Genomic DNA, 72,089 nt, shown 5'->3' with positions numbered 1-72,089 from the left:
AAAGCAATGACTACCTTATAACTATACTGTACATATTATATCTACTATGTTATTTTTAAATTTTTTAGTCTATTAAATTATGTTTAAATTATTCTATGTATGCTGTATGTTAATTATCTTTTTTACGCTGCTGGTCCTGAGTAAGTATTTTGTTCTTATGTGGCAACATGTATAGAATGACAATACAAGACCTTGAGTTCTTGAGTTGAGTTCCATGTTTGATGTCTAAAAGGAAAATTATGATATCACTGAGCTGAATGGCAGTGCAGTTCAACGAACACACACTGATTAACTTGCTGAATAAGAAGACTGATAAAGTGATTTTCACTGACCTTCAAAGAAACATTTTTAATTGACACCAGAGTTTAAGAGGCACAAACAACAGCCTATATATAATTTAAATGAAATCGAGCAAATAGAATAACATTTAAATAAAATATTATATATAATAAAAAATAGAACATTTAAATGTTTGAATTTTTCAAATAAACAAAATTAACAATAACATCTAAAACACCACACACAAGATTAATAGTAACAATAATAAGAATTAGGTAATATTTCAATAGAACTATTAAAATCCATATTTGTGTAGAATGATGTGCTCAAAGCAACATGGAGTCACAGTGTGCAGCGCTGCGCTGCTCAAGTGCGCATTTAAAAGTTCACGGCACAAAGCGAAGAAATGTCGAGCGCACAAATCCTAATGTATATCTGTCCAACAGTTTATTGATTATTTGTTTCTTCACAGTTTTAAATTCCAGTTATTGTGCGTTTGATGCCGATTCATAGTCCTTGTGATGTGTGTGATCTAACAGGCAGACTTGGTAGCGAGTCGTTTAAGAACAGCAACAAACATAAAATACAAATACACAAAATAAAGTCATTTTATGCAAATCCACAGCTTTTTATCTAGAGATCAAGCATTATAATGTAAATATATCATATGATATATTGGAGAGAGTTTTACCGTGCACGAGACGCGCCCTTTTTGAATAATGTTTATGAATGGAGAATGATTGACAAGGAAAAACGAGTTTCCGTAAACTTTAATTTAATGATGTAAATAGTAGGCCTGTTGTGATAGTCGATAAATGAATTAATCGCACTATAAAAAAAATGAGCTCGATAATTTTTTCGGCCGCGATAATTTCTTTTTTCAATTTTTATTTAAGAAATGTAACATGTCACGATGTGTGGTCAGTCTGGAGCGCAGCCTGTGGACAGCCTGTGGCAGACACACCCTTTCCGATGGCAAAGTTGTCCCAGGAATAAAGAGATAACGACTTCACTTGTCTCCATTGAATCCAATGGGGTCGCTGTGTCCATTTCTTTTACTGTCTATGGTGTCAACGCGCCCAGTGAGTTCACACACACACACACTTTCTTTCCGAAGCGCTCGGGCAGTTGCGCTCAGGGGCGGACTGGCCATCTGGATGAGTGAGTCGATCGCGCGGCCGTGGCCGATATGTTTTGTTTGGATGAGTGTTTTGCCCTCACTCCCTGTTTAGTTTAGTTTAGCGAATTTCTCTGAGCAGCAGGCCACTGTATACGTTCACTTAAAACATAACCGACTGTGTTTACGAGAATACTTGCAGAAACAATTATTTTTAGAGTGACTCTAGGGGGCCCTCTGTTGTCTACGGGGCCCTTTGCAATTGCAAGGGTCGCTCAGTGGCTTGGCCGGCTCTGCGTTTAACTAAATGAACACACCTGCTAACTAGTGTGATTAAACTCTGTCGGTCACGTGACGTGCCATAGACTTTCAATATATTCATTTCAGGTACAAAGATGTAAATTTGTAGTAAAATCATGGTAACCACGACACGTAGGCCTACAACAGTAACAAATTAAATTTGAAGTTAAAACCCAGGAACGGGCCATTTACCATGTTTTTACCACAGTAACTGTAGTTTTACTATGGTATATTAATAATCAATACAACAATACAATAATCATCAAACTAACTATGGTTGTACAACTGTAATGGTCGTTTTTTGATGAGTTTTATATAACAGATATCACAGTAATCACATTTACTGTACCATGCTTAGTTTTGATACCTTTTTTATGTAAATCCAAAAAAGTAAATAAATAAAAGGACACATTTTTCCCCTCTTGCAGTTCATTCATATCAGTTTATATTTTAAATATTTTGCTCACAAAACATTAATAAAATTATGTTTATAATTCTATTTTATTCTACCCCCCCCCCCCTTTCTTATTTTTATTATTATTATTTTTTTTTTAGCTGAAAAGATGTAAAGGAAGCAGTCAGCCCTGTGGTGTTTGTGGAGAGGTATTCCTTCAGAAATGGAGAAGACCGAAAGCTGCGGAGCCAGACATTTGCAGCAGTAAGTCTGTGATAGTTTGACCTTTTTATCAAACTGCTGTTATAAATTGCACAGCATTTGTTGTTTCTTAAACTTTTGCACTGTCCAAATACCCACACTTGCCATCTTTGCACTTGACCACTTGATTATTTATTTGACGTATTTCCTGTGTTTAGCCCAAGTGTTCGAGTGAGCATGGTGACCAAAAGTGTGTGTCAAACTTTTCATGACCTGATGACAGTGGTTCCCAATCCTGGTCCTGGAGAGCCCCAACACTGCATGGTTTTGGTGTCTCTCTTATCTAACACACACACTTTTGAGGTCTTGGAGTCTTCACTGATGAGCTGATGAGTTGAATCAGGTGTGTTTGATCAGGGAGACATATCAAATATGCAGTGTTAGGGTTCTCCAGGACCAGGATTGGGAGCCACTGCCTTATGGGACACACTTTGTAAAAATTGATATGTAATAGTGATTTTGACCACAGGAAGAACAGCACTCATATGTATATGAGATAGCTGATTGTTGGATCAATAAACAACAACAACAACTTAAGTGTTTACAGAGTTTTAGTTTTTTTTTTTTTTATTCAACTTTGCATTTTAAAATAAATTCTAAATCTCTTTTCATTAGTCCCTATTACAGAGGACAATTTAATTTTTGGTGCTTCTAATTAAGTGAAAAAAAGCAGTAGCAAATGATGTAGAAAATAAATATACTTTTCTGTGCACCAAGAAAACGTGCAACACTTTGTTTTACTACCAAATTATTCTCAATATCTTTATTATTATTATTATTATTATTAATATTTCACATACATTGGAAAGGTTTCTGTGACTAGATCAATTACACTACTGATAACAGTCCTTTAAGAATGTAATATTTTTTTAAATAATTCATATGAATATAGCTTGCTATTAGCTTTTAAAAATAGATGCATTTAACATTTAATTATACAGCATCTTTACAGAGGCTGCTTTGATGGTCTAAAAAAAAAGTTGCATGTAATTAAATAATATTTCCTTTCTGTCTTTCAGGATTGTTTGCAGATAATGCTGTTCTTCTCCATCATGCAAAAGGATTCACCTCTTTAACTCTTTATCTCCCCACACACAGAAATGCTCCCTTGATCAGTGTTTAGACTTTGCAGTGGTTTGATTTTTGCAGAAAATGCAACTTTGTTTTAATTCTAAGCTTATAATGATTACATTGTGACCTTCCAGCAACCCATATACTGTATACAGAACCAGTGATCAAAACAATAGTTGAAAATAGTATTTTCATATTGATAAAGCATTGTGTTCTCTTTTTCAAGCTTCATATAGTAAACTTTGCTTCTGGTGCTTTTATCATAAAAAAAAACATCAGTTCTCATCAGGAGTTTTCGTAAAGGACGTATTCATGCACATCCATCCCCTAGTTCCAGTCATAAAGTGAATGATGTTATTGTCTGTTTTATTTCTGCATTTTTATGTAGCCGGTGTTTGTTTTCCTGAACACGTTTTCTTTCTTCCATTGTACGGACAATCAGTGTTTATTTGATGCTGTGCTGATGGAGTTTTATAGATGATATTGCACACTTGACATGCATGTCTTCATGGTTTTTATTTTCTGAGTTTGAAACCGTGTGTTGTATCACTTTTTGGTCTAAACTCTTAGAATGACAAGGTGTGTCCAAACTTTTGGTCTGTACTATACATACATATTGTTAAAAACGAAGTAAAAAAAAAAGTAAAGCCTGAATGCACTGTAAGTAGCTTTGGATAAAAGTGTCTGCTAAATGCATAAATGTTAAAACGTTGATGAACACTATTATTATATTTAAAATCAATCCAAACAAACACATATTCCCTTTATTGCTTCACCTTTAAAAGACATGAAAATGTAAAGCAGTTGTTGAAGTAACTTTGTCACAGCTGAAGTGGACCAATATAATGCTTTAAAAAAATAAAGTCCCCCCCATCCACTGTTCTGATTGAACACGAGTTTGTAAAATAGCTTTTTTTTTCTGACCCTTTAATTTTTTTTCATATGAATTAAAATAATAATGTTATTTTATAACTATATTTTTGAAGTAATTTGTTTATTTTTGTAATGTCACTTTACATTTTTGATGTTTGAATTACTACAAGTATTTGTATTCAGGTTTGACAATATTAATAACACAAAAACTGTTTTAGAATTAAACTACATAGTTTTGTTTGGAATATTGATTGGAACCATAAATTGATAAATTAATAAAGAAGAAATAGTTATTGAAATTTTGCGCATCCATGTTAAAAAAATGCACATGGACAAGTGAACAGTCCAAATGTGTCCCCCAAATAAGCAGCACCATCTTAAGCAACAGACAAATAATTAAGTTTTTATAGTACAGATTAAACTTTCACACGTAACACATAAGTAGTTCAGTGTAGATGATCGTTTTTAAAAAACTATTTTTTCTTCATGGCAAACGATTAACATTGTACTTTTTCCATTAGGGCTTCATGATTAGTGAATCAGATGAAGACGGGTTCGTCAAAATCTGTGTGCCTAAGAACCCCTCCTTCTTTTTCATTGACAAGAGTGAGTGGGATAACTTGATAAAGAAGAGGGAAAAAAGAGGCTTTGCAGGACTTCAGTGGACCACAGTAATTTCCAAAGGGCTGAGGACAATACATCCATACTGTTCATTTGCTTTTAAAAGACACAGACTGAAAGGATTGGGTTCGAAACAAACCAGCCCAGAATTTTCATGTCTTGCCTACTGCCGATTTGAAGATTGTCCAATCACTGTTACAGTGACTGTGGATAGTGACAAGGACCTTAAAGCAACAGTTGAATTTCAGGGTGAACCGTGCATACATAATTGCACTGAACTTAAAAGAAGACCTGTAAGAGCAAATGACAGAAAAACATTAGGGAAGGAATTACAAAAACAGCTCCCACGAGCAATGTTTCTAGAGAACATAGCCAAAATACCTGAGGATGTAATGGAGTCCGGCTGTAGAGATGTTGCTCCGAGTCGCAATGTCTTGAAAAACATTTCATGGGAAGCCCGTAAGTCAAGCCGCCAACACAGCAATGAAATAATCAGCCTTCAAATAATGCTACAAAAGAGAACAAACAGTCCAGATGAGGTACTCCAGAAAGTGATGCTACACCCAAAAGGGGTCCTGCTGTGGTCAAAAAGGAGTATACACATATATCAAGAACGATGCCAGGAGGACATAATTTATCTAGATGCGACTGGAAGCATAATGAGGAGAGAGACAGGATCACCGCCATTCTATGTATATGAGTTGGTGGTCAGAAATCCACACAAAACCTCATCTCCATTTCCTGTTGCCACGTACCTTACTTGCGACCACACCACAGCCTCAGTTTTGTATTTTCTTGAGGCATTTCTAACAGACGTGGCAAGGTGGTTTGGAAGGAAGGGTATGCGGTCACCTGTCATGGTCATTTGTGATGGGTCAATTGTGTTAATGCAGGCTATATGCATGGCATTTGCAAAAAAAACCTGACTGACACAATAAACCACTATTACAACATTGCAAGTGGAAAAGGGAAACCGGAAGATTTTGATGTGCCAGTTCTGCATAGATGCCTCAGCCATGTGATGAAGAATGCAAAGGAAATGTGCAGAAAGTAGTAAGCAGAATGTATTATTACTACAAAATCCTTGTAGTATATATTAAAAAAATATATTATGAAATTTGTCTGCATTAAGTACATTTCTAATACAGTAGCAAGTCTTAAATGCAGAGCATAATGGGATTTTAGTTCACACAAGTAACGTAATATCCATAAATGCTTAAAAATTCAAATTCAATTATGATATTACTTTCCTCAGTGCAACAAACCACTACCACCTGGCAATGCATGTCTTTGGTGCCCTAACAACTGCAAGCACTTTAAAAGAACTGGATGACATGGTTCAAAGTGCTACCGTTGTCTTCTCCAGTCCATGCTGTGGTGCAAGTGTTGAGAAGCACTTCAAGAACCTGCAATCATGGCTGCAGAAAAAAGGGACTCCATTGGATGAGACTACCAAGTCTAGGGGTGATGCAGAGGACTTGAAGGTAAATGTTAGATCTATCATCTGATCTTCCTGATCTATCTATCTATCTATAGGACATGGTAATTGTCAAAAAGGTCAAAGTGAGAACTTTTATTATTTTATTATGTTGGGGAATTTACAGTTAAAACCCAAAGACCAGATATTTGGCAATGAAGACCAGGAGTCAGAGATGAGTTCAATTAATAATAATAATTTTATTTGAAGAAAATAGTTTGCAATTTCATCAGCAGAAGTCAGCTTCAATACTCTCAACGGAGTTCGTAGGCCGCCCCCCGTACAATACAAAATCAACCACAATGTCAGCAGAAACTATTCTTCTGTACAGAACATAGGTGCTGACACACACACATACTGTACACACAAAGTCCATATATACAATTCAAGGTTCTCTAGCACTGGCAAGTCTCTTATCACTACGGTTGGATACACACACATAATAGGCCAACATTAATCTTGAGGAATAGAAATACAGGATAGAACAGGATTCACAGTTCTACATTTCTTTTTGTCCCTCGCAGCGCACGTAGAGGAAGGGCCTCCCCTGACCCTTTTAGCTGACCTTGTGACCCTAGGAGAAGGAATACACTCACATATGCTCCTGTCTGTTACTTCTAAACACTTCTAAAAGGGAAAATATATATATCTGTGTAAGCAGCATGCATCTATCTATACGTATATAGATGGCTTTTTACTTATTTAGTTACATCATACAACAATCTTGGAGGTTAAATACTGATCAAACACTTGATTAATAATTACACAATATTGATGAGATAATATATATATATTGAAGAAAGGATATGATCAGCGGCATCCACTCAATCCTCTCCTTCAATTATTATTTTGGTTATTGGACTAAGGAGGACATACTGGTAACCACAAAGACTGTTGTCTTCTCTTGAAATGTGGCAGATGTGACAAGTACTACAATTTACAGTTATTATCAGTTAGTTTGGAGAATTTCTTAAATCATTATTTATATTGCAAACCAGTAAGTGCATATCTCAAAACAATTTGTACAAACAGCATTCAACAATGGATTACTTGTCCATGGATTAATCTCTCAAAAGTAAGTATTTGTGTCAAGAAATAGACCATTGACATAATAATGACAAATGACAAACCCTTTTGTCATTGTTCATAAATGTTAAAAATGTTTAAGTCATAATGCCAGTCTGTCAAAGCACGGTTTCCTTATGTCTGTGTTCCTGTGGCTCAGTGGTAGAGCATTGCATTAGCAGCGCAAAAGGTTGTGGGTTCGATTCCCATGGAGTACACATGTTAGGTTAAAAAAATTATAATGATTTGTTAGCCTGAATGCACTGTAATCAACTTTGGATAAAAGCATCTGGTAAATGTAAATATAATGTGCAGATGTAAACTATGGTTTGGTTTCCACTGAAAATGCACAAGGCTGAGTTTCTTATGTATGGAATATATACATTTCAACAGCCCAAATTTACACATTACTGCATGTGCGATAATAATTACAAGACAATGGACAGGATTCAAAATTCTGCTGTACTGTACTTGTGGTCTGACCATAAAAATGCATTACAATGTCATTGTGATAGAAAATTAAAAGACTTGAAACCAGTGGAGAAAAAGATAAAATAACAGAGGGTAAACACACACAAAAAAACCTTGTGCATACAGTGTAATTTTAATAGAGAACCAGTATAATATTTTTGGATCATCATTACAAAAAACAATTTATAATGTAGAAAACAGCAAACAGTTGTGCACAGTCAGTAAAATGGTTGTACAAAAGTGGTCACAATTTGTTTAGAGTAGTGAGAGATTGCTTTTATGATGATGTGCACAAGATACTATATGATGTGGAGGTTGAACAAGTAGTTTTGAAAATTTCATTTCTGATCTGAAAATGCTCCAAAGTATCTGAGAAAAACTGTAAAACACCTCTAATAACACATTGTTGCATTCTTTTTAGGATATTACAGGAAGCAACAGATTTGCCAAACGTTGCAATGCAATTATTTCTAATGCCCCACTGGACAAGCATGGAGAGGTCAATGTGTACCAATGCAAAGGGCTTATTGATCACCTCAAGAAATACGTTCTGCCATTTGCTGGATTATGGACCGGGATAATGCTAGGTTTGTCATATAACTATGTCACATTTCCCTTTTTGGACAGAAATATCAGACGGTGTGTTTTCTGACAATTAAAAAAAAAAATTATTTTTTTTTAAATACAAAGGTGACCTTGGACGACATGGGACAGGACCACAGTATAAGCAGTGCTCCAGGAGATACAATGCCCTGAGAAAGCTTACAAGACAAGTAATTATATAGTTTGTACCATTAGAGTAAATTGTGACACAACTCTTACAGCTAAATTATGTTTTCACCTGTCTTTGTATCCTTTCTCAGAACATTACACAGGACAACAAAACTCAAGGAGTAATGGAAAAGAGTCAGTGGGACTTGAAACATATTCGTTTTACTTCTGGCCGGCTCACCAGGCTTGATGACTTTGTAGCCCAGTATCGGATTAGCCACACTGCACTCCTGAAGGAGTATGAGGACTCCGAAAGAGTTTTCCGAAGGAAGGTTAGAATATTTTGGAAAGGACTATAACAGGAGAATTACATGTAGTGTGTCATTCCATTCTATGCTTTGATATGTAAACCATATCTACAAATCCCTTACTTTATGTAGACTTACAGAGTAGAAAAAGAAATATGGAAAGAAAAGCAACAGAAAAAATGGGGAAGATATGTCTCAGCAATTCCCAAGCCTTTCCCTTTCGAGACATCAAAAAAGAAGGTATAGTGTCAATGTAATGCTTTCATGCATTCTACAGAAATAAATGAAATTCATAATCTTCACATAACATAACAGTCCTAATTTTTATGCACCAATGGAAATTTCATCCACTCCAAAAAAAAACAAACAAAAACAAATTGATTTAAAAGAGAAACAGAAGCACTGTTTCATGAGGCTACTTAAAAATCTGATCTGTTTTTAAACTGTTGATAGTCCTCAGTGTCTGAGGGTCCCATTGGAAAACAAATCTCGCCACCACAGCCAAGGTCATCCCTGGAGGGGGACCATGAAAACATTGTTGACAACAAGGCAAAGACAACAGCAACCCCACAGGATCAAGTAAGAAAACTTTCTTTTATCAAATGTTTATACTCATAGTATTACCTTTTAAATGATCTAGTTTGATTGAATATTTTAAAGAATAAAAACAGTAGTTAAAATAAAAAATCTTATTGAAACACATTACCTTTCTGTTTAACTGTCTTTTATGTTTGGTTGAAATTTGTAGCTCACCTCTTTGTGGAAAAGGAGAGACACTGAGGTTGTGGTTTCTGTGATCCCTACACAAACCAAAGTAACATCATTTATCATTCATCACAGTGAACTGTGTACACTTCGGCCACACCAGTGGCTAAATGGCGAGGTACAGCATACATTTATTTTTTATATTTAAAATAAGCTTAAGTAACTTTTCATAACTATAAACCTGTATATAAAATTATAAATATACTATAAAATGAAGGTCCATCTTTCATACATAACTGTAAAGAATGTAGTGCAGGAATATTGAGTAGATCTACATTACCACGTCATCTACCACGATTAACAAATATGGACACAACAAATCTGAAAGTAAAATTCCATGTAGGACTGCCTATTAGGGGACAAAAAATAACAGAATGAAATTAGACTCATTAAGAACAACAAATTAACAAGGACAAATAGTAAAGAGCTACTAAATAATTACATACTCACCACAAAAAAACATAAACAAAACCAAATTAAACCCTGTGTCTTGTAACGATACATTGATCTTTAAATGCACAAAACGATCAGTCTGCTTACTCTGCTAGAACCTGAAAAGTATTTATATAGTTTTTTTTACCTCTTCATTCATGTCCAAACTGTTCTAAGCGCGTCCTCCTGAGCATGTTCTCAAGTAGGCATGTGATGCATCGTCTTGCATTATGGCAGATCACAGACTTAAAAGTTAATATATCAAAACTTAATTTTTTATTTGTAATATGCATTACTAAGGATTTCATTTGGACAAATTTAAATCCGATTTTCTCAGTATTTTCAAATTCTAACAAACCATAAATTAATGGAAAGCTTATTTATTCAGCTTTCAGATGATGTGTAAATATTTTAAACAATTTAGCCTTATGACTGCTTTTATGGTCCAGGGTAACATATGGATAAATACTGTGTGGTTCTTTATAGCCTGTGTTTATGTGTGTATACATTGCAATATTGAAATGGTTAAATTGAAACACAGTTACTCATTTTGAGATAAAAGTACAAATTGCTGCAAATGTTACATAGAAAATAGCATTTTGTATATTGTAAATAATAATAAGACAAATATTTATACTAGATAGAACAATGATGTGATCAATGGTTTGTAAATGTTGTACTCTTAATGTATAACACTAATTTTCTAAAAAATATGCAATTGTTTTCCATAGATAATTGAAGCCCTGTTTCATATTGCTGCCAGTGAGCTAGAGATCGGGAATTCCATTTACATTCTTAATCACTACGTAGCAGGTGTGATTCTGTTTGGGGAAAAACCTCAGCTTGCCCGGCAAAAATTGTCAAAGGTAGTTATGGTGGACTGACTATAGTATGGATATGCAATTTTGTGTGTATGTGTTTCCAAAGACCAATATTATATATCTTAAGTATTATAGAACCTAACCTAGCCTAACCCTAACCACATGCAGAATTATGGTTAATGTCATAATATTTTTAAAAGGCAAATTTACTTAATAATTGCAAAGCTGATATAATGTTTGTGTTCTTTGGTAGATTAACTTGAACAATTACCAGGGAATTGTTTCTTTTGTGAACATTGACAATGTCTATTGGAAGTTTCTGGTGAGTAGGTGAATAACTTAATTTTATCATTACCAAATCTGGATCTACTCAGTATTAGTAGCTGTTGTTTCACCTTATCATTTTCATTTCATAAATGCGGTCAACCACACAGTGTACCTGGTAGACCCATCAAAAAGTCCCACAGAGAAAGATGACTCAATTCATGCTGCCCAAAAACTCAGGTATTCTTTATGTAACTCATTGTCACATCCTTAAGCCACATCCTATGGCTACGTGAATGCAGTTGCACAGAATTTTCTATATTTATTTACCTACCCACTAACAAAGTTTTAATGACTTTGTCTACTGTTATTACACATCTAAAGGTTTTGCTTTCACGGCATAGAATGTGTACAAGTTGTTGATATTGGTGGGACATTTCTCATTAACTTTAGATATAGCTTAAATACAACTTTATTTTCATTAAACATTACAAGTAAATAATAATACAAGTACTTGGTAACAAAATACAATTTAGCATTTGCAAAATTCCAAATAGTAGTTTTGTGCTGCTATTATAATAATATATAAATAATATTTATATTATATATAAATCATCATTAAATAAATAACTGAACAGTAAATACACACAGTAGGTGAAAAAAATATGGATAGATAGCTCATCGAAAACAACAAACATCGATTGTTGTGAAGATGTTCAGTTGCTGGGGATACTAAAGATACATTTTAATATATTTGCATTCACCACAGTGGTACACCAAAGAACCCAATAAGCATGCATAGACTGAAGTGTTTAAAAGATGTCATTATGTCATATTGCTATTTTTCCCATATCACAAGTAATTACTGACCAGGAGGACTAAAGGTTAAATGAATCAAATCACAATTGATGCAAACATTGTTTAGACTTTGTATGACTTTAAAGTAATACAATTATTTACATAATTAACATTCTGGACACTAAGAAAAAAACACTATAACACTATAAAAACACTATAATAATTAAGTTATAAACATATGTATATTAAACATTTGGAATAGACTAGTAATTTGATTTCAAATTTTATGTACTTTGTTCCTAATTAACACATTTTAATCATACATCACACCTAGTGAGTAAATACAAATGAGGAATACTCAACAAAGAAAAACAGAGTGGCTGAATATACAGTGGAAAGGAGGAGTTATGACACATCCAGTCCAGCAGGATGGCAGTAGCTGTGGCGTCATTGTTGTCTTGGTATGTGACATGTACTGTAATACCTCTCTCTCTCTCTTATCTTCTTTATATTAAGTAAATCTTTATGTGCCATTGTCTTATTTTTACTTGATTGTACAAAATGACAAGTAAAAGATTAGGGGAATTCTAGTTAAAAAAGCTGCCATATGCTGGAGTCTGACATATTACATGATGGTCTTATATCATTGATTTTTTTAGATGGCAAGGGAAATAATGAAAGCATTTCCAAATGTTCCCATTTTACAATTTGGAACTTCCAGAAAGGAAATGGCCAATGAACGAAAAATGATGGCTCTACAGATACTCAAAGCATCAGGTTTGTAAAACAAGTTCTTGTCTGCTGTGTGCTTAAATATATAATAAAATGCAGCTTCTCACATCTGACTCAAGTCAAAATTCAAATACACCAAGCAGAATTCAAGTATAACAAATCATTTATAAATTGAAGTTATTAGAGTTATTAGTAGAAAGGCATAGGCACACATTGTTTCCATTGGCATTCTTATTAGGGGCCAAGCACCAAAGTTCTTATTCTTCTTTGTCCATTTCTTCCACTCGAGTCTATGGCAGCCCATAGAGCCACTTGCAGGAAAGTTGTCAAATTTGGTACACTGATAGAAGACAGTCTCAACACATTAACCAAAGCAAATTTGGAGTCTCTAACACCACCACTTTTCCAAATTTTTACTCATGATTATTATAAGAACTTTTAAACCATAAGCCACAGAAGGAAATATTGGCTCATGCTGAGTCGAATAAATACCAAAATTTTAAAAATCATAAGGTTTCATTTTTTCGCTGATTTCTATTGTTCGAAAAACCTACTTGTTGGATTGTCTGATTTTCAGCAAAAATTTGCTCAGATCATCTTCAGAACATGCTGGCAAAAAATTTTGGCATTCAATTTTATTTGTCCAGCCATTATTGAATAAGACACGTACGAAATTTACGAAAAACATCTAAAAAAGGATGAGAGGCTATATCTCTGCAACGGTTTGGCAAATTGAGACTTTGTGTGTGTTATAACAAGTATGACCTAAGACTACCTGCAGTGTTTTGGTGTTGTCCCACCTAGTGGTCAAGAGATATGAAAAATACATATTGTTGCTTATAACTTCTGAAAGTAACTATGCATTAGTTAATGTTGAATACATATGTTTAACTAATTTAGTCAGCATGGACTAAGAATGAACAGTACTTTTACATAACTTATCAATTGTAGTAAGTTAAACAATGGAACCGTATTATAAAATGGTTAATAACAGTGTTGATTCCAGTGACATTGACTTACAAAATCAGTGTTTGTATGAAGTTGACTAATGTACTAATGGCACTTTGTTAACTATTAGTTTATAATAATCAAATAGTTTTTAAGTGATTTAAGTGATTGTACTTTACAATATACAGTGCCAGTCCAAAGATGGTAAACATCACTTTTTGAGTGGCTTTCTCTCTGGAAATGGAAACTCTCATGCTTACCAAGTCTGTTAAGCAGCTTGACAGTTAGATATGGTTATAATAAGAATGTCACTTTTCAGTTACAGTTGCATTACCTACATCTAGGTCTCTCTACAATCAAGGGTAATCCATGGTAACAAAAATTTTAAGTTAACAACTGTGGAAAATAACAACTACAGATGCCAGATGACTATGCAGAGGCCTAAATACATGAAAGTATTTGATCTCCAATGTCATATAAACATATGTTCACCAAATTTAAGGGGATGTAAATGTCTACATGCCACCACCAATGTTGAAAAAACAAGTAACACACATTGTTATTGTCACTGGAGGTAAATTACTGTTTTGAAGCCTGATTTAAAGGCTGGATCGAGAGAAAAATATTTGTTCCCTTTCAAAAGCTACTCTCGATGCTGCGCTCAATAGCGCTAATGAGAACATTCTTTGTTCGACCGGTTGTGAAGCACGTGTGTCAAACACGCCAAGAATTGGCTTACATAACCTCGGCAGGTGACGTCACTGATAACGTGCACCTGCAGGTTATAAATAGACGTGAAACGGAAACATCCTCAGGTTTCTTTGTCTTCAGAGACCGCATTGTGTGTGTGTGTGTCACGCTGATGAAAGTATTAGTTTAAAAGAAAGTATTTTGAGAGTTATAAAAAGAAAAAAGGGAGAAAGAAAGTTCTAACTGTTCTTGCTGATTCCATATGAGATGTGTGCCTCGCTCTCCATGGCCGATCTCTGAAGAGAAATCGCATGTTTATTGTTTAAAAAAAAAAAAAAAGGCTGCTTTTGCGTTCCTATCCGCGCTATGCTCTTTGCTCTCACGAGGAACGAGCTGCTTCCCACTCATTAAGATCGCGCTCCGATCTGGAGGATCAGACGGTTCTCACGCCCACCTCCGAAGCGTGCCCAAGCACTTCTTCGGATTGGGCAGAGGCTGCTGTAGCTCTAGCTTCTGTTGAAATGGACATTGAGAGTGCTCTCTCCTAGCGCTCCTCTCGCGATTATAAGGACATGAGGAGTTACTAGGTAGTGACTCGTGCAGTGACCAGATTAAAGCCTTAAAATTAGATTTTGTATATTATGATTTCAAAGGTGAGAGAGACGCTAGCTGCTATCTCTCCCCTATTGGAGCAACATCATTTAAATAAAAATATAAATAAATGATGATGAAAATGATGATGATTATGATGATGAAAAATATATATATAAAATATATATATATATGAAAGGACAGCAATTGTTTCCTGCCAAGCCACGTACTGCAGCAGCATCTGCACTTGGATGGAACACATTTCATGCTGTGGGTCAGACTAGTACTGCCCTGCACACCATAGGTTCTGCAGGCGTATCAGGCTGATTAAAATAAATAAAGAAATAAGTCTGAGTGCCAGGAGGAGACCTTTAATATGTTTCTCACTCACTGTGCTCAAGTGTCGGGGCTGTCAAGAAATAAATAAATAAACAGTCCCGACTCGATCCAGCTCCTCTGGGGTAGGAGGTTCACAGAGAGTGTGGCGAGTTGTGCGCCCCCTCATAAGACTGGGGAGCAGCTTGTAGCACTTGGCAGCCGCAGATGGAGCTGGACTAAAGTACAGTCATTACGACCAAAGCAAGGGCCTTAAGCTGTGCCCAGGACAAAGGGTGTGTCCCCTCAGGGAGGGCCCTGGAAAATTCTATCAGAAGTATAAGGCTCCTCCCTGGCACCCTTAGGGGATCACTGAACAACCTCCGCCACCACCGGTGTTTCGGGGGGCAGTGGCCTCCAGTAAAATGATACATGCTCTGTTGCTTCCTGCCACGTTTCAGGACACCCCCCCCCCCAACAAACAAAGTGTCACAATTAAGTGCTCTTTTTGGAGAAGCTGGCAGCGTGGAAGCTACTGCCAAATATCTCCCCATGAGTCAAAAGAACTGGAGTGAAGGGCTACGGGATTCAGTTTGCACATCTTCTTCTGCGTTTCAACAGCGTGGTCTCCACCTCTGTGAAACCGGCACTTGCATATCTGTTGACACAGGAATCACAGACTCTGCTGGTCAAAGGGGCCATAGAATGTGTTCCCCTGCCAGACAGAGAGTCAGGCTACTACAGTCTGTATTTCTTGATTCCCAAGAAAGACGGGGGGCTGCGTCCAATCACAGATCTATGGACGTGTATTTTCATTTTGAAATATTGCCACAACTTAGGAGGTTCCTGAGGTTCGCTTTCGGGGGCAAAGCTTACCAGTCTCAGGTTCTTCCATTCGGCCTAGCTTTGTTATCCCGCACTTATACGAAATTCATGGATGCAGCTCTGGCTCCTCTACGACTCCAGGGCATCCACATTTAAAATGTATATAAACGACTGGCTGAATCTGACCCAGTCTCAAGGGCTTGCGCTTCGACATCAGCATGTCGTCCTAGCTCATCTCGAATCTCTGGGGTTGAGACTCAACGGCAAGAAAAGCGTTCTCTCTCCGGCTCAGAGGACAACGTATTTGGGTGTGGTATGGGATTTGATCATAATGCAGGCACAGCTGTCTCCTGCATGCATCAAATCCATTCTAAACACCCTAAAGAACATCAAGCTAGGCCAGAAAGTCACTGTTCATCACTTTCAGAAGGTTTTAGGTCTCATGGCAGCTGCATCCACGGTAATACCTTTGGGCCTCCTGCACATGAGACCGTTTCAGTTGTGGCTCAGAGCCAGGGGATTTCATCCAAGGGCCAATCCCCAGTGGCAATTAAGGGTTACGCGCCAGGGGCTTCGTACCCTATCTATGTGGTTCAGACCCCGGTCTCTGACTTTGGGTCCCACTCTAGGTCCGTGTTGTCATCGCAAGATGCTAATGACAGACGCTTCCCTCATGGGCTGGGGAGCGGCCTTAGTTGGCTGTCCAGCCCAAGGGATCTGGAGAGGTCATCTTCTCGAATTGGCACATCAATTGCCTCGAAATGAAGACTGTATTTCTGGCCCTGAAATACTTCCTCCAGCAGTTGAGAGGCTACCATGTCCTAGTGTGGGTGGACAACACATCTGTAGACTCTTAAATGAATCGCCAGAGCAGACTGCAGTCGCGCCGCTTGAATGAGTTAGCGCACCAGGTTCTGCTTTGGGCACAGGACAAGTTCCTGTCCCTCAGGGCGATTTACATTCCTGGGCATATGAATGTGGGAGTAGACTTGCTGTCCAGACAAGCTGTGAAACACGGGAAATGGAAACTCCACCCCTAAGTAGTCAAATCTGGGAAAGATTCAAGTAGCAGAAGTGGACCTCTGTGCTTCACAGGAGATGGCACAATGTCCCCTCTACATCTCTTTGACTCATCCAGCTCCCCTGGGTCTGGACGCTATGGCCCATGCGTGGCCAAGACTGCGTCTTTACGCCTTTTCTCCGATTGCTCTGCTCCCGGGAGTCCTGGCCAAGGTCCGTCGACAGGGGTCTCGCCTCTTACTGATAGCGTCCCGTTGGCCGACCGGAGTTTGGTTCCCAGATCTAATATCCCTCCTCGATGGCTCGCCTTGGGCGATTCCAGTCAGGAGAGATCTTCTCTCTCAGGCACAGGGGACAGTATTTCATCCCCGGCCTGAGCTCTGGAACCTTCACGTCTGGCCCCTGAGGGGACCAACCACAGATGCTGGCCTTCCAGCCACAGTAATAGAGACTATTCTAAGTGCTAGGACTCCCTCCACTAAAAGAACTTATGCCCTCATATGGAGTGTTTTTGAGGGCTGGTGCATGACACACCATGCAGACCCAGCTCACTGCCAAATTGTTTCAGTACTGGAATTTCTGCAAGAGAAATTGTCCTCAGGCACAGGCTCTAGTACTCTCAGAACCTATGTGGCCGCTATTTCGGCTTGCCACATTCTGATTGATGGGGTTTCTGTTGGAAAGCACCCTCTAGTCGCCCACTTCATTCGTGGGGCTAAGCGGTTGAGGCCACCCACTAGAGCTACGGTCCCTTCATGGGATTTAGCCATAGTGCTCGAAGGGTTGGCTGGCCCCCCATTCGAACCATTAGAATCAGCGCCTGCCAGGCTTCTGACTCTAAAGATTGTTTTTCTTATGGGCGTTACATCTCTAAGGAGAATTCGGGATTTACAGGCTTTGTCAGTCCTGCCATCCTGTTCCGATTTTGCCCCTAGGTGAGTCAAAGCTATTTTGCATCCTCACCCTAACTATCTTCCAAAAGTTCCTTTCTCGACCATACATCCGGTCATTCTCGAAGCTTTCTGTCCTCCGCCATTCACGACACCGGAGCAGCAAAGACTTCACTTACTGTGTCCAGTACGTGCTCTTCAGACTTACGTCCACCGCACTAGCCAGTGGCATAAGTCAGAGCAACGTTTCATATGCCATGGGGGCCGCAACCGGGGGGGGGGCTGCCTCCAGGCAAACAGTTTCACATTGGGTGAGGGATGTTCCTGCTCAAGTGTGTGATGCGGCAGGTTGGTCCTCTCCGCACACATTTGTCAGGTTCTATAGTTTGGATGTCCATCCTACTAATTTCCAAAGTCTTCTGTCCTCCGCCATTTACAACACCGGAGCAGAAGAGACTTCACTTACTGTGTCCAGTATGTGCTCTTCAGATTTACTTCCACCGCACTAGCCAGTGGCGTAAGTCAGAGCAGCTTTTCATATGCCGTGGGGGCCGCAGTCAGGGGTGCGGCTGCCACCAGGCAAACAGTTTCACATTGGGTGAGGGTTGCTATTGCCCTAGCCTACGAGGCGCGTGGTCAAACTTCGCCTCTAGGAGTTAGTGCCCATTCAACCAGTTGGGTTGCATCTTCAATGGCTTGAGCAAGAGGTGCGCCTTTGCAGCAAGTGTGTGATGCGGCAGGTTGGTCCTTTCCGCAGACATTTGTCAGATTCTATAGTTTGGATGTCGATGCTACTCCGGGCTCCCATGCCCTTGAGTCCACATCCCAGAGTCATGTCTGAGACCTCTTCGATGTTTGTGCACACATACTACACAGCCTTGGGGGTCCAGACACTTACAGTGTGGCGGCGTTGGTATTCTCGTTCCCATTAGCGCTATTGAGCGCAGCATCGAGAGTAGCTTTTGAAAGGGAACGTCTCGGGTTACTTGACTGTAACCCTGTTCCCTGAAAAAGCGGGAACGAGATGCTGCGCCTCAATGCCACACTGTCGACGTGTCCGGACGTCTCTTCAGACAAAGGGGTAACCTGAGGATGTTTCCGTTTCACGTCTATTTATAACCTGCAGGTGCACGTTATCAGTGACGTCACCTGCCGAGGTTATGTAAGCCAATTCTTGGCGTGTTTGACACACGTGCTTCACAACCGGTCGAACAAAGAATGTTCTCATTAGCGCTATTGAGCGCAGCATCTCGTTCCCGCTTTTTCAGGGAACAGGGTTACAGTCAAGTAACCCGAGACGTTTGCGTTACTAATTTTTGTTTATATGAAAATTGCAGTGTTCGATGAAGCCGAAAACTGTTCCATGTGTTCCCTTAAAAAGCCTACTGGATCTGTGCATCGTTTCATAAATTGGGTGAGTTTGTTAACCACTAGATAAAGTGAAAAGCAATAGCAATATTAAACTGTAGCAGTTCCCTGATATTTCCAACTAATACATTTCTAGATCCAATGTGACACATGTGAAAGGTGGTACCATGAAAAGTGCCTGGGTATGGCCAAAGAAGACCTGGAACAGGCCAGAGCTAACACATGGAGCTGCATATTGTGCTCTTAAATTGTTTAATTAAAATAAACTTTTTTCTTTTTCCTTTTTTTTTTTTTTTTGAAGTGTGCAGTTGTTCTTTTAAATTGTTATTAATAGTTGTAAATGGTAAAATGTTTTGATTAAATTGAGTATAAACACTGTTTTGTGAAAAATGTGAAAGAAAAGTCTAAATTATTATAACATTAAACATTTTTATGTGTGAAATTCAACATGATGTCTTTTTGTAGTTGATGTTGTACTCTTTATCTGAGTTGAAAATGGTATGTGGACCCTAGAACTTTTATTTTTATAGCTTTTTTAAAGTAGAGATGCTCAAACGTATATTCTGCGTTTATTTTGTAAAATTCATCGGAGAGTCCTGAAACGACACAGATGACACTGTGGGAATGTGTACTCTCAATCTGAGGTTAATGTGGTCTGTGCAATCTATAAATTAAATTTTTATAAATTTTTGAAATTAGAGCAGCATCTCATTCATGAGATTTGGGAGTGGGGGGGGGGCTCCTATATTTTAATTCCACATCAGACAGTTCTGAAACGACGCAGCTGATTTTGTGTGAAGGTGTACTCTTAATCTGAGGTGAAAGTGGTCTTTGCAATCTATAAATTTTTTTAATATACATTTTTGAAAATAGAGATGCAGCATCTCATTTATGAGATTTGGGAGGCTCTTATTTTGTAATTCCACATCAGACCGTCCTGAAACGATGCAGCTGACATTGTGGCAAGGTGTACTCTCAATCTGAGGTGAAAGTGGTCTGTGCAATCTATAACTTTTATTTTTATAGATTTTTGAAAGTAAAGATGCAGCAGCTTGTTTATGAGATTTGGGAGGCTCTTATTTTGTAATTCCACATCAGACAGTCCTGACACGATGCAGCTGATATTGTGGGAAGGTGTACTCTCAATCTGCGGTGAAAGTGGTCTGTGCAATCTATAACTTTTATTTTTATAGATTTTGGAACGTAGAGATGCAGCAGCTTATTTTTGAGATTTGGGAGGCTCCTATTTTGTAATTCCACATCAGACTGTTCTGAAACGATGCAGCTGGCATTGTGGGATGGTGTACTCTCAATCTGAGGTGAAAGTGGCCTGTGCAATGTATAACTTTTAATTTTTATAGATTTTTGAAAATAGAGGTGTAGCATCTCATTTATGATATTTGGGGGGCTCTTATTTTGTAATTCCACATCAGACACTCCTGAAACGATGCAGCTGATATTGAGGGAAGGTGTACTCTCAATCTGAGGTGAAAGTGGTCTGTGCAATGAATAACTTTAATTTTTATAGATTTTTGAAAATCGATGAAGCATCTCATTTATGATATTTGGGAGGCTTTTATTTTGTAATTACACATCAGACTGTCCTGAAACGATGCAGCTGACATTGTGGCAAGGTGTACTCTCAATCTGCGGTGAAAGTGGTCTGTGCAATCTATAACTTTTATTTTTATAGATTTTTGAAAGTAGAGATGCAGCAGCTTATTTTTGAGATTTGGGAGGCTCCTATTTTGTAATTCCACATCAGACAGTCCTGAAACGATGCAGCTGACATTGTGGGATGGTGTACTCTCAATCTGAGGTGAAAGTGGCCTGTGCAATCTATAGCTTTAATTTATATAGATTTTTGAATGTAGAGATGCAGCATCTCATTTATAATATTTGGGGGGCTCTTATTTTGTAATTCCACATCAGACACTCCTGAAGCGATGCAGCTGATATTGTGGGAAGGTGTACTCTCAATCTCAGGTGAAAGTGGCCTGTGCAATCTATAACTTTTTTTTCATATACATTTTTGAAAGTAGATGCAGCAGCTTTTTTTAGATTTGGGAGGCTTTTATTTTGTAATTACACATCAGACTGTTCTGAAACGATGCAGCTGACATTGTGGCATGGTGTACTCTCAATCTGAGGTGAAAGTGGTCTGTGCAATCTATAGCTTTAATTTTTATAGATTTTGGAACGTAGAGATGCAGCAGCTTATTTTTTAGATTTGGGAGGCTCCTATTTTGTAATTACACATCAGACTGTTCTGAAACGATGCAGCTGACATTGTGGCATGGTGTACTCTCAATCTGAGGTGAAAGTGGCCTGTGCAATCTATAACTTTATTTTTTATAGATTTTTGAATGTAGAGATGCAGCATCTCATTTATGATATTTGGGGGGCTCTTATTCTGTAATTACACATCAGACTGTTCTGAAACGATGCAGCTGACATTGTGGCAAGGTGTACTCTCAATCTGCGGTGAAAGTGGTCTGTGCAATCTATAACTTTAATTTTTATAGATTTTTGAAAGGAGATACAGCAGCTTATTTTTGAGATTTGGGAGGCTCCTATTTTGTAATTCCACAAAAGACTGTTCTGAAACGATGCAGCTGACATTGTGGGATGGTGTACTCTCAATCTGAAGTGAAAGTGGCCTGTGCAATCTATAACTTAAATTTTTATAGATTTATGAATGTAGAGATGCAGCATCTCATTTATGATATTTGGGGGGGCTCTTATTCTGTAATTACACATCAGATAGTCCTGAAACGATGTAGCTGACATTGTGGTAAGGTGTACTCTCAATCTGAGGTGAAAGTGGTCTGTGCAATCTATAACTTTAATTTATATATATTTTTGAATGTAGAGATGCAGCATCTCATTTATAATATTTGGGGGGCTCTTATTTTGTAATTCCACATCAGACACTCCTGAAGCGATGCAGCTGATATTGTGGGAAGGTGTACTCTCAATCTCAGGAGAAAGTGGCCTGTGCAATCTATAACTTTTTTTTCATAAACTTTTTTGAAAGTAGATGCAGCAGCTTTTTTTGAGATTTGGGAGGCTCTTATTCTGTAATTACACATCAGACTGTCCTGAAACGATGCAGCTGACATTGTGGGATGGTGTACTCTCAATCTGAGGTGAAAGTGGCCTGTGCAATCTATAACTTTAATTTTTATAGATTTTTGAATGTAGAGATTCAGCACCTCATTTATGATATTTGGTGGGGCTCTTATTTTGTAATTACACATCAGACAGTCCTGAAACGATGCAGCTGACATTGTGGTAAGATGTACTCTCAATCTGAGGTGAAAGTGTTCTGTGCAATGTATAACTTTAATTTTTATAGTTTTTTGAAAGTAAAGATGCAGCAGCTTGTTTATGAGATTTGGGAGGCTCCTATTTTGTAATTCCACATCAGACTGTTCTGAAACGATGCAGCTGGCATTGTGGGATGGTGTACTCTCAATCTGCGGTGAAAGTGGTCTGTGCAATCTATAACTTTTATTTTTATAGATTTTGGAACGTAGAGATGCAGCAGCTTATTTTTGAGATTTGGGAGGCTCCTATTTTGTAATTCCACATCAGAATGTTCTGAAACGATGCAGCTGGCATTGTGGGATGGTGTACTCTCAATCTGAGGTGAAAGTGGCCTGTGCAATGTATAACTTTTAATTTTTATAGATTTTTGAAAATAGAGGTGTAGCATCTCATTTATGATATTTGGGGGGCTCTTATTTTGTAATTCCACATCAGACACTCCTGAAACGATGCAGCTGATATTGAGGGAAGGTGTACTCTCAATCTGAGGTGAAAGTGGTCTGTGCAATGAATAACTTTAATTTTTATAGATTTTTGAAAATCGATGAAGCATCTCATTTATGATATTTGGGAGGCTTTTATTTTGTAATTACACATCAGACTGTCCTGAAACGATGCAGCTGACATTGTGGCAAAGTGTACTCTCAATCTGCGGTGAAAGTGGTCTGTGCAATCTATAACTTTTATTTTTATAGATTTTTGAAAGTAGAGATGCAGCAGCTTATTTTTGAGATTTGGGAGGCTCCTATTTTGTAATTCCACATCAGACAGTCCTGAAACGATGCAGCTGACATTGTGGGATGGTGTACTCTCAATCTGAGGTGAAAGTGGCCTGTGCAATCTATAGCTTTAATTTATATAGATTTTTGAATGTAGAGATGCAGCATCTCATTTATAATATTTGGGGGGCTCTTATTTTGTAATTCCACATCAGACACTCCTGAAGCGATGCAGCTGATATTGTGGGAAGGTGTACTCTCAATCTCAGGTGAAAGTGGCCTGTGCAATCTATAACTTTTTTTTCATATACATTTTTGAAAGTAGATGCAGCAGCTTTTTTTGAGATTTGGGAGGCTTTTATTTTGTAATTACACATCAGACTGTTTTGAAACGATGCAGCTGACATTGTGGCATGGTGTACTCTCAATCTGAGGTGAAAGTGGCCTGTGCAATCTATAGCTTTAATTTTTATAGATTTTGGAACGTAGAGATGCAGCAACTTATTTTTGAAATTTGGGAGGCTCCTATTTTGTAAATACACATCAGACTGTTCTGAAACGATGCAGCTGACATTGTGGCATGGTGTACTCTCAATCTGAGGTGAAAGTGGCCTGTGCAATCTATAACTTTATTTTTTATAGATTTTTGAATGTAGAGATGCAGCATCTCATTTATGATATTTGGGCGGCTCTTATTCTGTAATTACACATCAGACTGTTCTGAAACGGTGCAGCTGACATTGTGGCAAGGTGTACTCTCAATCTGCGGTGAAAGTGGTCTGTGCAATCTATAACTTTAATTTTTATAGATTTTTGAAAGGAGATACAGCAGCTTATTTTTGAGATTTGGGAGGCTCCTATTTTGTAATTCCACATAAGACTATTCTGAAACGATGCAGCTGACATTGTGGGATGGTGTACTCTCAATCTGAAGTGAAAGTGGCCTGTGCAATCTATAACTTTAATTTTTATAGATTTATGAATGTAGAGATGCAGCATCTCATTTATGATATTTGGGGGGCTCTTATTCTGTAATTACACATCAGATAGTCCTGAAACGATGCAGCTGACATTGTGGTAAGGTGTACTCTCAATCTGAGGTGAAAGTGGTCTGTGCAATCTATAACATTAATTTATATAGATTTTTGAATGTAGAGATGCAGCATCTCATTTATAATATTTGGGGGGCTCTTATTTTGTAATTCCACATCAGACACTCCTGAAGCGATGCAACTGATATTGTGGGAAGGTGTACTCTCAATCTCAGGTGAAAGTGGCCTGTGCAATCTATAACTTTTTTTTCAAAAACTTTTTTGAAAGTAGATGCAGCAGCTTTTTTTGAGATTTGGGAGGCTTTTATTTTGTAATTACACATCAGACTGTTTTGAAACGATGCAGATGACATTGTGGCATGGTGTACTCTCAATCTGAGGTGAAAGTGGCCTGTGCAATCTATAGCTTTAATTTTTATAGATTTTGGAACGTAGAGATGCAGCAACTTATTTTTGAAATTTGGGAGGCTCCTATTTTGTAAATACACATCAGACTGTTCTGAAACGATGCAGCTGACATTGTGGCATGGTGTACTCTCAATCTGAGGTGAAAGTGGCCTGTGCAATCTATAACTTTATTTTTTATAGATTTTTGAATGTAGAGATGCAGCATCTCATTTATGATATTTGGGGGGCTCTTATTCTGTAATTACACATCAGACTGTTCTGAAACGGTGCAGCTGACATTGTGGCAAAGTGTACTCTCAATCTGCGGTGAAAGTGGTCTGTGCAATCTATAACTTTAATTTTTATAGATTTTTGAAAGGAGATACAGCAGCTTATTTTTGAGATTTGGGAGGCTCCTATTTTGTAATTCCACATAAGACTATTCTGAAACGATGCAGCTGACATTGTGGGATGGTGTACTCTCAATCTGAAGTGAAAGTGGCCTGTGCAATCTATAACTTTAATTTTTATAGATTTATGAATGTAGAGATGCAGCATCTCATTTATGATATTTGGGGGGGCTCTTATTCTGTAATTACACATCAGATAGTCCTGAAACGATGCAGCTGACATTGTGGTAAGGTGTACTCTCAATCTGAGGTGAAAGTGGTCTGTGCAATCTATAACTTTAATTTATATAGATTTTTGAATGTAGAGATGCAGCATCTCATTTATAATATTTGGGGGGCTCTTATTTTGTAATTCCACATCAGACACTCCTGAAGCGATGCAGCTGATATTGTGGGAAGGTGTACTCTCAATCTCAGGTGAAAGTGGCCTGTGCAATCTATAACTTTTTTTTCATAAACTTGTTTGAAAGTAGATGCAGCAGCTTTTTTTGAGATTTGGGAGGCTTTTATTTTGTAATTACACATCAGACTGTCCTGAAACGATGCAGCTGACATTGTGGGATGGTGCACTCTCAATCTGAGGTGAAAGTGGCCTGTGCAATCTATAACTTTAATTTTTATAGATTTTTGAATGTAGAGATTCAGCACCTCATTTATGATATTTGGTGGGGCTCTTATTTTGTAATTACACATCAGACAGTCCTGAAACGATGCAGCTGACATTGTGGTAAGATGTACTCTCAATCTGAGGTGAAAGTGTTCTGTGCAATGTATAACTTTAATTTTTATAGTTTTTTGAAAATAGAGGTGTAGCATCTCATTTATGGTATTTGGGGGGCTCTAATTTTGTAATTCCACACCAGGCAGTCCTGACACGATGCAGCTGATATTGTGGGAAGGTGTACTCTCAATCTGCGGTGAAAGTGGTCTGTGCAATCTATAACTTTTATTTTTATAGATTTTGGAACGTAGAGATGCAGCAGCTTATTTTTTAGATTTGGGAGGCTCCTATTTTGTAATTACACATCAGACTGTTCTGAAACGATGCAGCTGACATTGTGGGATGGTGTACTCTCAATCTGAGGTGAAAGTGGCCAGTGCAATGTATAACTTTAATTTTTATAGATTTTTGAAATAGAGGTGTAGCATATCATTTATGATATTTGGGGGGCTCTTATTTTGTAATTCCACATCAGACACTCCTGAAACGATGCAGCTGATATTGAGGGAAGGTGTACTCTCAATCTGAGGTGAAAGTGGTCTGTGCAATGAATAACTTTAATTTTTATAGATTTTTGAAAATCGATGAAGCATCTCATTTATGATATTTGGGAGGCTTTTATTTTGTAATTACACATCAGACTGTCCTGAAACGATGCAGCTGACATTGTGGCAAGGTGTACTCTCAATCTGCGGTGAAAGTGGTCTGTGCAATCTATAACTTTTTTTAATATACATTTTTGAATGTAGAGATGCAGCAGCTTATTTTTGAGATTTGGGAGGCTCCTATTTTGTAATTCCGCATCAGACTGTTCTGAAACGATGCAGCTGACATTGTGGCAAGGTGTACTCTCAATCTGAGGTGAAAGTGGCCTGCGCAATCTATAACTTTAATTTTTATAGATTTATGAATGTAGAGATGCAGCATCTCATTTATGATATTTGGGGGGCTCTTATTCTGTAATTACACATCAGACTGTTCTGAAACGATGCAGCTGACATTGTGGTAAGGTGTACTCTCAATCTGAGGTGAAAGTGGTCTGTGCAATCTATAACTTTTATTTTTACAGATTTTTGAAAGTAGGTGCAGCAGCTTATTTATGATATTTGGGAGGCTCTTATTTTGTAATTCCACATCAGACTGTCCCAAAACGATGCAGCTGCGATTGTGGCAAGGTGTACTCTCAATCTGAGGTGAAAGTGGTCTGTGCAATCTATAACTTTTTTTTAATATACATTTTTGAAAGTAGAGATGCAGCAGCTTATTTTTGAGATTTGGGAGGCTCCTAGTTTGTAATTCCGCATCAGACTGTTCTGAAACAATGCAGCTGACATTGTGGCAAGATGTACTCTCAATCTGAGGTGAAAGTGCCCTGTGCAATCTATAACTTTAATTTTTATAGATTTTTGAATGTAGAGATGCAGCATCTCATTTATGATATTTGGGGGGCTCTTATTCTGTAATTACACATCAGACTGTTCTGAAACGATGCAGCTGACATTGTGGTAAGGTGTACTCTCAATCTGGGATGAAAGTCGTCTGTGCAATCTATAACTTTTATTTTTATAGATTTTTGAATGTAGATGCAGCAGCATGCAGCTGACACTGTACTTTCTGTCTGAGGTGGAACCAGTCTGTGCATTCTAGAACTTTTATTTTTATAGCTTTTCGAATGTAGAGATGCAGCAAGCATATATTATTGTTCTTATTTTGTAATATGAGTATTAGAGGGTTTTTATATTTTGGTATTCAGCATCAGACAGTAACGGACTGTCTGTTGGGGGGGAAAGAGTAGCGTTCGCTGGAAGAGCACTGCATTCAGATCAGTTCTCTGACGGTATTACCATAATTTGCAGTTTATACGCGACCCTGGAAATAACGTGGCGGCTAGATTGACCGTGCTTTTCTACTTGGCGGCTGGCTTGACCGCAGTGCGCACCAGCTAGAGCTCGAGGACCAGCCGTTTACCCCAGGAGTCTCGTTTCCTTTCGTTAAGGTAACAACAGGTGTAAGCTTTACTAAATGATTTTTCAAACAAAATGCATAATAATGATCCTATATTTAAAAACTGATCATAACATTCAGCCTACATCCATCAGCACCTGTCAGGAACCTGATGCCATAGGTACTGTAACTGGACACTAGTACTGTAATAAAATGCAACAGTGGCCTCCTTCCTTTTCAGTATTTTCCCCATTGTTTTTTTACTTGAAGACTGGTTAGTGAATGTGTATAGTAAAAATGTGTACAGCTTTATTGCTCCAATCTCATGAAGAATTGTGATGGACAATCAAATGAAAAATGGATAAATATATAAAGCATTGACTCTATTTATTTTGGCATGATTTGTTTATTTCAATACTATCAATTGTGTAGTTTTGTTGCAGAATCGTTAGTAATGATGAGTAATGTAGCTTTCCAACATGCAGGAATACTGTGGTTAAACAAGATTATTTAAAAGTTAAAAAGCTGAAATGTGGACATATGCCATCAATTTACAACCTCATAGCTCTCGGGAGGCCTGCCTTTAATAGTTTACATGTTATCATTTTAAATCAATTCCCCAGTGGAGAAGATTAATGGAATTTCTACATGGAGCCTGGCTGATGATACGTCGTCTGAAAACGGTAGAAATGCTAACATGCTAATGACTTTTTCGAAGACATTAAACCATTCCTATAAAGTAAATAAACAACAGAAGCGAGTCAAATACAAGTAAGAGAAGTGTCAACAACAGTTATAAGTAATATTTGTGTGATTTTATGGACTTAACTCACCTGAAAACAGTGAAATCAGCGAGAAACGGGGTGTTTCCTCGTGACATTTGCAGTGTTGCGCTCCGTTTCCATGGCAACTCCATCCGGTCCGCGCGCACGCCCATGAAAGCACGTCACGAATTAAAAGTCACACGCTTACGTTACATAAATAAACATATGCCCCTTTTTTTTCTGTAAGAGGGGGCGCGGTCATTTGTAAATTTAATGTGTCTGGCTTTCGGTGTCATTCCAGCTATATTAGCTGTACAAACAGCTTGTTTTGCTGTTTACTGTTGCAAACTGCTGTATCTTACCTTGTTATTTTTAATGTATTGTCTTAATTATGAACGTACTGGTTTGTAGTGCAAACAGTTTTACCGTTTACTGCACTTTGTTCTTCTTGTTATTTCCCTATAACCATGACCATAAGTCTCACACATTCACATACAATTGCTTGGTGGATATAATTAGATCACATAATTCAAAATGTCATTCAATTATGATATTGCTCATTTAAAATTAATTTTGTAGTTCTATAGCCCAGTGCAAAATGCCAGGCCTGCACATAATAGTGGGACAAAGTGGCACTTTTATAGTTTAAGATTTTGTATTGTTGCTTTTACGAACACTCATATATGTGTGTGTGTGTGTGTGTGTGTGTGTGTGTGTGTGTGTGTGTGTGTATAAGGTGCATCTTGAAGAAATGTGAATATCATGAAAAAAGTTCATTTTTTTGTAACTTTTTTTTATTAAAAAGTGAAATTTTCATATATTCTAAAGATTCATAATTTTTTTTTTTTTTTGATGATTAGAGCTTAATTTAATGAATGCAATTATTGCATTTAAAAGTGTAAAAAAGGAGCTAAACAAATATTATTTAATTATTTAAAATGATTTTTAAAGAAACTTTGTCCTGTGGTGTGACAGTACAGGTGTCACAATGGAGGACTTTTTTTTTTTTATCACACCAAAGGACGTTTCAGCCTTTTCTGTCAATTAATAACCTTGTTATTCCAAGCTAACCTGTCATTAGTGGCAAGCAAGACACATTTGCAAAATTTTCTAGGATTATGTAGCTTAACATGCACTTTTTAATAAAAAAAATATATAATTTAGGGGTGTCATATTAATGCACAACAAAGCATAAAACATTTGTAGTGGTTCCGAAAAAGTTCAAAGGACATGGCGTCACACCAGAGGACATGGTACAAAAATGTAAAAAAATCGAATAACATTGCAACTTCATAACAGGTCCGTGTAGGACAAATAAATGTGTGTATGTATTTATATTACGCGTCCTGAAATATTATGGGCTTCCAGTACTCAAAATAGTTTTAGAACCACTGACTGGTAAAGTAAGGTGATCTGCCAGGATGTGTCTTCAGAAAATGGCACATCTGGTCACCTGGTATAGGCCATATCTGGCCCACACGCAACAAGCCAGAACTCAAACTAAAACCGGTTTGTCACACATGGGCCGGATCTGGCCCACACACAACAAGCCAGAACTCAACCTAAAACCGGTTTGTCACACATGGGCCGGATCTGGCCCACACGCAACAAGCCAGAACTCAACCTAAAACCGGTTTGTCACACATGGGCCGGATCTGGCCCACACGCAACAAGCCAGAACTCAACCTATAACCGGTTTGTCACACATGGGCCGGATCTGGCCCACATACAACATGCCGGAACTGACACTAAAACCGGCTTGATGTGTGTGGGCCAAATCTGGCCCAAATGACCTCTGCCACTGCCAGAACTCAGCCATATGTGCCATATTTGGCCCAGATAAGGCCCGGAAGTGTATGCTATCAGGGTCACATGTGGTCACATGTTGTTAACATGTGGTGAAACGTTCACATGTGGTCACATGTTGTTCACATGTGGTGAAACGATCACATGTGGTGAAACATTCACAAGTGGTCACATGTTGTTAACGTGGTGAAACGTTCACATGTGGTGACATGTTGTTCACATGTGGTCACATGTTGTTCACATGTGGTGGCATGTTGTTCACATGTGGTGACAATTTGTTCACATGAGGCCACATGTGATCACATGTGGAAAACATGCGATCACATGTGAAAATCATGTGTTTTTTCTGTAAGGGTGGGGCCATGCATTATCATGCTGCAACATGAGGTGATGGTCGTGGATGAATGGCACAACAATGGGCTTCAGGATCTTGTCATGGTATCTCTGTGCATTCAAAATGCCATCAATAAAATGCACCTGTGTTCATTGTCCATAACATACGCTTGCCCATACCATAACCCCACAGCCACCATGGGCCACTCGATCAACATATATAATATAATATAATATAATATAATATAATATAATATAATATAATATAATATAATATAATATAATATAATATAATATAATATAATATAATATAATATAATTAATATAATATAATATAATATAATATAATATAATTTTGTTCATAATGACCCATATAAGAGTTGATCAATTGAAAGATTTCCTTGTTTATTGCTGTTTCTACTGTTTTATCTATGGCCCAATTTTTAAATCTTGTGTATAAAGAAAATAAATAACGTACAATCTAAAGAATTCTAAATTAGTGTAGAATATATTTTTTTAGTGATTTCTAGGGTTGTGATTTATTTCATCTTCTCATTCTTGTGTTCTGAAATACTGAATACCTTTATAATTTGCAATATCTGTTTTATCTCAAAGGATTGATATCCTCATAAACAATGCTGGAATCTATCAGTGTCCTTACCCCAAATCAGAAGATGGGTTCAAGATGCAGTTCGCTGTTAATCATCTGGGTCACTTCTTACTCACTAACCTCCTGCTGGACCTCCTCAAACATTCTACTCCTAGCCGGATCGTTATGGTATCCTCCAAGCTCTACAAGAAATGATGGTGGTTTCACGATGGTGAAATAAACTTTGATGACCTGAACAGCGAGCAGAGTTATGATAAAGCTTTTGCTTATGCACGGAGTAAACTAGCCAATCTTCTATTCACACTGGAGCTTTCTCATCGACTCGAGGAGAGTGGAGTGACGGTAAATGCTCTCACCCCAGGGATTGTGCAGACTAACCTGGGCAGGCATGTACACATGCCACTGCTGGCGAAACCACTATTTAACCTAGCTTCACAGGCCTTCTTTAAGTCCCCTGAGGAAGGTGCACAGACTTCTATATATCTTGCTTGCTCTTTGGATGTGGGGAAGTGCTTTGCTAACTGTCATGTGGAGCAGCTGTTAGCTAAGGCCACAGATGAGGAGGTGGCCAAGAAACTTTGGGACATCAGTGACATCACTTGTCATAAACAATCGTGCTTTAGGCCCTGTGTCCACCAAAGCGTTTTTAGGCAGCTGAAAACTCCAGGCACTCTGCTGAAAACGCCCACCTGTGAGCACTTGAGAGCGTTTTTTGTGGTGCAGCGTTTTTTTTTTTTTCAGTTGAGATGGTTTGGTTGCTATGATACGGAATATCCGCTAAACTGTTACTTGTATCTGATTTGGTAGATAATTTTTTTCTGACTAAAATGCTCTGGATGCTCAGAGACCAGCAATATTAAATTCTTCTGCACTTTTCTCGTTGTTGTGCTTGTTGACACGTCATTGTAACAAAATGACAGTTGTGACAGTTGTTTGGTGTGGAATTTGCTCCGCCCCTCTGATTGGTTAGTTGACTAGAAATTGACTGGTATACTGTCCATATCCAGAAAGGTAAGAAAGACATCATCAAAGTAGTCCATGTGACATCAGAGGGTCATTTAGAATTTTTTGAAGCATCGAAAATACATTTTGGTCCAAAAATAGCAAAACCTACGACTTTATTCAGCATTGTCTTCTCTTCCGGTCTGTTGTGAGATTTCAAAACACATGCCATTTAGTGATATCCGGTTCGCGGACGAATCATTCAATGTAACCGGATCTTCTTGAACCAGTTCACCAAATCGAACTCAATCTTTTAAAATGGTCCGCGTATCCAATAAGCATTAATCCACAAGGCTTAAATGAGAGAGAGAGAGAGAGAGAGAGAGAAGAACGGTTTACTCAGACAAGAATCGTTTTTACCAGTTTCTGTTCATGTGTTTCTCTGTATTATTACTGTTCTGAAACCGGTTTGAGTAGAAAAAATGGTTAGCATAATTTCGTCATAGCATCAAAAAAACACGAAGATAGTCTTAGCCTAAATTGCACTTAGTCATAGCCAGCATGTGTATAATAACCAAAATGCACACACACACACACACACATACACACACACACACACACACTGTATGGTGTATGTAAATACATTTTACTCACTTATTAATCTATTATCATTTTGACATAGATTTTCTTTATTTAAAGGCTAAAATTGTATGTTTACTTGATTTATTTGAACATTTACATTAGATATTTCAACATGCTATGAAACTTTTGTCAGTCAAGTTGTCTTTCAAAATCAAACATCATTGGTAATGTTATTGTTTTAGCGATTATGCAGGCAAAAAGTCATTTTATTTGTTGTTTGTTCATTTTTAAATATGAAACTTGGTTAAGTGATTTAAGTGTTGGTACTTTCTGAACATCTCCAGCACATTTTAATGAAACCGTGATATAACTGTTATAATTTTGGTCACTATAATCTTGATAAGAAACATTAATATCTTTACATCCCTAATTAACTCTTTATGTACAAAGGTGTGCCTTTTAAAAAGCAACCGCCCCAGTGACAGGTTTTGTACCATTTTTCTGAGTGTATAATAACCATAACACACACACACACACAAACAGGTATACCATTTACAAGAAAAGCACTAGATCTTGTTTCATAACTAAGAAAGAACAATGTTAAGCATGTGCAGTACACAATGTACCTGCACAAACCTGTTAAAACAAACGAGACTCACAAGTTTTCTCAGCATCAGCTGGCAACTTATGTAATGATGACTACATAAAGACATTGTGAAGAATGTGTCTTGGTCACCATATTAAACAGAAGGGCTTCCATCTTTAATGTGGAAAAATAAGACAACACGCCATTTATTATACATTACAGTGGCATGGTTTGAACCAAAAATTACATTAATTAGATTAACAATTGCATGATTTTTCCCAAAACATACTAATATATTTTATAATCTTACCATGGAAAATATTATATAGCATATCACACATTAAGACCTAGAGTAACAGAGTTTCTGTCTCTGTTTAAAAATAAATTGTAAATAAATGTGGGGAAATATTAAGACTGAGATTATTAGTTTAATTTAGATTCTGACATTTTACATCTCCCTATTACACATACAGTAGCCAATATAATGTATGCTTGTGTGCTCTCCTTTTAATCATGAAATGCATTGGAATATGACATTTTTCTAACTATTTAACTATTTGTGGTCGATTGTAACATGTGGTCCATGTTATATGGGCATTACCACTGATAGATGCATAAGAGAAAGTTGTTTTACACTTTTAGGCTACTTGAAGCTTCTGCCTTTCGAATGCGTCCCTGATGGAGCCCTGATACAGTCCTAATTTAAAAATTGTGTGGGAAACAGAAATCCAATCAGTTATCCAGATACTAAGACCACCTGATGTAATGTAAGAAATGTAAATGCGTCACCCCCTGACTGGCTGATGATCTGGTCTGCTTGTATAAACCATGTTAAATCGCATATTAATGCCAAGTTCAAATGCAGCCTTTGATTAACATTTATTCCATATCAGCTTAAAGTAAAATCAAGATATGCATGTTAACATTACTTATTGAACTTATAAAGCACAAATTTACAATGAACAATGGTCATTTTGATGAGCCCTGTGAAGTTAAGATCTAGTCATCCAACACCACAATAATGAATGCAGCACAATTAAACAATGCAAGTAATGCAATCCTGCAAAACAAGATTTACTAGACCAATGAAAAGTAAATTCTAAAAAAAAAAAAAACGCCTACTATGTAAAGATTCACAAGCATTGTTCCACTGTCTATAAATACTGTAGAATTATCTTCAGTATCAGACAAGTCAACGGACAATCGTAAGGTAGGTTTTTCTAATATCTGTCTCTCAAATGTCACGTTTGTGTCTTACGGTCTAAACTACTTTTTAAAAAATACTTTACCTACTTGATGGATGTTAGTTTTCATGTCTGTTTCTTGTATTAGATTACTCTTTAAGCTTTAGTTGGAAAAGCAGCAAGTATGCTTAAACAAATCTAAGCTTATAAACAGGTCTGACAATAATATATATATATATATATATATACAGTACAGACCAAAAGTTTGGAAACGTTACTATTTTTAATGTTTTTGAAAGAAGTTTCTTCTGCTCATCAAGCCTGCATTTATTTGATAAAAAATACAGAAAAACAAAGTAATATTGTGAAATATTATTACAACTTAAAATAATAGTTTTCTATTTGAATATACTTTAAAAAAAATAATTTATTCCTGTGATGCAAAGCTGAATTTTCAGCATCATTACTCCAGCCTTCAGTGTCACATGTAACATCCAGTCTATCACATGATCATTTAGAAATCATTCTAATATTGGAGTGTTGGAAACAGTTCTGCTGTCTAATATATTTGATGAATAAAAGGTTAAAAAGAACTGCATTTATTAAAAAAAAAAGAAAATTCTAATAATATATATTCTAATAATATATTTTCTTTTTTATCAATTTAACATCCTTGCTGAATAAAAGTATTGATTTTATTTATTTTTTTAAAAAGAAAAAAAAATTACTGACCCCAAATTACTGACCAGTAGTGTATATTGTTATTACAAAATATTTACATTTTAAAAACATAGCTTCTTTTTTTTTCTTTTTTTTTTCTTTTTATTCATCAAAGTATCCTAAAAAAGTATCACATTTTCTGAAAAAATATTAAGCAGCAGAACTGTTTCCAACTTTGATAATGAATCATCATATTGGAATGATTTCTAAAGGATCATGTGATAATGATCCTAAAACTTCAGCTTTGCATCACAGAAATAAATGATAATTTAAAGTATAATAAATTTAAAAACAATTATTTTATATTGTAATAATATTTCACAATATTACATTTTTTTCTCTATTTTTGATCAAATAAATGCAGGCTTGATAAACAGAAGAAACTTCTTTCAAAAACATAAAAAATAGTAATGTTTCCAAACTTTTGGTCTGTACTGTATATATATATATATATATATATATATATATAATCTTTTTTTTTTACTAATTTAATGCACGGAATAACGTGTTTTGTTGTCTACAAACAGAGAAAACGTCAGTCAAGAACTGAAAGAAGTCCATCCTATGAGCTCAAAAGTATGTTGTGTGTTCAAGTTTCATATAACAATATCTAAGAAATAATACTGTTGCGCCCTAATATTAAATAAATCTTAAAGGTCCTATGACATGAAAATTTCACTTTCTGAGGTTTTTTAACATTAATATGACTTCCCCTAGCATGTATGTGGTCCCCAAGTTTCTAAAAATTTTAATCAGTGCAAATCGAGATTTTGCTATCTTTCTCTGTCTTTGAGAAAACGGAAGCTCAAACAGGCTGATCTGGAATCTCCTCTTTGTGACGTTGTAAAGAGAAATGTTACCTCCCCTTTCTCTGCTTTGCCCGCCCAAATATTTACATATAATTCAGTCGCAATGTCAGCAAAGGCGTTACAAACAGACTTTTATGATATGGATTCGACAGCACCGCCACAAACAGTGAGTAAAAGTGTTCATTAATGCCTGATCTGTGATCAGTGATTTCTGATGTGTAGCTAATCATTCAAGTTCACACAGACTTTCTTTCTAAATCGTTTAATACTGTTTATGCATCTGTGAATCAAGCCAGTGACTAAACGATCAACTTCACGTTGTTTCTCTTAGTAGCATGAAACAAATCTGTTATTTAAATTGTGATTTAACTACAGAGAGCGATCAAAGAACGCTCCCTTTTTTTTTGGAGCTGTCACACTTCGAGAGTATATCTGCACACTTGCCCAAACTGCCGTTACAATGAATGACGCTGTTATGCTGCACAACAAAGCTCTTACTGTATTCATGTGTTTGCTGTTAGTTGTGGTGAAAGCATTTTGTGAGAGAAAACGTGTTGCAATAATGACGAGATGACTGCATTCACGCGATAAACAGACTCTGTCTACTCAATGCTCATCACTGCAGCCTTTCATGTGATGGGAAAAGATCGAAAAAATAATTATATAATCAACAAATCCACGATTCGTTAATCTCGACAGCTGTAGTATATATATATATATATATATATATATATATATATATATATATATATATATATATATTTGAGAGGGGTCCACATGTAATATGCATTTCAAATGCAAAGATGTCAGCCAATCACAACAGTTGTCATTTACTCGGAGTCTCACAGCAGACACGCCCCTTCAAACAGAGCATTCAAGCCAGAGGGCTATTATCAGGATATAAAAATGCTTTTTATTTCTAAATTTTAAATGTAAAAATCATACTAACAATATAAGTACACCTAAGGAAACATTAAAAAGCATTTAAAGAAAAGGAAATAATCCATGTCATGGGACCTTTAAGCTTGAATTAAACATTTTGGTCCTTCTTTAACCACTCTGCCTCTTTATTTTTCAGTGGCACCATTCACCATTGCAGTTTCATCGTGTGCATTATTTAGACAAGATAATTCCCCAGGAGTTGCTTTTCCATTAATCAAGGTAACAGAATTTCAGTGAAAATGTATTTTCCTCTATATTATCTGTGTCAATCAATAATGCATTTACTTTTACCTGTAAACCCAGTTTGGAAATGAAAAGGTCATTTGGAATCCTCTAGTACTATTATTAAACATCAGCAGAATGTTTGTATTTTTTTTCCCATGTGTATCTATTTTCACTGAGAATGCTTTTCACTATCTGACACAAATACTGTAATACACAAGTACTTAACTTAGTTAAATCAATCAAGAATATTAAGTCACCTAATTTGTTTAATCTGATATTGCTGTATTGAGTGAATTTGACCACTCTACCCTAGGCACTTAAGATGGTGAATCAACATTTGAGGGAGATGGATCCAGCCGTTGAGGAGTCATTTAAAATTGTGTTGATATCTACATGTACCAACATGGATCACCTCAAAAAGAGAATTGACCACTATAGTAAGTGTAGAAGAATGTTCAACAAAACTTTATTTTCTTGCATGTAACACAATGAAGAATTCTGAAGAATCTTACTAGTGCTCTTTCACATTAAGATATATCATGGCTACTTACTATAACTTACAAAACATTTTGTTGCGATCAATGCAAATAAGGAAACTTTTCTGAAGTATCTCTTTAAGTCACTGTAGACCCTAAAATGTTTTATTTTTGTATAAAAATGAATAAAATATTTTTTTCTACTAAATACAATGTTGTGATGCTGTCTGTGCAGATCTAAAAATTACGATTGTGAGATTGGAAAAACCCATCCTAGAACACCTTAAGGTGATCAAGCCTATTCTCTTCCTTTCCACAAACGAACAGAATGTGAGAGAGGCCATCAGTGCAGGTGATGCTTCAAGTTTTTTTTTTTTTTCTTCATGTAGGTATTTAGAGTATAAAACACAACAGAAGTGTTACTTCTATAACTTTTAAATGAGGCATTCTTGTTCAGGATACGGAGCAGCCACCATGTTCCAGAGAGAGTACCATGAGTACAGGGATGAAGTGTTACGTGTGGCCTTTGATGGTGATGGAGTCCTGTTTTCAGATGAGTCAGAGAAAGTCACAGCAGAGAAAGGTCTAGAGGCTTTCTTTCAAAATGAGCGTGATAATGAGGCCACACCTTTGGCATTGGTAAGACTGTTGTTCTGAAACCACTTGTAAGTCTGCTGATTCTCAAATGGTTCAGTCAACCCTTGTTTTATTTTACATTCGCAAGGCACACACCACACAGACTTGTTATTTAAAACGATATTCAAAGGAAGCTTCCACTGATAATTCAACTGTAAAAGTGCTACTACTCTATACACACACGGAGTTGAAAGTTGAAATTGTCTGTCATAATCAAAAGCATGCCCTATATGCCAACTTAAATGCCTTAAAATAAGTTTTTTTAGTGTAATAATGTAGTAATTATCTCTCTCTCTCTAAAAAAATATATTTTGTTACATTATTTTGCAGGGTCCTTTGAGTGAGTTTTTTAAAGCTTTGGAAGGTCTCCAGAAGAGACACCAAAAGATTCCAATTCGTACCTACTTGGTAACATCACGCGGCACATCAAGTCCTGGAATCAGAGCCCTAAAGACTCTTCAGGAGAACAATCTGGAGATAAATGAGGCATTCTTTCTGTGTGGGGCCCCTAAAGGGCCTGTGTTGAAAGCAATCAATCCTCACATATTCTTTGATGACCAGATGACACATGTTGAAGTAGCCCTTCAAAATGGGGTTATTGGTGCTCATGTATCTTATGGTGTGAAGAATAAATGAGAATAAAACCGAATCTTATATGTAAAAGGGTGAAACCAGATTTTCTTCCGCAACATGATTTACAATGTCAGAAAAGCTACATTTGGTAATTATTTTAAGTCTTGTTTCTTAAGGCTTAAATTGTAAATGAAATTAAGGAAAAAGCTGATTTTATGGAATTGTTGAGCTGGTGATTATATTTTAATGGAGAAACTGATCAATAAATCATTACATAAATGTATTTGTCTTTGTTCTGGTTTCTCACTATTTTAACAGAGAATATGAAGACATTATTATTATTATTATTTTGTCTTTCTTGATAAACACACCAGAAACTATCCAATGCCACATATTGAGAGGGTAAATCAGATGTGTACTGTAAATGATCTCAAGGGCAATGATGTGTGGGATTAAAATAAATAAATAAATAAATTAGTTCATTACTACAAATACTTCCATAGCTTTACAAAAACCAATGGTTACATGCATTTACAAAAATGCACTTATAATAATAATAATAATAATAATAGCAGCACCTGTAGCCTATGTGTTCTAGGGAAGACTGGGGCTAGCTGTTAAGTCAAAAATACAATTACATATAAATGGTAAATATAGGCCTATATATAGTGGATTATACATGTTTTAACATTTAGTTCAAAACTATTCTGACCCTAAAACTAAAACATATATTTTGTAATAGTTGCCATTACAAAATAGCTGTTCGGTAAACAACAAGTAAACACTTGAATGCATTCAGATAATAGCCAGCTAAAGAAGTACATACATTTTAACAGAAACTGAGCTTTTGTTGTCCGTAGCCTAACTAAAAGTACAAAAAGTTTAAGTTAAGTGCATTTAAACGGCGCTTTTAGAGCACTTTAAAATGAGATATGGCAGCGATGTAAATCGTTATTTTTCATTTATTTATTTTGCTTTTAAATCGTCAGACACTTGTCTAAGGCTGGTGACGTCACATGGTCGTGTTGATGCTGAGAGTAACTCAAATACCGCAGCAAGCAGGACACAACAATTCTGTCCCCCTGACCCCATAACAATATGAGCAAACCTGAAGGGACAGAGAGAGGAGGACAGTCCAAATCCGACAACTGCGAAGAAAAAGACTGGGTAGCTGTAAAAGCGTTATTTGACGAGGCAAAAACACCGATGAAGCCCCGTCCGGTAAGCGTTTGTTTGTGGATGTAATCTGCGAATGTGAATGACAGCAGCGTCTCCCTCATCTGATACCCAAACTATAATACTAGCGACGCGACAAACTAGAAATAGCTTAAAATGATATCAAATGTAGCTGTCAAAACTGAAAGCGAGCGCGTCGTGTTGTTCGCCTCCATTATCGATGGTGCGTCAGTGATAGCAGTTCTGCCCATACAGGTCTGAACACGTAGAGCCGCTTGGGTTGTCGTCTACAGGCGCTGTAAACATTTGTTGCTTTTAAATTTCAGCCCAAACCTAGCAACGCTGTGACGATTGCGGTGTCCTCGCGAACGCTGTTTAACATGGTGAAGGAGAGGAAAGTGTTTGAAGAGGAGGGGCTGGAGAGGTACGTCGCGCACCAGCTAGAGCTCGAGGACCAGCCGTTTACCCCAGGAGTCTCGTTTCCTTTCGTTAAGGTAACAACAGGTGTAAGCTTTACTAAATGATTTTTCAAACAAAATGCATAATAATGATCCTATATTTAAAAACTGATCATAACATTCAGCCTACATCCATCAGCACCTGTCAGGAACCTGATGCCATAGGGACTGTAACTGGACACTAGTACTGTAATAGAGTGCAACAGTGGCCTCCTTCCTTTTCAGTATTTTCCCCATTGTTTTTTTACTTGAAGACTGATTAGTAAATGTGTATAGTAAAAATGTGTACAGCTTTATTGCTCCAATCTCATGAAGAATTGTGATGGACAATCAAATGAAAAATGGATAAATATATAAAGCATTGACTCTATTTATTTTGGCATGATTTGTTTGTTTCAATACTATCAATTGTGTAGTTTTGTTGCAGAATCGTGAGTAATGATGAGTAATGTAGCTTTCCAACATGCAGGAATACTGTGGTTAAACAAGATTATTTAAAAGTTAAAAAGCTGAAATGTGGACATATGCCATCAATTTACAACCTCATAGCTCTCGGGAGGCCTGCCTTTAATAGTTTACATGTTATCATTTTAAATCAATTCCCCAGTGGAGAAGATTAATGGAATTTCTACATGGAGCCTGGCTGATGCACTCTTGCAGCACCTTGCAACACACCTCGGTTTACATCACCTAGGTATATTACTCCTGTAATGTCATTTGGCATGGATTACAAATGACAAGAAATTTCAACAAATAAATCTTGACACATTTGTAAAGAGGAGCAAATGCCTTGAAGGACTTTATTAACAACACAAAAGGGTACACAATGTATTTATTTTTAGCAATTAATTCATTACACATTAGTAAAGTAGTTACTATCTAGCAGTTTTGTAATTTATGTATAGAAACTGTTTATTAGCACTGGCTCAGACAGATCTTAATGTTGGCACAATCAGTATAAGAAAATAAATAAATGTGGACTGGCCTGCACTGACCACCCATAGTGCTGCTACTCTAATATGAACCCTGTTTTCGAGCTTTCAAACCACATGAATATATCTACAGGACAAATAAAATTTGCACTAATGCAAATCGCTGGGAAAATTTGTATATCAACCTGTATGGAAAACAAATGTTTGCCTTCAGTTTTGTTAATGGATGGACTTTAGTTCTTTTTATTGCAGGGAAGGACTCAAACACAGAGCATTATTGTGTTCTGCCCACTGTTTATGATTATATACAAGTGAACTAATCAACCATTAATCACAGCAGTGTTGCCTAACGTGGATATCCTTAGACACCCACAGCCATGCCTTTATTAATTTTCTGTTTTTCGTATCAACAGGCCCTGATGAATGTAAATGCCCGTTTAAGAGAACTATACCCAGACAGTGAGGAGCTGTTTGATATTGTGTTGATGACCAATAACCATGCCCAGGTCGGAGTTCGCCTCATTAACAGCATCAATTACTATGGTATGGAAATAAAGCAGGGATTTCTGTGACACAGAAAACCAACAGAACTCAAAATGCTTAAAGCTCCTCTTCAACCAGACAACATTTGCTAGCCTTGAATTTCGCCTTTTATGGTGATCATCATTATATTTTTTAAAGGGGATCTATTATGCAAAATTCACACATGGTGTTTGAACATAAATGTGTGTTGGCAGTATGTACACAACCACCCTATAATGATAAAAATCCATTTATCCCCAACAAAAGGTTTACAAGCATGAAGGTTAAAAAACCCTTTCATTTTCCTATAATATGCATTTCATTTTACGTTATTTCTCAACAGCTCTCAAATTATTTGTTCAAAAATTCATCTTTCGAAACCCCTCCTTCACATGAGGATACTCTGCTCTGATGAACACCCGTCGCCATTACTGGATTACGGCTTATCAATAATGCATCCTATTATAATTATAGTGCTCCACTCTGTTCTAAAATTAAAGAATCAGAGGAGGAAAGTTGTTTTACTTATGTAAGGGAACCGGGCACACAGCTTGGTAGTAAATACCTAAAAAATAATGGTATATGCTTTGCGGAACAAAGACAGAGTACTGATAAAGCACTGCAGTTTGTAAACCACCGTATTGCTTCATCCTTTATCATGTGACTAAGTAATAAGTACAACAGACATTTCTTATAATCTACACCAGTGGTTTTCAACCTGTGGGTCGTGACCCACTAGGGGGCCGCGACCCATGGTATTGCAGGTGGGCCGCCAATTACTATTAAAAAATAAATAATATATTTCATATATATAATTAAATAACAAAAATAGTTTAAGAATAAACCGCTAATTTATCTTAGATATTTTTTCTGCATATGCTACAGAAACAACAAATTCAAACATGGATAAATGGCTGTCAACATGTTCCCTCCTGACTGCTTGCTCTGCTGACTGTTTCCCGTTATGCTGAGCGCTGCCAGTCCGAGTTATTTTCTGTTCATTGGCAGTTCATTCTAGCGGTGTGTGATTAATAGAAATCCTCATAAAATAACGATCTGAGCGTGCACGATTTCTAAATCGCTTTATAGTACGATTTTCTGCGGCCCTGACCTCCCGCAGTATGCTATCCGATCCAATCAGAATGCAACACCCCTAGCGCGAGAACAGAGCAGACTGGGCATATGCCTATCTCCAGGTTCACACTGTCTGTGATGCGCCTTTTTTCAGAGCCCATGTTAACGGATCAGAGCGTTCACACTGCACGCGGTAAAAGGCTAGAGATAAAAATGTGCGAAAATAATTAATATCTAGCACACGAGCATAGAGAGAGTTGTGAGTTTAAGTGAGAGGAGACACGTTTTAAGGGAGCACACTCTCCGCACGAGAGCAGCGTGTATCTGAGCAAGCACGTCTGGTTTTGTGACAGAGCAAAGGAAATCTGCGTGTGAGCGGAGAGATTCGTGCTCGTGCATTATTTTAATGTGCTTTCGCGTTACAATAATGCGCTCTCAATGCTGCTTCTGCATTGCATACACATACTGTATACACACTGCAAACGTGTGAACCTGTATAATGTATAACAAATCTATTTCAACACTTGAGTATAGTGATTATTTTGACTTATGTCTGTTCTAGAGACGTTACAACTTTTTGATAAAGCTCTAATTGGTTTTCTTTTGGAAATATGTTTCAAATTCATCCTAAAGGTATTTATGACTGTAAAGCATATATGTGTGCGTCAAAATTGTGATTAAAATCGAAATAGCAAAATTGATCAAAAAATCACGTTTTTTTTTTTTTTGTCCATATCGCACAGCCCTAGTTCATTCAATAAATAGAGTTAACAATCTAGCTTCTGAGTACTTAGTTATAAACCCAACAATAGCGGGGTCAGATATTTTTTTTTTTTTTTTGCAGTGGGCCGCGCAAACATATATGTTTGGTTGTGTGGGCCGCGAGTTGAAAAAGGTTGGGAACCACTGATCTACACATTTCTAGACAATAGCAGGCCCACAGCTGATTAGCAGAACTATAACGCGACAGAACTACATATTTTGCAGCTTCACAGAAACAGGATTTGAATTACAAAAATCTCTTTCTTTTGAGACAATAACTTTATGATGCACTTTCAGCTTAAAAACCCTGCAGACTGTTTACATTCACATACAGCTACATTTACACAGTATATGAAGTAAATATACAGAAGTAATTTTCAAAAATCCATAATGGGGCACTTTGAAATGATATGCTTTAAAACACATGCAAATAAGAAGCAATAAGAATAAATAACAATTTATAATGATGAAGAACTGCAATGAGAGTGAAAAACTTGATAATCAAAAACTAAATAGATGTTTTGTTTTGGCAGAGCATCCGAGGCACAAGCTGTAAAGTCGCAGCCCTATTTTGGAAAGTGGGTGGGGAGCAGCAGCTCATTTGCATTTATACAGCACATTTATACATACACAAATACAGCATGTTTTTTGCTTCCACTCAAAATGGGCATTTTCAAAATGGCATAAATTATCTGTGGGGTATTTTGAGCTGAAACTTCACAGACACATTCTGTGGACATCTGAGACTTAATAGGCCCCCTTTAAATATATTTATTCTACACAGATATAAACCAACATGCACCACTAAAAAGCAAAATAAAAAAAAGTCAGTGCAGGTACACTGACCAAAATTTCCCTAAAGACATTCTTTATAAGGTTTGCAGCATGCTGGACAGATGCAAATGTACACTGTATGTACTGCATTTTACATAATATATGAACAACAATAACATGAATTCTCTCTCTGCAGATCTAACTATAGAGAGATTTTGCATGACGGGTGGAGAGAGTCCAATTGGTTACCTAAAGGCCTACATGACCAACCTCTATCTGTCCAAAGATTCAAAGAAAGTACAAGAAGCTATCGAAGAAGGTATTTATTTAAAAAAAGGCATTTTCAGGTTGATGCAAAACCATCTTTAAATTAGATGAACAGGAAGCTAAATTTGCTTTAAATGACCATTTTCACAGGAATAGCAGCTGGCACGATGTTCGCCTGTGACAGTGAGAATGAGCTCAGTGACACTCAACTACGTGTAGCATTCGACGGAGATGCTGTTTTGTTTTCTGACGAGTCTGAGATTATCGTAAAGAAACACGGATTGGATACTTTTTTTAGGCATGAGAAAGAGTTTGAGAACAAGCCTCTGGCTCAGGTAAACTAAGACTGGGTAACATAAAAATAACCTCTAATATTCATTATTAATAGTGATTAAAAAAATGTATCCATCATGTCATGTTTTGAGCATGCAATGTCTTTTTGATCCTTGATTTGTCATTGCATCAACCTCTCCTAGGGCCCCCTGAAATGTTTCCTTGAAGCACTGGGTAAACTCCAGCGCAAATTCTATGTAAAAAACCAACGAATCAACTGCCCTATTCGCACCTACCTCGTCACAGCTCGAAGTGCTGCCAGTGCTGGGGCCCGCGTTCTGAAGACCCTACGGAGCTGGGGGTTGGAGGTAGACGAGGCCCTCTTTTTGGCAGGGGCTCCTAAGGGGCCTCTCCTACAGAAGATCAGGCCTCACATCTTCTTTGATGATCAGATGTTTCACATTGAGGGTGCCCAGGAGCTTGGTACAATCGCTGCTCATGTGCCCTATGGGATTGGACAGAAGTATCATAAGGGGAAATGCATAGACACAAGTGATGCCAAAAAGTTTTGATGATTATCAAATGCAAATGTCAGAGTCCCATGTCTTTAGGTACCTCAACACCTATTCAGTGTCTTGCGTCTATTCTATACAATAGTTATAAAAAAAATGTTTACTTATATTAATAATGAGCTGGGAAGTGAAGCACATGAATGAAAGCCTCTTCACATTAGAGGTCATTTTATTTATTTATTTGCTTCAGAGAGTTTTGAACCTTGATCTGTACAGATAGTATAAGTTAAAAAGATCACTGGAACTGACCTTGTGTATTATGTAACGTATATTAGTATGTAGCATGTTATGTGCTGTACTAATCTGTCAGCACTAAGAGGTTAAAACTACTGTGCATACTGCAGCCCTTTCTTTTTCTTTTGGAGAATAATTTGCAGTTACTGTAGATGCATTTACCAGCCTTTATGCCTTGATCATTACAACTTTTTAAGATGTTAAATAGTTCATTTTGAATCAGAAAGAGATTTATTGCCAAGTGTGCTTACACACACAAGGAATTTGTCTTGGTGACAGAAGCTTCCAGTGCACAGATAGGATGACAAGTGACAAGACACAGATAACAAAATTAAAATGAGTAAGAAATAATGAATAATAAATAAAAATAATAAATGTAAAAACAATACAATAGACAAAAAGACAATAGACAGTATATTGTATGTACAGATGTGCAATACACAAATTATATTCAAAGAAATTGGATAGATTTATGGTTTATTAAATCAATAACGTGCAATAAATATAAGCATAGATAGTTGGGTATTGCATGTTTTATTGCACAGTGGGGAGAACATTTAAAGATTAAAATTCAGAATATTTAATTCTATCTCAGGGAACATACATTGCAACTGTCTATTTTATTTATAGTGTAAGATGGTGTTCGATGTAAATTTAGCAGATTTTAATCTACTCAGTCCTAAAACTGACCTGTGTTGCCCACCACTAGTGTTCCTGATAGACCTTGCCACAATATTAAAAGAACTGAGCAAATCCTGAAATAAGGATGAGAGTGTGAAGAATGTGTTACATTTTATTTAGAATGTGTTTATCATGAAATGTACAATGTTTACTTTTGTTTTGTCCACAAAACTGTTGTTAAAGACTGGATTTATTCTGTATAATCGTAAATTAAATGAGTGATCTTAATTGAGCGTGCTTTATATTGTGTGTCTAATTAAAGCTGTTAAGTTTGTGATCCTAAAACAAAATTGACTAGAAACATGAGTGTCTAAAGCCTAGATCGGGGTGTAAAACTTAACTCCAACACACATAACATGTACTTTTATTGTAAATAAATAAAACACGCATTGCGTTTTAAACCGCTTTGACTGGGTAATGTAGTTGAACAACATTCCAGTTACTTCCCACATGCGTGAATGTTTACGCCTACAAACCTGCTCATGAACTGGACGTTTTCATAGGGGACGTTGTTCGGGGCCACTGAACGATCAGCAGTGTGAAGCTTTTCCCCATTATAAACATATGTATGAAGGCGTCGATATGCTGCGAGGCAAACAGTGGTATCGGAAAAGCCACGGCCGCGGAGCTGCTGCGGCGTCAGGGCCGAGTGATCATGGCATGTAGGGACCGAGTACGGGCGAAGAAAGCAGCCCTGGAGATCCAGCAGGAGGCCGGGCCAGAGCAAGGGAAACTAGTGATCAAACTCTTGGATCTGGCGTCGCTTAAATCTGTCCGTATTTTTTGCGAAGAGATAATCAAGGTACTGCACCAAAACCAAGCACAGAGCGCTTGTTTCTCTTTTCAGATATTTAGAACACTTAAGTAAATATAAATATAGGGAACGTATAACAGTTTGATCGAATTGTTTTTGAGTAGCAACTAGTGCACCGATTGTGCGCGAACGTCATGCGCTTTTACTGTATGTGCATGAAGAGCACGTGACTGCGCGCGCATGCAACATTTTAGAAACCTGACATAGTTGACAATTTCTTAGGGTAGATATATTTTATATCAATATTGTGTATGTACAGTGTATTGTTTTTATTTTACATATCTATAATATAATTGTCACTGTTGTTGCTCAGAAAAATATAGTTCACTGAACACAAATTAACCTTTTGTGACAGCATGTCTCAGCAGAGTTTGAGAACAGTAAAACAATTATAAAACCAGTGGCGGCTCCAGACAATTTTAATGGGGGGGGGGGGGGCAATGGGGGTCCTTGTCATTTCAAGGGGGGTCTCATGAAAACCAACAAAAAATACAGTGGGTACGGCTAATAACTGCATATTACTGCATCGAAAATTCATTTTGGTCCAAAAATAGCAAAAACTGACTTTATTCAGCATTGTCTTCTCTTCCGTGTCTGTTGTGTGAGATTTCAAAACACTGAAGTGTAGTGATATCCGGTTCACGAACGAATCATTCGATGTAACCGGATCTTCTTGAACCAGTTCACCAAATCGAACTGAATTGTTTGAAATGGTTCGCGTCTCCAATACGCATTAATCCACAAATGACTTAAGCGGTTAACTTTTTTAACATGGCTGGCAGTCCCTCTGAGCAGTTCCGTGCAGAGACCTTTGGAGGGGCAGGTGCTCAAAGTATAAAAGGGGCACATGGAACAAGGCTTTAAATGGCGCTGTTCAAAATATCAATACAGCAATATATTGTGATGCATTCCTTGCTGATTCGCGTATAGATATGGATGATTATGTATTGATACAGCAGCAAATGCTTTGATGCAGTTTAAAAAAGAAACAATAGAGAAGACAATTTTAAGTTTAAAATAATGATAGCTCTGGGATTAGAAACTGAAATGTTTTAAATTGTCCCAACCTGATGGCTTTTTCTTCTCTGTTCTACAGATTAATTAAGAACAGCGGTTATAGTAAAAACTACAGAAAACACTTGTGCCTCTACATTTTCCTCTTTCTCACCAGCCTCTGTCTCCTGGCTTGCTGTTCCCTGCTCTCTTTCTGTCACTTGTGCCTCTACATTTCCCTCTTTTTCTTCCTCTTTCTCCATCTCCTCATTTGATCTATTACTTTCCACTCTCTGTCCATCTAGGAAAAAGGCTCAATTTACTATTTCAGCATTAATCTATTATTTTAACCATCACTACTACTCTTGCACCTAATCAAGAAGTCCACCTTAAATATTGATACAAAACATTGAAAAACTGATACACTGGAATATAGTGATTAATATTATTATTGCTGTTGTAGTTGTCTAAAATTGAACAGCTTTGCAATGTAAACAAATGAAAGGGTACATTTGTTATTCATATTCTTCACACTGCACTTTGATGTCAGGTATATTATGCATTTTTTATTGACATTGATATTTTTACATTTATTTCCAGAGAGATATTATTGAGTTTACAGGCTAAAGTGGTCTTGCTGTTGTAAACACTGTTGCTATTGTAGAAAAAAAATATTTGCGTCACATTTAAAATATAATTATATTTTAATTAGTTTCTGAATTGTTTTTATAATGTTAATTCAGAGAATTAGAAAATCTGAATAAGCCTTACCAGTGTTGTGATGATTATTTTTAAGGCACTCAACGTGTTAAAAAAATAAATAAGTACTGTAATATAATAAAAGTTTAGTAAAATAACATAAAAAAAGACCAGACCCCTCAATGCCTGTGTAACTTTTCTCCCTCTAACAGCACGCTAGTGTTACTTCTACACTGCAGGCTACACACAGCAATATAAACCACATATCTGCATGTTCTCACATCACATCGTTCTTGTAAAATAATAATAAGTAAATAAACATCAAAATCACTTAGCTGAGAATGAAACACCACTTACCAGCTGCCACGGTGTTGAAAATATCCTTTAACAATTAAAAAATGCGGATGAGGTCGTCGTCGTCAGGTGAAAGGTCATCATACTGGTCATTTTATTTACGGCTAAATTATAATTAATAAATTGTACTAATATTATGATTGGGCGTGGGCAGGCATTCACAAAAGGGTATGTTATTACAAAAAAAATTCGAGGAAACTTTGCTTTGACAAAAGGGCACTTAAGGGGCAGAGGGGCAGGTGCTCAAGTGAACCGGTTCTTTCCGACAATTCGATCAAATAAACCAGTTGAAAAAAAAAAGGGTTCACCGGTTCTTTTGCGCTCAATGTAATGTCATTGGCGACGACTGCCCTTCATTCAAGCCTTCGGTTTACCCGCGCTAATAACGTTAGCACAGAATCAGTTCAGAATCAATCATCAAATGATTCAGTTTGGTTCAGACGTGCTGTGTGTCAGTCTGCTTCACACTGAATCACGCATGCGCAGTATCATCAGCTCCTCGGTTCTCGAATTGGATGCGTCTGAGAGAAACGGTTCTCGGTTCAGAGTATGAATAAATTTCGAAATAATTATTATTTATTATTGTTCTGCGTAGTTTGAAGAGAAACATTTTTTAATCTTTATCCCGGATATATTTATTTTTTTAATCAGGAAGAGGATGGGGGGTCAAATGGGGGGTCAAAGCATTTTTTTGCAGGGTCTTGAGACCCCCCCAAGACCCCCCCTGGCGCTGCCGGTGTATAAAACACACAAAAAATAAACACCATATTATTAAAAATATGTTATATAAAAATACCAACGCATTCTTTTGGTCAACAGATATAAAAATGTATATGTTTATATTTTAAAATGTTATAAAACAAAATATAGACTGAATTTAGGTAAATTGGACCACTTTTTGCCATAGGAACACCTGGAAAAATGTCCAGTGTATGTGTGTGTCTGTGTGTGTGTATATATATATATATATATATATATATATATATATATATATATATATATATATATGTACACACTGGCTGCGTGACGTTTCTGCTGTGTGTCAGTTGCGTGACGCCTGCCTCGCGTTTTCTGTGTCTTTACACACCAGAATCGTGTCTGACGCTGCGCTGGCGCGCTGCTGCTAATGTAGGTGACATGAGCCGCCAACAGACCAGGATCTTGCCTTCACGACAACAATATCTATACTTCATGTTGAGCATAAATATAAAGCCTACTGATAAAGGACACCGTCAACAGTATTGACGGCAAAATAGACTATGTTTGACAGGTGCAATATGCCAGTGTGACACTGGCCTAAGGTTTTCAAAAGGCATCACCCGAGTGTGAACATCACTACAACTAGGAAAAAAATGACTGTAATTCAAACGCAGCTCCCGTCGGCATTTAAACAGACCTTTGCTCTTAATTCCGATCGGTCCAACGAAATAACGAAATCTGAGCAGGTCTAAAAACTGAAACTGTTGATGCTGCAACTTTACACTTTGGAAAATTTATATATACTTTTTAAATATGAGCAGGCCTACAAGCTGGGATTGGTAATGCTGCACTGTAAACATAGTTATTTATTTATATTTTTCTGAGAGTATACTGAGAGTATTTTATTTAGTGGAGAACTTTGCAGCAGTATTTTATTTCTTATTCTTTTTTAATTGTATATATATTTTAATAAAAAGTATTTAAAAAAAAAAAGTTTAAACAAATTGTTAAAAAAAAGTTTATAGTAATGAACAACCTGCTGTTCCATTTCTTTCCCTTACTGTACCGAAAATGAACCGAACCGTGACTTTAAAACCGAGGTACGTACCGAACCGTGATTTTTGCGTACCGTTACACCCCTAAGATATATATATATATATATATATATATATATACAGTACAGACCAAAGGTTTGGAAACATTACTATTTTTGAAAGAAGTTTCTTCTGCTCATCAAGCCTGCATTTATTTGATCAAAAATACAGAAAAAACTGTAATATTGTGAAATATTATTACAACTTAAAATAATAGTTTTCTATTTGAATATACTCTAAAAAAATTCATTTATTCCTGTGATGCAAAGTTGAATTTTCAGCATTATTACTCCAGCCTTCAGTGTCACATGTAACATCCAGTCTATTACATGATCATTTAGAAATCATTCTAATATTCTGATTTATTATGAGTGTTGGAAACAGTTCTGCTGTCTAATATATTTGATGAATAAAAGGTTAAAAAAAACTGCATTTATTAAAAAAAAAAAAAATCTAATAATATATATTCTAATAATATATTTTCTTTACTATCACTTTTTATCAATTTAACACATCCTTGCTGAATAAAAGTATTTATTTTATTTTAAAAGAAGAAAGAAAAAAAAATTACTGACCCCAAATTACTGACCAGTAGTGTATATTGTTATTACAAAATATCTTTTTTTTTCTTTTTTTTTCTTCTTTTTATTCATCAAAGTATCCTAAAAAAGTATCACATGTTCTGAAAAAATATTAAGCAGCAGAACTGTTTCCAACTTTGTTAATGAATCATCATATTAGAATGATTTCTAAAGGATCATGTGATAATGATCCTAAAATTAAGCTTTGCATCACAGAAATAAATGATAATTTAAAGTATAATACATTTAAAAACAATTATTTTAAATTGTAATAATATAGCACAATATTACATTTTTTTCTGTATTTTTGATCAAATAAATGCAGGCTTGATGAGCAGGAGAAACTTCTTTCAAAAACATTAAAAATAGTAATGTTTCCAAAATTTTGGTCTGTACTGTATGTATATATATATATATATATATATATATATATATATATATATATATATATATATATACAGTACAGACCAAAAGTTTAGACACACCTTCTCATTCAAAGAGTTTGCTTTATTTTCATGACTATGAAAATTGTAGAGTCACACTGAAGGCATCAAGGGCTATTTGACCAAGAAGGAGAGTGATGGGGTGCTGCGCCAGATGACCTGGCCTCCACAGTCACCGGACCTGAACCCAATCGAGATGGTTTAGGGGTGAGTTGGACCACAGACTGAAGGCAAAAGGGCCAACAAGTGCTAAGCATCTCTCGGGGAACTCCTTCAAGACTGTTGGAAGTAGAGCTGAAACAACTAATCGATTTAATCGATTAAAATCGATTATTAAAATAGTTGTCAACTAATTTAGTCATCGATTAGTTGCTAAAAAACTTTTATTTGCCGTAAGCAGCTCATTTCGTGCATATTTCAAATCTGCGGTGACCAAAGTGTGGCAGTAATGAGCCACCGGAGGTTTTACTCAGCCAGTACAGCAGGTAAAGTAGCGAATAGCCAATAGCTGGCCTCGTTTTATGTCACGTGCTTCCCGAACAGCGTCTCTGCAGCATTCAGCGGGATGTGGGAGTACTTTACTTTGAGCCTTCAAAAAAGAAGAGTAACCCGTAAACTCTGCACTACTGAACTTTTTAAGTGGATGTTCACATATCGCGTCTTTTGCGCGCTCAAGTTCGTTATTTCCAATGTAGGCGCGCGATATGCGCGCTCATAATGTAAGCGACGCGGTCCCGTTTTTCCAGGCGCATCCGCACCGCATCGAGTTAAAAACATCTCAACTTTTCAGAGAGCCAGTGTTGCCAGATTGGAAATGTCCAAGTATCGTACCAGAAGTTCAAAATTATCATATTTGGAAGAAAATTATCGTACATTAGTCAAAAGAGTTATTTATCTATTCTAAACCAACAACATTTTGACACGACCTGCAAATTACCATAATAGATAACAAGGCTTATTGTTGGACAAAATACTATCCCTTTATTTTCAGTGACTCTCTGTGACGCGGCGCATATTAAAATGATTTTTAACACTTGCTTTGTCGTGTCCAGTGAAGAAGGAATTTAGCTGTTGCTGCGTGGTGCAGTTAACTCCACATCTGAGCCGCTGTCATCGGAATCCAGCGTGTTGTCAGATGTTGAAGGGGTTCTTGCTGTCATGGACCGCAACTAGTGCTCGTTGGCTTTAAAGCAGGGCACTCTCCTGCATTCTTAACACACCCTCAGGTGCACACGAACGCATTTAGAGTGTCTGTAATGAGCTGATTTCGTGTATGAGAAAAGAAGCCCTATGACTGCAACTACCATCATTAAAATTTTCATAAAATTCAGAAAATATCGTACATTACGGGATATTTTTCATTATTGATCGTAAAGAGGTAAAAATTATCGTACAAATACGATAATTATCGTACGTCTGGCAACACTGCAGAGAGCCGCAAGCGCACCGCGGGTCATGTGACAAGAACTAACCAATCAGCTTCATCCTTTCCCGTAACAACGTTGAAAGCTCAGCCAAGATGAAGGAACAGCTGATCATAGTTGTATATGGATTGCCATTTTGAAATAAATTTAGCTTAAATCAGCTACTGCAAGCGATTTTTAGAGCTGCAAATCCATTTATCCTTTGCTGAAATTTCCGCGTCTTCATGGAGAGAGCACGTCATGGTTGCTTAGCAAAGGCAGACGCCTCAGGGGCGCAACTGCCCGAGCGCTTTGGAAAGAAGGAGAAAGCGGCGCGCCTAGCGTTTTCAGGCGCGATATGTGAACGGCCCCTAAGACTTTTATTTGTGCAGATTCTCCAGTACAGTGTTGTTTGCAAATGTTTAGTCGTAAAAGCTGATAACATTGCTTTTTAACAGTTAACATTTAAAGCTTTACAAACATGTTCTGTGATCAGTTTGTCGTTTACCAGTTCATAATTCAGTCTTGCAGCCTAATTATGACTGAATGAGAGAGGTAAATGTTAAAATATATTTGAAATGCACTTTTTTTCTAAGTATTCACTGCTCTTTTTCACACAGCAGGTTTTTTGTGCGTGTCCAAATTTTTTCTGGACAACCTGGATGGATTTTACTTTAAAATGTGATTTCCATTCAGGTTTCATGCCATTGGCACTTTTTTTTCCGAAGGATTGTTTACAATTTCACAGCATAAGCTATAAAGCTGTTTCCCAGTAAATAATAAAATGCTATGTACTGCAATTTTATTCTGTTTTATCCTTATTCTTCGTGAAAATATGTTCTGAAAGATTCCTTAATAAGCTTTGTTCAGGATATTAAACTACTTTAGGAGCTCTAAGGACTGCCATGGTGAAAACATTATTTGAAATCTCCTTGTGAAATTTGCTAGAGTATGGGTCAGTGTTTTGATTGCAGAAGAGTTCGACAAAGGATTACTAACACATAATAAAACAACTCCAGGTATATTTTTGATGAGGATATGACAATGCAAAATGGTTAAAATCTCTTAAAAATCTATGCTGAATGATAAAGACCCTTTATTAATAATTTGCTTGGGGAAAAGATGGGCAAAACTAAAATATAAGTACATAAACCGATTAATCGTAAAAATAATCGACAGATTAATCGATTATCAAAATAATCGTTAGTTGCAGCCCTAGTTGGAAGACCATTTCAGGTGACTACCTCTTGAAGCTCATCAAGAGAATGTCAAGAGTGTGCAAAGCAGTAATCAAAGCAAAAGGTGGCTACTTTGAAGAACCTAGAATATGACATATTTTCAGTTGTTTCACACTTTTTTGTTATGTATATAATTCCACATGTGTTAATTCATAGTTTTGATGCCTTCAGTGTGAATCTACAATTTTCATAGTCATGAAAATAAAGAAAACTCTTGAAATGAGAAGGTGCGTCCAAACTTTTGGTCTGTACTGTACATAAATACAAACATACACACACACACACACACACACACACAAACAAATATACATACACACTGAACAAAATTATAAAACGCAACACTTTTGTTTTTGCCCCCATTTTTCATGAGCTGAACTCAAAGATCTAACTTTTAGATCTAACAAAGATTTAACTTTTTCTATGTACACAAAAGGCCTATTTCTACGGAAGTTCTAAGCAGCCATGCATTAACATTTTTATCCTTCTTGTTTTCTCGTTATTACGGCTTAATTTTCTCGTTATCTCGAAATAACAAAAGTTGTTTTCTCGTTATAACGGCTTAATTTTCTTGTTATCTCGACATAACAAAAGTTGTTTTCTCGTTATAACGACTTAATTTTCTCGTTATCTCGACATAACAAAAGTTGTTTTCTCCATTATAATGACTTAATTTTCTCGTTATCTCGACATCACAAAAGTTGTTCTCTAATAAGTTACAAAACTGCGCCAACAGGTGGCACTATAGACCTGAATATAACCAAAGTCCTTTTATCCAAGTCGTGCCACTCGGCCATCTTGGCAATGCCTCCGGGCAGCTATTTCAGACTAACAAGACAAGGCTCCTATCTAAATGAATGGGCATAGAGTCAGAACTGCACTTTCACTGGTCACCCGGGACATAAAAACTGCATGTATAGAAACAGCAGTAAAATATGATAAAAATCGCTGGAAAATTTTGATGACTTTTCCCCAAAATAATGTTTAAAATGCCTTTTTCCCCACATGTTATAGTTTTACTACCCATGCGCAAGAGTTCCTCAACTGTGCGCATACGTCAGTGGAACCAGACGATAGGCTTAAATGTTTCCCGGCTTGACTGTTAAAAGCAGATGATTGGCTTTCCAGCGAGAGGGGCGGGACATGTGCATACAGCCGCCATCTTTGCTGTTACGGGTTTTCCTTATATAGTTGTATTGAGGATTGAGGAAGTGGCATGTCTCTTATAAATTGTCTCTGATATAACTGATGGGGTGTTGTACACTATCCACTTTACTGTACACTTTTGGAATAGAATAGGACCTTCCTCGTGATCGCTATAATTTGTGCAGTATTGTTCATTACTGACATTTTAATTAACTCATAAATGTTAAATGCTTAAATCAATATGATTATTTTGTGTATTAAGTTCTTGCTAGATGCATGAGTTTCACCAACGTGTTCTGTGTCATAAAAAAACTGCTTATCAAAACCAAGGTTGACGTCACTGTATTCTGTTTGCACCTATATCTTTATTTGTGCTTCTTTGATGCACATGATTGTTAGTTAATAAGTGGAGATGTTCTGTTTATCTACAGTAGGACGGGATTTAACGATGTAGGCTATTTGTGATGCTCCTCTTTCCCTTATTATTAGTCTTTATTGTTAATCATATTGAGAAATGTGATGTATATGTAAAGTGCATAGGCTAATATAATTCCGTTTTGTTCTATAATGTATTATCTTTTTTTCTACACACACATACACTACATGTACAATGCTCTTTTCAAACAGAAGGTTGTAATAGATGATATCTTTTACAGCATATGATGGCTACTAAAAATTACAAATTATATATAATTGTATTTTGAATAGAGGGAACATTAAAAGTGTGTTTAATCCAAGCAGCTCTAAAAGATCTTAGAATAGTTCTCCATCCTTCTGAAGGCGCTCCGCCTGTGTTTGCGTGTTGTTTTGAAATGTTAATTACAAAAAATAAAGTTTGGTGTACTGTCTCTGGAAATATCAACAGTGATTGATCAGCCTTTATTTATGTATTGTAGACATGTAAGGGAAACAGGTCAATTTAGCTCAAAGAGAATCATTCTTGAACAGAATCACTGTTTCACGGCTGATCACTGAGACGCCCTGCGATTCACTGAACGAGCCGTTTAACATCAAATCTGCGCTGGATATTAATATCCAAAGTATAGTGAAAACACTATCAATTAGCACAGTAACAAGATCGGCAGTTTAAGACATTAACTTGTAAGCACAAAACACAAGATACTTCTCTTTTCAATATGAATAAGGCTTTATTAGATAAATCTAAGACATATAAACTAATCTAACACATAAACACACGCACTCACACAAGTTGCAAGAAGATCGAAAGTTAGGGAAAGATGAGTTTAAGAGAATGGAGATGTGGAACCCCAAGTTTACAGCAATACGTGAAATTGCATAGACATGAACAGCCATCAATCACTTAATTAACCCTCGCATTGAGTTCCTCAGTACATGTCTGGAGGTAGTACTTGCGTCTCCTGTGTAAAATTGTCGTTGAAAGGGGGTTTCCCGATGTCACTGATTGGCTGGAAGTTCAGCCAAGATCAGTCTTGGAAAGCCCTTGGTTGGGCGTTGGCTGAAGACGCGGAGTTGTGTGGGCTGGTTGAAGTTGAATGGATACTCGAGATCAGACTCGGAGACACGGCGTTACAAAACTTAACTCAGAACACGAAACTCTCAAACGGAAAAGAAAAGAAGTAAAGTTTGACGAGACTAGGTGGTGTTTCTTCTCATCGTGGCTATGTAGCAGCAGGCTTCCAGGACGAAACACGTTGGAACCGCGCTCAAATAACAGTGATGACTAAAAGCATGGCTAGAAGCAAAAGCTAAAAGTAGGCATGACTAGTAGCAGAAGCAAAGCTAACAACTTAAAGCAAAATTTTATGGTGTCCTAAGTATTTAAACTGGCCTGTTGGCCACACCTCAAATGTTGTCTTGACCAATCAGATATTGTCTTGGCTCGGGGTATCATAAATCATATGTTATCTTATCAAGCACGTTGTCCAAATTTTCCCGCTCTTGCAGGGTATAATTTTGGACATGATTCCTATAACAAGAATATGATACATTTGACAAATAACTGATGGTCAGAACTGTTTCAAGCTAACAGATTCAAACACATACATACTAAACATGATTATGTATCCTTAAGCTATCCAATAGTTATTAAAAAGACATACACAATAAGTGAATAAACATGATAGTCAAATGTGTGGGTTACATATAAATGAATATGGAGTTAAGCGATGGACTGAATTCACTTGGACAGAAGTCATTTTGGTCCATTTGACCAGAGGTTCAAAGGCCCCCCTTAGGAATAACGCTATGGCGTCAACTATCCATCTGGATAGAGTCTGTCTCGAAACAGCCATTCCCTTGGAACGTCCACCGAACGAGACAAACAGCTGCTCCGTCTGCCGAAAGGCAGCAGAGCGAGACACATAATCTCTTAAAACCCTGACAGGGCAAAGAAGACTCGAGTCTCTATCCTCTCCTGACACCGGCAGGGCAGACAGGGCAATAACCTGAGCCCGAAACGGTGTGTTGAGGGATTTCGGCACATAACCGTGCCTAGGTTTGAGTATGACCCTTGAGTCATTGGGCCCAAACTCCAAGCACGACTGGCTCACCGAGAGTGCGTGCAAATCACCCACACGCTTCACCGAAGCGAGAGCCAACAAGAATACTGTCTTGAACGACAGATGCTGAAGGCTAACTGATTGGATAGGCTCAAAAGGGGGACCCTTCAAGGCCTCCAAAACCGCCGCGAGGTCCCACATAGGGACTGACGGAGGTCTGGGAGGATTCAGCCTCCTAGCTCCTCTGAGGAACCGGATGACTAAATCATTCCTTCCTATTAACTGACCGAGCGCCGTTTCAGAAAAACGCCGCGATGGCCGCCACATAAACTTTGAGCGTGGATGGGGCTCTGCCCTTATCCAACAGCTCCTGTAGGAAGGAGAGGACCTCCGTCACCTCACAACTAAGGGGTGAATAACCTCGAGCTGTGCACCAGCTGGAGAACACCGACCACTTCGAGGCATACAGACGTCGAGTTTAACGCAGGGCAGTGAGCGTGTTCGTGGGATGCGAAGAGGTCCACCTTTCCCCTGCCAAATCTCTCCCACAACAGCCGGACTGTTTGCGGGTGTAGAGACCATTCGCCCATAGGAACATTGCCTCTGGACAGCCTGTCTGGACCCAGATTCTGTAGCCCAGGCACATGCACTGCCCTCAGCGAACGCACGTTGCGCTGAGCCCAAACCAGGAGGCGTTCCGCTAGCCTGTACAGGTTTCAGGACCCGAGACCGCCCTGGCGATTTATGTAGGACACCACAGACATGTTGTCCGAACGGACTAAGACGTGGTGATCCTTGATTTGGGGACAAAAGCGCATCAGCGCGTTCTCCACTGCCAGCATTTCTAGACAGTTGATATGATGGAGCTTTTCCCATTCTGACCATAGGCCAAAGGACGGTCTGCCCTCGAGCAGCGCTCCCCATCCCGAAGTGGAGGCGTCCGTCGACACCATCTTCACATTCGGCGAAGTCCCCAGGCTTACACCTGATCGGTACCAGCCGTTCGCTGTCCAAGGTGCCAGACCTTGACCTTGAGATGCCGCCGGCCAGACGCCCACGCTCTGCACGGCACCCGCGTCTTCAGCCAGAACTGCAGGGGGTGCATGCGGAGCAGGCCCAGCTGCAGAGCCGGAGATGCTGAGGCCATGAGGCCCAGCATCTTCTGACAGTGTTTGAGCGTAGTGTTAATTTCGTCACCTATTTTTAATTTAGTCTTAGTCTTAGTCTTGTGCCAAATGTCCTTGTTAGTTTTAGCCATATTTAGTCATTCACATATCTTTTTTTGTCAGTCAAGTTTTAGTCGACTAAAAGTCTCGTCATTTTAGTCTAGTTTTAGTCAAAAGAAAACTCAAGGTATCTTAGTCGACTAAAAGTCTTTTAATTTTAGTCAAAAATTTTTAGTGTTTTTTTAAAATAACACATTATTACTGATAAACATTTCAGTAAAAAAAAGTGTTTCACATATCTCAAACATTGGTTAAATGTCATAATTACCTGACAAAATACATTGTTGAATGATTTTTGTTGGATGCAAATGTTAAATGTGTCTGGTTTTCAAATTCTGATTTAGGAGACACATTCAAAAATGATTAACCTGATCACAATTTTTTACTTTATTGAGACTGCTTTTAATCGTAATGCAAAGACCGGTCATCGGGACATAAGCTGTCATATACAATAAAAGAGCCTGCGCAGCAACAGGAAATATAATTTAACACAAAAAGCCTGCCTAGACGGTGAACTTGCGCTCAGGAATTTTTTTTTATTTTGTATTTTTTGAGCGGTGTATGGACAAATTCTTTTTACGCACACACTATTTTATTTCTTGATAACAGATAACACACAAATATCGAGCCTCTTCCTTCGACCAAGCATGTCGTCGTCGCTCGTCCCTCGTGTTCGCTTCAGGTGTTGTGTGTTCAGCAGTTTCGTGTTGCAGCCACAGGCTGGCAGCAACAGGAGTATGAGACCTGTAACTTGAGCAACAGCGGGAAGCCGCAAACTCGTTCTGAATTTTTAAAGGCGTAACAGTTGATGAAAAAGCAGAGACGATTGTAGACGAAAATGAAGAGAGATTTTATCTTAGATTTTAAATAGTTTTTATTTTATGCAAAACATTTTCGTCTCGTCTTTTTTCGTCAACAATAATGCATGTTAATTTAGTCTTAGTCAGCGTTTTTGGACAGTGGTGCAGTCTTGTCATCGTCTCGTCTTAGTCATGAAAAAAAAGGTTGTTGACGAACATATATCGTCTCGTTTGACGAAATTAACACTATTTGAGCGACACGGTCGCGCCGCAGCGGAAAGAACTCGCTGCGCGCTGAATGCCCATCACGCGCTGTGGTGACAGCCGCGCCGTCATGGAACACGAGTTCAGAACTATACCCAGAAACAGAATCGTCTGACTGGGGTTCAGCGAACTCTTCGCCCAATTGACACTGAGGCCGAGCTTCTCGATGTGATCGAGTAAAACGGCCCTGTTGTCCACGAGCTCTGCTCGTGATCGGGCCAGAACCAGCCAGTCGTCCAAATAATCCAGCACTCGCATGCCTCTGAGTCTGAGAGAAGCGAGCGCTGCATCCATGCACCTCGTAAACGTACGAGGAGCCACGGAGGACTGTAAACTGGTATGCCTGGCCCTCGAAGGCGAATCTCAAATATCGCCTGTGGTTTGACGCTATCTGTATTTGAAAATACGCGTCCCTCAGATCTATTGACATGAACCAGTCCCCTCTGCGAATCTGCGCGAGGAGTTTCCTGGTCGTAAGCATTTTGAAACTGCGTTTCATCAATGCCTTGTTCAGCTGTCTTAGATCCAGTATGGGCCTGAGACCCCCGTCTCTCTTGGGTACCAGAAAGTATCTGCTGTACAGCCCCCCCTCGCTTTGAGCTTGAGACACAGGCTCTACAGCCCCTTTGCTCAACAGTTTAGATATTTCGACCCGAAGTATGTGTGCTACTTCTGTTTTGACCATAGTTTCGACGCGCGCTGGAAAGCGCGGAGGGCGTCGAAAAAAACTGTAGCGAGTAGCCTCTCTTTATAATGCCTAGCACCCAATCCGAAACCCCTGGAAGCGCTGACCATGCATCTGCATGAATGGCTAAGGGCTGGATGCGAAGCGCGCTCTGTTGACTGGGCAATGGCGGCGCTCGGGTGTGCTGCGCATTTGAGGCGGGGAGCGCGCTGATCACAGCGGGCAGATCGCTCCTCCTCGACTCCGTCCCGGCGCTTAACCGACTGGGGGAAGGCTGAGCAGGCCCCGTGGGACTCGATATGTCTGCGAGTAACTGTGGGCTGCATATGTGGACATTTACCACTTTCAACTCGCTGTCTGCCTGTGCAGAGCGTACGTGCACGTGCCTCGTTTTTACAGAAGCCACGCGCCGTATGTGACATAGTGTATGTGGGCACTGGGGAGTGGGCACGTTTACTATGCGGCGCGCTCGACCGATCTGTGTCGATCTTATGTGCGCGAGCCCTGTGTGCAGGGCTGTGCTTACATGTGGAGATGGGCACTGAGGAGTGGGCATCGTCACTGCATTAATAGCACCATCGGCCGTGGCCGGACGAGCGTGCACGGGTTTTGTTTTTACAGAAACCACATGACGCGTGTGACATAGTAATTGTGGGCACTGAGGGGTGGGCACGCTTACTATGCAGTGTGCGCGATCGACTTGAGTCGCTTTTATGGGCGCAGGCCCTGTGTGCAGGGCTGTGCTTACATGTGGAGATGGGCACTGAGGAGTGAGCATCGTCACTGCATTTATAGCACCATCGGCCGTGGCCGGACGAGCGTGCACGGGTTTTGTTTTTACAGAAACCACATGACGCGTGTGACATAGTGATTGTGGGCACTGAGGAGTGGGCACGTCTACTATGCTTTTATGGGCGCGAGCCCTGTGTGAAGGGCTGTGCTTATATGTGGAGATGGGCACTGAGCAGTGGGCATCGTCACTACATTTATAGCACCATCGGCCGTGGCCGGGACACCAGAAATTACACCTTTTTTGGGAAATATCTGGGTAGCCGTGATAACTGTCTTTGTGTGCAGGCAAGCGGGCAACCGTACAGGCTTGCGCATTGCAAAAGACGCTGAAACAGTCACAATCTCTGGAACTGAAACAGCGGCGCGCTTAGGTGAGAGCCCGGCCACAGCGGAACTCGTACACCGGCGCTTCGATGAAGCAGCCATCGTGTGTAGTGCAGACGCAGCGTCATGCAGCATGCATAGATGGCTTTCCTAGGATGGCTTCGGGGCTCCCGGCCTCACCGTAATCCTCTGCCGCGGGCCCCGCAGCGCGGGGCGACGGCCGGTAGAGCGAGAACGGGGGTCTCGAGCTGCGTTGCTGAAGCTGTTGTGACTGGATCGCTCATCGCGTTCTAAACTGCCAACAGACAGTGAAGCCGCTTCTATATTATAGATCAGTGGTTAGCAGTATGTCCGCTGTTTAGCAGTATTTCAGACTGGACCAACCAGACAGTAAAACGGCGACTAGGGACCAAGACGGTGCTGAAAATTTTTAAATGTGATGATACCAGCGTCTCTGTAGAACCGGTAGTAAGTTTGAGTATATTCGTTACCCCCAGCTGCGTTCAGTCGCTTCCGTGTTAGTCTAAGCGCAGGGCTCCAGACTGTAGCCGAATATATATACTAGTGTCTGTGAATATTAAACTGCAAAATACTATTTAAATATTACTCCTGCAAAGTCTACATCTCTGTGGGAGACGGGCGCAGATGCACGGGAGCTCGCTGTTTTGTGGCCTCTGCCGTGTGACACTATATGAGGACATGAACGCATAAACCGTCACTTCATGAGAATTTAACGTTTCATTTGAGAAAACTGTCATATCATAAACACAGACACTCAAAGATCTTCATGGCGAGTAAATTGACAATATATTAAGCTACTGTTGTAGCCTACAGTAGATTAAGCTACGTCTCTATGTAGTAATAATACGTCTCTATTAATAATAATAATTATGCCTAGACGGTTGCTTGTTTTTTACTTGTTTTGTTGTAAAGAGATTATCTGATTAATATAGAATTTTTTATATTCCTAGACTTATTTGTTGCAGTTTTTTATACACCAATATTGTAAAACTAAAATACTAAAATACCTTTTTTAGTTTGCGGTGTTAGATTTTTGGCTGCATTTGAAGTTCTTTTTCGCTTAAGAAATTAAATAATATTACTGTCAAATTCATGTCAGATAATAAAAATACTGTAATAAATACAGTAGTTAACCATGTATTTGTTCATGTTTTATCAAGGGATAAGTCTGGAGCACACCATAAAATAATTCTAGAAATTTACACAGGGCTAGTAGTATATACAGCTGTATATACAGATACACACCCAGGTATCGGATCAGTACTCGGTATCGGCCGATACCCTGAGCCCAGGTATCGGAATCGGTATCGGGAAGAGAAAAAGGGTATCGGAACATCTCTAGTGGCCATCACAACTTGAAATCTCACAGATGTAAGAATTTAGGTCACATGTCCATGATTATTTCAAAATCGACAACTCAGAGAAAATAAAACATAGAGATCTTTACCATCAGGTATTTTTGAAAGACCTTGTTTTGGAAAGAAAACATTCTAAATGTATGCATACATCCACAGGAGGGAGCTGTTTTTGCCATTCCTATTCACTTGTGCTTTGAAAAGCTAATTGTAATGTTGCAACCAGCAGGTTGTTAGTTTTGCTGCAACACTAACACTGTGTGTTTGTGTGTGTGTTAAATAATCCAGAGTCATCTTCAGTTACCCTTTTCCCATGCGTCCCTGAATTAGTATTAATCCCGGGAAGTCAGGTTTATAGATTTCAAAACTAAATTTGTTCACATATGTTGGTTAAGACTAGATGCAACCTAAATGGGTTATTAACTCAATCATCACAAATAATTTTTAATAGTTTACAAAGACTAAACCCTTTCTTTGACTGGAAATGTGTACACGTATGAATGAGAATTTCTAATTGCATAATTATGACTAAATGGTGCTATATTGTTACACTTTTCTGCTGTTAAGAGTAAAATAGTTAACACTGCATTTGATTTGCACTTCTGTTACTGAAGATCAGTGAGCAGACATTCACAGCTACAGTACTGAATAAAGATCCATTAAACAACGCAAGTATAGTAATATCTCTATTATGATTATATATTTTATTGTATACTTTGCATTTGAATGGTTGAGATGTTGACCTGTGATACTTTTTAAAATGTTACTGCACAAAGAAAAACATTTTAAGCGCAGGCCTTTTTTTTCAATTACAATTTATGTTTTACTTGTTGGAAATAAAGAAATGTATATCTAAATTCCCACAGGGAAACTTTTATTTTATTTTCATAAGAAGTCTCTAAAATACTTATTTATTTTGACAGTATTTCTGACTATATGTGTGGTACTGGTAATTATAAACTGTTAAACATTCTAAATTCTGGGCGTTTATCATTATAATCATGCAGCACCTTTTCTTTGGTTTTTGTGTTTTTATTTGAAAAAGGAAATGCTTTGGGGAACCTTCTTGGTCTAATAAATAAATATCACGCTTTACAAATGATATTGTTCAGATTTTAACTACAGCTCAACTAGGTTCACTTAATTGAAAAATAGTCTGATGGTTGTTTTTGCGAGGCTCATTAACAGAACGTATGTGGAATTAGGACAAAAGCCTTCTTTGCTTTCATAGTTCACTTACTGTCTAATTAACCGTTCTAGGAGTTGTTACAGTACAATTCAACTACTTGCTTTCACAAAGAAAGTACACACTCCTCTCACACTGCGTCTCTCTCCCACTTCATCATGATTGCCTTGAATGTTTTCTCTTAGCCTTAGCTGTCTTTGTGAGAATGGTAGCAGCTCTGATGGGCTTGTAATGCTTTTCCCACCTGTGTTTGCCATTAGGACTTTTTCGGGATCATTTAGAGTATGTTCTGATCAGCCAGAAAGCCCCAAAGATATCCCAGCATTCATCTGGTAGCTCCCTGTGAAACAGGAGGTCTCAGAGCGCTTGGCTGTAGAACTGGAGACTGTATTTAAAACAAAGAAAATTTGGTAAATCATTAAAGTTAATGGCTTTAATGATGCGTTTAGAAACGGTACCACATCAGCGACAGCATGCCAAGCTGCTAAACAAAGTGATTCTTTGATTACAATCACATTAAGTTGTTTCACCTCCTAATTTTTTTTTATTTCATCCTGTTTTTCCTCCTCCAGAAGACAAAATATCCCGCAACAAACACCCAAAGGTTTATAGAAATTCATGACAAAGCCCTTGTTATCTTATCTTGTGGTTTTGGCTTTAGGTAAAGCATTTCTCTGGTTGTGCTGCTTTGCTCACCTCAGCTCTGCTCCGAATACAAACCTGCAGTCAGCATCCTTTCCCACCGTTTGTGCTAGACATCCCGTCCAACTTAAACACAGAACTCCTCTCTTGTTTATTATCCTGCATATTTGTTTTCTGTGATAGAGGGAAGGAAGGAAGGGAGATATTAATACATGTTATTTTACACAGTAAAGAGTTTCCACCTCGTAAGAAAACACTGCCAGGTTGATGGGACCAGAATGTCTAAAATGTTAAAAGTTACGTTTGATATTTGTTAACAATTAGAAATGTCACTAAAACACCATGAGACAGTGAACACTTGACTCGTATGAAAGATTATTTTTATGAGTCTAAAATAATAATGAAACGAAGGATCGAACGCACTGTCTGAGTTAGCAGTTTGAATCAGAATCACTCAAAGGCCTTACTGAACTCACATGTGACACAACTGGGGGATTGGGGTACTTTTTATTTTAATTAATTAAATGACCTTATGATTTAATTAGATTAATTTAATTTGTAATATTTGCAGATAATATTTAAATATGCACACATTCACTCTTAATCGTATGTCAAATATGTCGAAAATCAGTGTCGTCACACTCAATTATGAATTGCTTAGCCACATGTCAACTGATATTTTCTAATTAGAAATTTGACAAAAAGTCACACTATATAACTTTCGGTCGTTTGATTTTTTTTTTTTTTTACATTTGTAAAACATGATCATAAGTTTAGCTACTTACTACCTAGCTAAGGTTAGCACCATCAAGAACATCCAGTGGGACGCTTTAATCAAAAGCCTTGTTTGATTTCTTTGATTGGCTAATAATTTTAAAATTGACAAGAGCTGTTAAATTATTATTTAAGTTTAAAACTTTTTGACACCGTGTAATTAAATATACATATAAACAAGTTTTGAATTAATAAATATTGTTTGATATTATTATTGTTTATTATTTAATTCAAGAATTAGGAGACTTTGTTGGAATCATTTTATTTTATTTTAACTTTTTGTCAGCTAACAAATTTATTTGGCACTCAAATGATTAATACATCATCATAAATGGGTGTACTGAAAAACAACGTCAAAAATACAACACGCTTGAGACCCACAGAATAATGGTTTTGCTAAACTGTTGGGCCTGTGACTCTGGTAATTCCCTACTTTTGCCCCTACCTCAGATCAAACCTGTGACCTTTGTTTTTTCAGCCCAGCCTAAACCATTCTTCCGAGTGACTGCATAGGAGCTTTCAAAGCATGAGAGAAAACACTTACTATGGTATGAATACAGATCTGCTGGCACAGAAGCTGAGTGAGTAGTGAACAAAAACATATTTTTAAATTATTTATTATTCTTTATTTTAGCAGGTAATTTGATTGATTGCCTGGTCTTCTGGAGCAGTGACCTGGCCATGGGTTCTGTGCTTACAGACTTATGGTAAAGTCTTTCCCCTGAGGTGGAGCCCTGTGTTTTGACACACTCTTCAAAACAAAAAGAGTTTTTCTCTGGGTTTGGAGAAATATTTTGGTATGTAGCAGGATAAGGAAAACATTTCATCATTATTCGATCACATTATTCACACATGGAAATGATTCCTGAGGTGTAAATCTCTTCATGGGAAACATGTAGATTTCCTGAAGCCAAACTTAAACTGCTAACTAAAGACATTTCACAGATTGCACTAGGAATGCATTTTGGATGGTTTCCTGGGGTCTAAGTGTGGATTTAAAAGCGGACCAGTCTGGTAAATCCAAGAGATTCTTGACAAAAAAAAAACTTCTTAGGTTACGCATACTTTATAACCATGGTTCCCTGAGAACAGGGAACAAGATGCTGCATCCTCTAGAGGGTGCTATGGGAACTCTGTCAGCGTGACCGGTGTCTGAAGCATGAATGAAATAATGACAATGAACTTGACATTTGCAGGCGGAAGCCTATGACGTAAGAAAATGAGCGACTGCAGATTAGAAAGGGCAATTGTAGAACACATCATCCTCAACGTCTCGTCCCCTATTCTCAGGGAACCATGATTACATGCGTAACCTGAGACGTTCCCTTTTGAAAGGGAACTCCTCGCTGCATCCTCTAGAGGGCGCTATGGGAACGCTATACCAATGCCGCCATGCTGAGGGAAAAGTGCCTAGGTAATGGTTTCCCCAAGTCAGGACTTGAGGAACAGCTAGGCTTTACTGCAGGCTCAAGCTCCAAACATCATAGACTAACTCACCCGCCAAAGTCTGGAGCTCTAAGAGTGGAGATCTCAGCATAACAACTCTCTAAACTGAGAGGAGACCTAGCTACACTCAATGCCAGAGGCAGTTGGCGAGGCTCAAAATAAAAGAGCCTGCACTCCTTTTATTGCCTAGGCGAAGCTCAACATAAAGACCATCTATCAAGGTGGGGCCGAACACTTGATTACAAGCTTAGCTAGAGCTCAGTAGAGCGAAGGCTTCAGCAGAATGACTCTCTTAAGCGAGAGGATGCCAAACTTACTCAAGAATGTCCATCAAGGTGGCCCCACAGAGGGCCGAACACTTGATTACAAGCTTAGCTAGAGCTCAGGTGAGCGGAGTACTCAGCAGAATGACTCTCTCAAGCAAGAGGAGGCCAAACCTACTCAACATACTGTCTATCAAGACCTAGCCACACTCAGTGTCAAATGTAGTTAGTGAGGCTCAACATAAGAGCCTACACTCTCCTTGCTGCTTAGGCGGAGCTCTGGGGAGCAGAGGTTTCAGCAGAATGACTCTCTAAAACAAGAGGAAGCCTAGGACTCAATCCTCTTAGAGAAACTCTTAAGAATGGAGGCCTCAGAATGATGACTCTCTAGAGCGAGAGGAGGCCTGACAACACTCAGCGTTAAAGACAATTAGCGAGGCTCACAAAAAAGGAACCTACAAACCAATAGTGCTGTCTAAGCAGAGCTATGAGGAGTGGAGGCTTCAGCCGAATAACTCTTAAACGAGAGGAAGCCTAACAACACCCAACCTAGCTGAGGAGCTCTTAAGAGTGAAGGTCTCAACATAACGACTCTCTAAAATGAGAGGAGACTCGACACTAAATGCTAGACACAATTAGTGAGGCTCACAATAGAGCCTACATACTAATAGTTTTGTCTAGCAGAGCTCTAGGAAGCGGAGTACACTGCCAACGACTCAGAAGCTAGAGTACTAAGCTAACAGCCACAGAGCTCTGTTGAGAGAGAACTGGGAACTGTTATCTCAGCACAGCAATGGAGGGGAGCTACCAGGCTCAAGAACAGCTGAGAGGATGAAAAGGCTCAAAAAAGAGCCTAACAACTCAAAAAACAAGTGCGGAGCCTCCTTCATCAATAATGTAGAAAACCCAAATTATACATAGTTCCCATTCTGTAAAAAAAAAAATATATTCAAAAAGGAATTCTGGAAGAAAAAGCATTCCTCGACAGATTCCTTTCATGCCTCACTAACAATCCCCGTGGTTGGCCTGATTAAATGCCTCGGCAGTCGTCAGACCCGAAACGCGGGTGAGAGACGCTAAATTCTCAAAAAGGATCAGGCATTCTCAATGCAATCACATCTTGCAGCGTGGCTATCTCTCCTGAGAGCCGTACACACTCTGATTAAACACTTAATTCCCTCAAGAATCAGGCAACAGAAACTGCCGCGAATGCATCACATTAAGCTTTTTCAACTCCCCCGAGAGGTGAACGCGCTCGTGCAAACGCTGAAAAAGCTTGAGTACAGACCTCTACCTATACTGCTCTAGTAGTTCCGCGAATACAACAGTGAGCGCATCCTACTCTCTTGTGAGTCAAACTCATATGAGCCTCGCACACAAGCCTTTAAGACAAAAAAAGAGGAAGATGTGTTCTACAAGTGCCCTTTTATATCTTCAGTCGCTCATTTGCTTACGTCATAGGCTTCCCCCTGCCAGTGTCAAGTTCATTGTAGTTAATTCATTCATGCTTCAGACCTCGGTCACGCTGACAGCGTTACCATAGCGCCCTCTAGAAGACGCAGCGTGGAGTTCCCTTTCGAAAGGGAACAATGTAAGCTTCAAATGCTCCCTTAGGGGGTGAAGCTGAAATTAAACAACATTTTTTAAAATGCAGCTCCTGAATAATGTCTATTATTTATATGACTGGACTCGTATTATTTGATATGTTGCAATTTGTTGCACTAATCCATATTTGTTGTCTTGACCGATCACCTTGAAAAGTCAGAAGCTAAATTATGGGTTCTGATTCTGATTCATATCAGCATCCAAACCTCTCATCAAAACAGCTGGAGATCATTATGATCCAGCATGGTACAGTAGAGATGAACTGTCATACAGAGCTCTGAGCCAAGCGTGTGTGGGGAAAAAACAGTCAAGAATCCAAACATCATTTTACAGGAAACTCTCAATAACGCTTGATCAAGTGCTCTGAAGTGAAGTCCGAGCCATTAATGTGAACTCTTGGGCTCCATTTTGTCATGATTTACAAATGTTGAACATTGCTGAAGATAGAAATGTGGAAGGCAGTGGTGTTTTCTGTCCAAGTGCTTGTGAGAGTAAAAACATACATAGCCTCCAAAACAAGCATAACTTAAGTTTTAAATCTCAGTCTGAGAACGATTCGAGCAGTACCTGAGAATCAAAGAATGAATTTCGGAGTCTCTATGTGGCTTTGGTTAAGTGCATGACCAAGAATGATTGTAGATAAGAAAAGGGATGTACTGGTCAAGTTGTAGGGAGCCTCAGGGCTTTTCAGGGTGGCCCAGTCAATGCATGGGCAGGCTGCCAAAACCTTTATGTAATGCAAATATAAAAAATTTAAAGGGAGAAGAAGTTTGTGCAGTGCTGGGTCTTGAGAAAGACAAAAACAAAAGATTTATCCATAGGGTGGCCCGGAATTCATACAGGTCAAGTTAATTAAATGCATCTTACTATTTAGTTTATTGAAAATTAAATATTTAATTATTTATTTATTAATATTTATTTAGTCCTCAAAACTGTATAAGTGGTGGTGAGAATTTTTCAATGACTCTTTGTGCAGGTTGCATCCTTACACCAGTCGTAGTCAGTGATTCATTTATTCTACCAATTCATAAAAAAACAAATTTGAATTATAACGTAAGGAAATGAGTGTGCCATTTAAATGTTCATTCGGTTGATATGTTAAAAGTCACTGAATCATTAATTCAAGCATTTTCTAAAAAGCTAAATCATTCAGGAAGGAAACAAAGTATTATTTTCTTTATGATTTATTAATTTATTCTCTGTGTTTTGCTTAAAGACAGCAGTAGACCTACTAATTTTGATGGCACAGTTTAAAATGTAACTAACTGAATATTCTACTGTATGAATTGTTTCATAAATGCAATTTTAACCCCCAAACATGTTGCTTTTCTAAATATCACAACTCTGATTGGGCTGTAAGTTCAAAGCCGGACACAATATAATTTATTTTTCCATCATATAAATGGACCGCTGTTCTCCCATCAACTATTTGGGGTACTGAAACAAAACAAGTCCCCTACTCAGGGGCGTCGGACTAGGGGTAAAGCAAGTACTGATTACCAGGGCCCCAAAAGAAGAGAGGGCCCTTGAAAAGTCTGGAATATATATTTTCAGGGGCGGGGGATTTTTGTCATTAGGACTGCCTATGCATAGGGCCTAAGTGCTTCTCAGTTCAGTTTCCCTTTTGGCGAACCCTGTTGAAGTTCCTCGCGCACCCTCAACTATCAGGCGTGGTAGAGCGCCAGACACCAGGTCCAGCACTAGTGTGTATGCCCAAGGTCAGCCCTTGTGCTGGGCTAGGTGCCTGTGTGCCTGTGTGTATGGTGATCCCACATGTGTATTCTTCCACGGTACGGCTTCCCTCATGGTAAGCCTGTGTCTTTCCCAGGCAGAGGCTTTCAAGATGTGTCTTTCAAAGCATTTCCCTACTTGGGTACGCTTT

The 72,089-nt window shown here is 38.0% G+C and overlaps 4 protein-coding genes and 1 pseudogene across 4 annotated transcripts; all 5 read left to right on the top strand.

The window, feature by feature from the left end:
* Positions 1-6,250: 6,250 nt before the first annotated feature.
* On the top strand, positions 6,251-11,300 carry LOC132110300 (uncharacterized). Its single transcript, XM_059516866.1, has 9 exons — positions 6,251-6,400; positions 8,351-8,516; positions 8,644-8,702; positions 8,793-8,972; positions 9,081-9,188; positions 9,402-9,527; positions 9,697-9,831; positions 10,877-11,011; positions 11,220-11,300. Exons 1-9 carry the CDS (start codon positions 6,251-6,253, stop codon positions 11,298-11,300), a joined length of 1,140 nt encoding a protein of 379 aa, XP_059372849.1.
* Positions 11,301-11,386: 86 nt separating this feature from the next.
* On the top strand, positions 11,387-19,854 carry LOC132111117 (lysine-specific demethylase 5B-B-like). Its single transcript, XM_059518285.1, has 5 exons — positions 11,387-11,470; positions 12,363-12,489; positions 12,688-12,805; positions 19,377-19,453; positions 19,544-19,854. The coding sequence occupies exons 2-5, from the start codon at positions 12,376-12,378 to the stop codon at positions 19,652-19,654; spliced, it is 420 nt and encodes a 139-aa protein (XP_059374268.1). The 5' UTR covers positions 11,387-11,470; positions 12,363-12,375; the 3' UTR covers positions 19,655-19,854.
* Positions 19,855-29,964: 10,110 nt separating this feature from the next.
* Positions 29,965-65,036, top strand: LOC132110299 (retinol dehydrogenase 14-like; annotated as a pseudogene).
* On the top strand, positions 37,351-39,437 carry LOC132110584 (cytosolic 5'-nucleotidase 1A-like). The gene is made up of 5 exons (XM_059517304.1): positions 37,351-37,467; positions 37,787-37,910; positions 38,185-38,301; positions 38,407-38,588; positions 38,916-39,437. The coding sequence occupies exons 2-5, from the start codon at positions 37,796-37,798 to the stop codon at positions 39,219-39,221; spliced, it is 720 nt and encodes a 239-aa protein (XP_059373287.1). The 5' UTR covers positions 37,351-37,467; positions 37,787-37,795; the 3' UTR covers positions 39,222-39,437.
* Positions 40,181-46,547, top strand: LOC132110581 (cytosolic 5'-nucleotidase 1A-like). Its single transcript, XM_059517301.1, has 6 exons — positions 40,181-40,379; positions 40,661-40,828; positions 42,138-42,267; positions 45,053-45,175; positions 45,274-45,458; positions 45,600-46,547. The coding sequence occupies exons 1-6, from the start codon at positions 40,257-40,259 to the stop codon at positions 45,966-45,968; spliced, it is 1,098 nt and encodes a 365-aa protein (XP_059373284.1). The 5' UTR covers positions 40,181-40,256; the 3' UTR covers positions 45,969-46,547.
* Positions 65,037-72,089: the final 7,053 nt, after the last annotated feature.

The sequence above is a fragment of the Carassius carassius genome, chromosome 30 (genome assembly GCF_963082965.1).
Source record: "Carassius carassius chromosome 30, fCarCar2.1, whole genome shotgun sequence".
Classification (NCBI taxonomy): domain Eukaryota; kingdom Metazoa; phylum Chordata; class Actinopteri; order Cypriniformes; family Cyprinidae; genus Carassius; species Carassius carassius.
The sequence above is the reverse complement of the archived record's forward strand: the minus strand, read 5'-3'. Positions and strand labels throughout refer to the sequence as shown.

Coding starts and splice junctions, on each gene's coding strand:
- LOC132110300 (XM_059516866.1), top strand. CDS start 6,251: ATGGTTCAAAGTGCTACCGTTGTCTTCTCCAGTCCATGCTGTGGTGCA. Junction 9,832..10,876: donor ACCAGTGGCTAAATGGCGAG/GTACAGCATACA, acceptor TGTTTTCCATAG/ATAATTGAAGCCCTGTTTCA. Junction 11,012..11,219: donor CCCGGCAAAAATTGTCAAAG/GTAGTTATGGTG, acceptor GTTCTTTGGTAG/ATTAACTTGAACAATTACCA.
- LOC132111117 (XM_059518285.1), top strand. CDS start 12,376: ATGAGGAATACTCAACAAAGAAAAACAGAGTGGCTGAATATACAGTGG. Junction 12,490..12,687: donor GTGGCGTCATTGTTGTCTTG/GTATGTGACATG, acceptor TGATTTTTTTAG/ATGGCAAGGGAAATAATGAA. Junction 12,806..19,376: donor ACAGATACTCAAAGCATCAG/GTTTGTAAAACA, acceptor TGAAAATTGCAG/TGTTCGATGAAGCCGAAAAC.
- LOC132110584 (XM_059517304.1), top strand. CDS start 37,796: ATGGTGAATCAACATTTGAGGGAGATGGATCCAGCCGTTGAGGAGTCA. Junction 38,302..38,406: donor GAGAGAGGCCATCAGTGCAG/GTGATGCTTCAA, acceptor ATTCTTGTTCAG/GATACGGAGCAGCCACCATG. Junction 38,589..38,915: donor AGGCCACACCTTTGGCATTG/GTAAGACTGTTG, acceptor ATTATTTTGCAG/GGTCCTTTGAGTGAGTTTTT.
- LOC132110581 (XM_059517301.1), top strand. CDS start 40,257: ATGAGCAAACCTGAAGGGACAGAGAGAGGAGGACAGTCCAAATCCGAC. Junction 40,380..40,660: donor CACCGATGAAGCCCCGTCCG/GTAAGCGTTTGT, acceptor TTTAAATTTCAG/CCCAAACCTAGCAACGCTGT. Junction 45,176..45,273: donor ACAAGAAGCTATCGAAGAAG/GTATTTATTTAA, acceptor CCATTTTCACAG/GAATAGCAGCTGGCACGATG.